A 72089-nucleotide genomic window follows, 5' to 3' on the forward strand; every position below is an offset into this window, starting at 1 on the left:
AGTGTTGGGGTGGATATAAGATCATCAGATTGGACACGGTCTCTGTCCCACATAGGGTTCATGATCTAAGTAGGAGGGAGTAGGATTTAATCCCCATTTTGCAGATGAGGCACAGAGAAGTTAAGTAACCCACCCAAGGTCACACAGCAGGCAAGTGGCAGAGCTGGGAATAGATTGCTGGTCCTCTGACTTCCAGACCTGTGCTGTTTCCACTAGGTTACATTGCTTCCCATGTTGATTCTAGTCATGTGTCTACCTGAGTGTCTTCAGCGGGACTCAGGGCTGGTACAAACACTTGGTATTTTTTTAATAATGTACTTCTTGGCAAGTTTCATTTATGTCTCACTTTGAAGCGTTATGCCCATGGAGAGATGATCTTTCAAAATTAAATATTCAAACCTTTTACATTCTCCCTTTAAAGCATAAAACTGAATCTGGAGGTGCTGTCCAGATCTGGAATAGTACAGAGGCTGAGTCACTAAGCTTTTTTCCGGCTCATGTGGTTGTATTAGTAAGCTTGACTGCTCATTGCTGGTGATGCATTTTGGGGGGAAAAATATTTTTCCCCTTTACTGACCCCTGGCAGTCTGGTTATGGCTGTAATTCACTGTTCGTGCTCATCTAAGGCATTAGAAATAGTCTATGCAGACTCTTCTCTAACGACATTTATCAAAGAAGTATTCCAGCAACACTATTAGAGGATCTCTGATTGGTATGTGAGTTATGTATTTGTATGCATATTAAAATCTTCAGTTGTCTGTTAGTGAAGATGGAACTGCGAGCATATACAAACAGTATTTTATTTCTTCAATGTACTTTTGCAACTGCAAGTGAAAAATGGACAGTGTAATTTACATATACTATGTGTGATATAATTTATCCACCCACCGCCAGACACAGCATAAATCACCAACTTTATTATTTTTCTTAAAGGGGGTGGAGAAACATTTAGCCCAATTGGCTGTCTCTGCAGGCATATCAAGCTGAGCCCTGTTCCTTCCTGAATGCCTTTTCCTGTGCCCTTTCCTTTCTCTCCCCTCCCCCGGACTTGATCATGTGTTCCTTTTTCCCCAGCCTCCACTAAGCCTGGGACCACAAGTGTAAGTTAAAGTGTAGAAGCAGTGTGGCTTAGTGAAAAGTGCACGGGCCTAGGAATCTGAGGACCTGGGTTCTAATCACAGCTCTGTCACTTGTCTTTTGGGTGACCTTGGGCAAGTCTTTTAACTTATCTGGGCTTCAGTTTCCTCCTCTGTAAAATGAGGATTCAATACCCATTCTCCCTCCTCCTTAGACTGTGAGCCCCATGTGGGACAGGGGCAGTGGCCCACCTGAATATCTTGATCTAGACCTGTGCTTAGTACAGTGCTTGGTACATAGTGCTTAATAAATACCATGATTGTGGTAACTCTTTCTGGGTCACATATCCTTTGATATCTGGGTATGCTACAGAGGGTCCCAGAACACCTGTAGGGTGAGAGATGCTCCTCTTACCTCACTAAGGGTGAGCAAGGGCATGCTAAGTATCTTCAGTTCAATTCAATTGTATTTATTGAGTGTTTACTTTATGCGGAGCACTGTACTAAGTGCAAGGAAAGTACAGTACAGCAATAAAGAGAGACAATCCCTGCCCTCAAAGGTCTTACAGTTTGGGGGTGGGGGTGGGGAGACGGATATCAAAACAAGTAACCAGGCATCAATATAAATAGAATTATAGATCTATACATATACACATCAGTACTGTGGGACAGGGAGGGGGGGAAGAGCAAAAGAAGTGAGTTGAGGTGATGCAGAAGGGAGGGGGAGCTGAGGAAAAAGGGGCTTAGTCTGGGAAGGCCTCTTGGAGGAGGCGCACCTTCAGTAGGGCTTTGAAGGGGGGAAGAGTGATTGCTTGGTGGATTTGAGGAGGGAGGGCGTTCCAGGCCAGAGGTAGGGTGTGGGCCAGGGGTCGGCAGTGAGACAGGTGAGGTGGAGGAACAGTGAGAAGGTGAGCACCAGAGGAGTGGAGTGTGCAGGCTCTGTCATAGGAGACAAAGGAGGTGAGGTAGGTAGGGGCAAGGTGATGGAGAGCTTTGAAGCCAATGGTGAGGAGTTTTTTTTTGTGTTTTTTTTTTGTTACAGAGGTTGATAGGCAACCACTGGAGATTTTTGTGGAGGGGCGTGACGTGCCCAGAACATTTCTGTAGAAAGAAAATCCGGGCAGAAGAGTGAAATATAGACTGAATTGGGAAGAGGCAGGAGGTTGGGAGGTCAGAAAGGAGGCCGATGCAGTAATCCAGTTGGGATAGGATGAGTGATTTACTAACGTGGTAGCAGTTTGAATGGAGAGGAAAGGGTGGATCTTGGTGATGTTGTGAAAGTGAGACCAGCCAGATTTGGTGACGAATTGGATATGTGGGGTGAATGAGAGAGCAGAGTAAAGGATGACACCAAGGTTGCGGGCTTGTGAGATGGGAAGGATGGTTATGCTGTCCACATTGATGTGAAAGTTCGGGATAGGACAGGGTTTGGGAGGGAAGATAAGGAGCTCTGCCTTGGACATGTTGAGTTTGAGGTGGCGGGAGGACATCCAAGTAGAGATGTCCTGAAGGCAGGAGGAGAAGCGAGCCTGGAGGGAGGGAGAGAGAACAGGGAAGGAGATGTAGATTTGGGTGTCACCTGCATAAAGACGATAGTTGAAGCTGTGGGAGCGAATGATTTCTCTAAGGGAGTGAGTGTAAATGGAGAATAGAAGGGGGACCAAGAACTAAACCTTGAGGGACCCCTGCAGTTAGGGGATGGGAGGGGGAGGAAGATCCCGTGAAGGAGACTGGGAATGAACTGCCAGAGGGATTCATTCAATTATTTATTGAGCGCTTACTGTGTGCAGAGCACTCTTCTAAGCACTTGGAAAGTACAATGAGGAGAACCAGGAGAGGATGGAGTCAGTGAAGCCAAGGTTGGATAATGTATCGAGGAGAAGGGGATGGTCCACAGTGTCAAAGGCAGCTGAGAGGTCCAGGAGGATTAGGATGGAGTAGGAGCCACTGGATTTGGCAAGAAGGAGGTCATTGGTGACTTTTGGGAGGGCGGTTTCAGTGGAGTGAAGGGGGTGGAAGCCAGGTTGGATCTTCCATACCCCTTTTCAGCCTTTCTTTCCCCATTGTGGTGGGGATGAATCAAGTATGAGACTAGGGTGGCCACAGATAGAACTCACACATTCTGGACAAGGAGATTCATGTGACCTCACATTCTCTCTCATTCCACCCACACATTCAAACTGTCACCAAATCCTGTGGGTTCTACCTTCACAACATTGCTAAAATCCGCCCTTTCCTCTCCATCCAAACTGCTACAACGCTGATCCAAGCACTGAGCATATTCATTGTCATATTTATTGAGCGCTTACTGTGTGCAGAGCCCTGTACTAAGCACTTGGGAAGTACAATTCAGCAACAGAGACAATCCCTGCCCACAACGAGCTCACAGTCTAGAAGTGGGGAGAAAGACATCAAAACAAGTAAACAGATATTAATAGTATCAGTATAAATAAATAGATTATAGATATACACATTGAAACAAGTAAACAGGCATTACTATAAATGAATAGAATTATAGATATGTACATATAAACACAAGTGCTGTGGGGCAGGGGGTAGGGCAAAGGGAGAGAGTCTGGGAGATGGGGAGGGGGAGCTGAGGAAAAGGGGGGGCTTAGTTTGAGAAGGTCTCCTGGAAGAGGTGAGCCTTCAGGAGGGCTTTGAAGAGGGGCAAGTGTGATTGTTTGGTGGATTTGAGGTGGGAGGGCATTCAAGGCCAGAGGTAGGATGTGGCCAGTGGTCGACGGAGGGACAGGCGAGAACATCAGCCTCTTGGCCTCCTGTTTCTCCCCACTCCAATCCATACTTCCTTCTGCTGCCTAGATCATTTTTCTACAAAACCATTCAGTCCATGTTTTCCCCACTCCCCTAAAACTGCCATTGGTTGCCCATCCACCTCCAGATCAAGCAAACTCCTTACCATTGGCTTTAATGCACTCAAGCAGCTCTCCCCAACCTGCTTCCCTTCGCTGATCTCCTACAACAGCCCAGCCCACACACTTCACTCTTCTAGCACCAGTTTAATCACTGTGCCCTCTTCTTATCTATCTTGCCACTGACCCCTTTCCCACCTCCTCCCCTTAGCCTGGAACTCCCTCCCCTTCCATGTACGCTAGATCACCACCTTCAAAGCATAATTAAGGTCACATCTCTTCCAAGAGGCCTTCCCTGATTCAACCCTCATTGCCTTGATTTACTCTCCCTTCTTTGCCATCTATGGACTTGGATCTGTGAGCTTTGGGCATTTAATATTTGTTCTGGTGTGGGCAGGGATTATCTCTCTTTATTGTTGAATTGTACTTTCCAAGTGCTTAGTACAGTGCTCTGCACACAGTAAGCACTCAATACCATTGAATGAATGAACAACCCAGCATTTATGTACATATCTTTAAATTATACTCTCTCAAGCACTTAATATAGTGCTCTGCTCATAGCAAGTGCTCAAGTGGAAAAAGCCCAGGTTTGGGACTCAGAGGACCTGGATTCAAATCCCAGCTCTGCCACTTGTCTGCTCTGTGACCTTAGGCAAGTCACTTAACTTCTCTGTGCCTCAGTTTTCTCATTTGTAAAATGGGGATTAAGACTGTGTGCCCCATGTGGAGCAGGGACTGTGTCCAACCCAATTATCTTGTATCTACTCCAGTGCTTAGTATAGTACCTGGAACATAGTAAGTGCTTAACAAATACCACAGTTATTCCTATTACCATTGATTAAAATAACATAAATTATTTTATGTTAATGTCTGTCTCCCCTCTAGACTGTAAACTCATTGTGGGCAGGGAACATTTCTGCTAATTCTCTGGTATTGTACTCTCTCAAGTGCTTTGTACAGTGCTCTGCACATAGTAAGTGCTCAATAAATACCACTGATTGACTTCACATGCATTAGGTGTGGCCTTCCATGTAACGTACAGACATCGCAGGTGTTACTCTGTGGAATTTTGTTCAAATTTGGTCGTTCGTTAAGCATTCATTTCTCCTGGGGATCTCCTGAGCCCCTCTCCTCACAACTTGCTCCAGGGTTGTTGTAGTCCTCTCCCAGACCTGTATGCACTCTAGTGACATGTTGGTCATGAACTGTAGCAGCAGGAACTGCAGCAAAGAGAGATGTGTCCTTGAAAATTGTAAAACTGGACATGTGTCCAGTTGTTTATCAGTACTGGACCAAGGATAGGTCTGCTGGAAACCAAACTGGCTATTTTAAAACCGGCTGTGGTGGCCACCCTACCTACACCTGGCATATTATGCTTTGGGATCAATAAAGAATACAAACAAAAAGATGAACCCTTTTTGGATATATTCTTCATATATGTTTTGTTTATCCTCACCTTCACCCCATGGCGTGTTACTCCTTAAACACTCCCAGTACCTCCATATTTAGTCACACTTGTGCATGTATTTTCTCTCTCTTTCTCTCCTCTTGCAGTTACCAGAGGATGGGGAGAGAAAAGAGGAGACTCTGTCCAATATTTTTCTTTCAGCTCTATAGTGAGCACCTAGTCGCAGCTGAACTCGGTCCTGGCTTCCTGGTACCCTCATTTCATAGGGCTGTGAATGGGTTGGCAAGTTTAAGGCCCATTCCAGCTCATGCACCACCCATTTTCTGGCCTGGCCCAGTACTGGCTCCCAACAATGCCAACTTGGCAAGCTGGGATGGGTGCCAGCTATGGTACAGCCATCAATCAACAGGACTGATTGAGCACTTACTGTGCACAAAACCGGTAGTAAGCACTTGGGAGCGTACAGTAGAATGAGTGTACATGATCCTTACCCTCAAGGAGCTCTCAATCTAGAAGGGGGAGACAGATACTTGAATTACAGTTAGAAGGAAGTCATGGAGTATGAAAATATATATATAGAAATGCCATTGCCATGAGGAGGTATGAATAACCATGTGATTAGATGGTACAAGTATGCTGAAGTGGCAGTTGGATGGAATAATAATGATGGTATTTGTTAAGAACTTACTATGTGCAAAACACTTTTCTAAGCACTTGGGGATACAAGGTGATCAGGTTGTCCCACGTGTGGCTCACAGTCTTAATTCCAATTTTACAGATGAGGTAACTGAAGCACAGAGAAGTTAAGTGGCTTGCCCAAGGTCACACAGCTGACAAGTGGCGGGGCCGGGATTCAAACCCCTGACATCTGACTCCCAAGCCCATGCACTTTCCACTGAGCCACACTGCTTCATTTTGGGGGGAGGAGGGAATAAGAGGGTAATCAGGGAAGGCCTCCTGAATGAGATATGATTTCTACAGGACTTTGAAGACGGGGAGAATGTTGGTCTGTCAGATATGAAGGGGGGAGTTGCAACCAGAAGGGAGGGGAGTCAGTGGTGGGAGTGGTGAATATGTACAAGTGGGAAAAGAGAGAGGATAAGTAAGACTCCTGTGGACAGGGAACATGCCTACTAACTCTTGTGCTGTACTTTTTCAAGCACTTAGTACCGTGCTCTGCACATGGTAAGCACTCAATCAATACCAATGATTGATAAGTAGTTGGGGAGAGAGCTGATGGAATGCTTTAAAGCTGATGGTCATAAGTTTTTGCTTGATGGGGAGAAAAATGAAGAGCAATTGGAGGGGTGGGGAGATGTGGCAGTGCAATATTTTATATTTTATAAAAATGATCAGTGCAGTGGATTGAAGTATGGACTAGAGAGGAGATTGTCTGGAAGGAGGGAAGTCAGGGAGGAGACTGATATAGTAGTCAAGCTGGAATGTGACCAGTGCCTGGACCAGTGTGGTGGCCATTTGGATGGGGAGGAAATATTGTAACTGAATAACAGATGTGATGGCTGAAAGATGGAGCATTCAAGGGTAATGCCTTGCTTCCTTTTGAGAGAAGGGGAGGATGGTGGTGCTAACTGATGGGCCAAACTGATAGTTGCTCTTTCTCCTTGGAAGTGGAAGAAAACCTTACAGGTCTCCTAGAAGTGAGTGTTTGCCAATTCCTGTTCAGCCCCCTTGTGTCCTTCAGCAGTTTCCCGCCTGGCATGTGGACTGCTCAGAGAATAGGCTTCTGGGCCACCGGGCTGGTACCTCTTGTCTCCAGGGCTGCAAACTGTGCAGTCCTGGATAATGATGATGATAATAATTTTGGTAATTGGTAAGTGCTTCCTAAGTGCTGCAGGGGTAGATACAAGATAAACAGGCTGGACACAGTCCCTGTCCCACATGGGGCTCACAATCTAAATAGAAGGAAGAACAGACACTGAATCTCCATTTTCCATATGAGGAAACTGAGGCCCAGAGAAGTTAAGAGACTTGCTTCTAGACAATGAGCCCCTTGTTGGGTAGGGATTGTCTCTATTTTTTGTCGAATTTAACTTTCCTAGCGCTTAGTACAGTGCTCTGCACACGGTAAGCACTCAACAAATACGATTGAATGAATGAATGAATGAACTTGTCCAAAGTCATGCAGAAGGGAAGTGGTTGAGTTGTGATTAGAACCCGGGTCCTCTGACTTCCAGGCCCATGCTTTATCCACTAGGCCACACTGCTTCCCTGGCTTGTAGATCTGTATCCTTGCTGCCAGAAGCAGGGCAGATTCTCAAATTTTGGGACTTTGATACCTTGACTCCTCACTCTCATTCAAACCACATATTCAATCCATCACTAAATTCTATTGGTCCCACCGTCACAACATCGCAAAAAATCTGCCCTTTCCTCTCCATCCAAACTGCTACCACGTTAATGCAATCACTCATCCTATCCCTCCTGGATTACTGCATCAGCCTTCTTGCTGACCTCCCAGCCTCCTATCTCTCTCCATTCCAGTCCATACTTCACTATGCTGCCCAGATCATTTTTCTCCAAAAACATTCAGGACATATCACCCCACTCCTCAAAAAACTCCAGTAGTTGCCCATCCACCTCTGCATCAAACCCTCTGCATCATTCCCCCTTTTAGACTGTGAGCCCACTGTTGGGTAGGGACTGTCTCTATGTGTTGCCAATTTGTACTTCCCAAGCGCTTAGTACAGTGCTCTGCACATAGTAAGCGCTCAATAAATACGATTGATTGATTGATTGATTGATCAAACAAAAACTCCTCACCATTGGCTTGTAAGTACTCCACCACCCTGCCCCCTCCTATCTCACCTCACTACTTGCCATCTTGCCTCACTACTCACTCACTCACTGCCTCACTACTTGCCTCACTAAATGCCATCATTATTACTATTACTTTCTTTCTACAACCCTCTAGACTGTAAGCTCGTTGTGGGCAGGGAATGTGTCTGTTTATTGTTTTATTGTACTTTTCCAAGCATTAAGTACAGTGCTCTGCACACAGTAAGTGCTCAGTAAATATGATTGAATGAATGAAAATTCATGCCTTATATTCATAGAGGATTCTACCGTTAGAGCCAATCCATGTGCATGGATGCGACCACATAGATCTATGCGTGATGTACAATCCACTCCACTGGATAGGTCAAGGTTAACCTTGCTATGCTGATGCATTTGCCACCTGTAGGGTTTGTCTGTGTTTTCCAGTGAGCCACTTGGCTCTGCCCCTCTCCTGATTGCCGCATGCCAACTTGGTTCAGTTCTTGGTCCCCTTCTGTTCTTGATCTACTCTTACTCCCTTGGTGACCTCATTCGCTCCCACGGCTTCAACTATCGTCTCTACACTGATGACACCCAAATCTACATCTCTGCCCCTGCTCTCTCCCCCTCCCCCCAGGCTCGCATCTCCTCCTGGCTTCAGGACATCTCCATCTGGATGTCTGCCCGCCACCTAAAACTCAACATGTCCAAGACTGAACTCCTTGTCTTCCCTCCCAAACCCTGCCCTCTCCCTGACTTTCCCATCACTGTTGATGGCACTACCATCCTTCCCGTCTCACAAGCCCGCAACCTTGGTGTCATCCTCGACTCCGCTCTCTCATTCACCCCTCACATCCAAGCCATCACCAAAACCTGCCGGTCTCAGCTCTGCAACATTGCCAAGATCCGCCCTTTCCTCTCCATCCAAACCGCTACCCTGCTCGTTCAAGCTCTCATCCTATCCCGTCTGGACTACTGCATCAGCCTTCTCTCTGATCTCCCATCCTCGTGTCTCTCCCGACTTCAATCCATACTTCATGCTGCTGCCCGGATTGTCTTTGTCCAGAAACGCTCTGGGCATGTTACTCCCCTCCTCAAAAATCTCCAGTGGCTACCAATCAATCTGTGCATCAGGCAGAAACTCCTCACCCTCGGCTTCAAGGCTCTCCATCACCTCGCCCCCTCCTACCTCACCTCCCTTCTCTCCTTCTACTGCCCAGCCCGCACCCTCTGCTCCTCTGCTGCTAATCTCCTCACCGTGCCTCGTTCTCGCCTGTCCCGCCGTCGACCCCTGGCCTGGAATGCCCTCCCTCTGCCCATCCACCAAGCTAGCTCTCTTCCTCCCTTCAAGGCCCTACTGAGAGCTCACCTCCTCCAGGAGGCCTTCCCAGACTGAGCCCCCTCCTTCCTCTCCCCCTCACCCCCCTCTCCATCCCCCCATCTTACCTCCTTCCCTTCCCCACAGCACCTGTATATATGTATATATGTTTGTACATATTTATTCCTCTATTTATGTATTTACTTATTTTACTTGTACATATCTATTCTATTTATTTTATTTTGTTAAGATGTTTGGTTTTGTTCTCTGTCTCCCCCTTCTAGACTGTGAGCCCACTGTTGGGTAGGGACTGTCTCTATATGTTGCCAACTTGTACTTCCCAACCGCTTAGTACAGTGCTCTGCACACAGTAAGCACTCAATAAATACGATTGATTGCTGTACTGGCTTGCTGGTGGAAAGGTAACAGCTCTCCACAGAAATTCCCTTTGAATTCAATCAATCAATCAATTGTATTTATTGAGCGCTTACTGTGTGCAGAGCACTGTACTAAGCGCTTGGGAAGTACAAGTTGGCAACATATAGAGACAGTCCCTATCCAACAGTGGGCTCACAGTCTAGAAGACAGTGGGCTCACAGTCAGTGCAGCCTGGGGCAATTCAAGGAGACATTTCCTATTGTTCTTCCAAATATGCATGTGAGGAGCATCATGGCCTGGGGATGAGAGGGTCTGGGTTCTAATTCTGACTCCTCCACTTGTCTGCTGTGTGACTTTGGGAAAGTAACTTCACTTCTCTGTGCCTCAGTTTTTTCATATGTAAAATGGTGATTAAATACCTTTATATTTAGTATTTTTAAAATAATATTTGTTACTTTATGCCAGGTACTGTACAAAGCACCAGTGTAGATACAAACTGTCAGGTTAGACACAGTCCATGTCCCAACATTGAGCTCACAGTAGTAATCCCCATTTTACAAATGAGCTAACTGAGGCAGAGAGAAGTGAAGTGATTTGCCCAAGGTCACACAGCAGACAAGTGGCAGATCTGGGACTAGAGCCCAGGTCCTTCTGACTCTCAGGCCTGTGGTCTATCCACTAGGCAACACTGTTTCTCCATCCTCCTTAGATGGTGAGGCCCATGTAGGACAGAGTCTGTGTCTGATCTGATTAACTTGTATTAACCCCAGCATTTAGAACAGTGCTCGACACATAATAAGAGTTTAATAAATACCATAACTATTATTGAACTGACGTCTTTAAAATGGGTCTTTCTGCACTGGTGCAGAGCCCTCCCAAACAATGTTCCAGCTCCAGATCCAGCTTTGACTTCATCCCCAGTCACTCACTTTAGTGAAGACGTGATCTTTCCAGGAGAATAGCAAGGAGGACAGTGCTGATGTGGGAACAATGTGCATTCATTAGAAAATGAAGAACAAACAAACAACGAAAAAACTGCTTGCTTGGCTGAATCAAATGTTAAGCTTACTTTTGTCTCAGAGCAAAGTTGCAATGGCAAATGGACTACTTTTACTCATTATTTCCCTTAAAAATATGAAAATGCTACACCTGGTGGAGTGAATCCTTGAAATCTCAGGGTTTTCACCCTGTAGGGTTGGGATATCTTGAGTAATTTATAAAGTGATAAAATGACTTGCCCAAGGTCACAGATCAGACAAGTGGCAGAGCTGGTACTAGATCCTAGGTCCTTCTGACTCCCAGGCCTATGCTCTATCCTCTAGCCCATGCTGCTTCTCTAATTGATCTCGTGTTATTAGTTTGTGTAGCACCACTGCCCCAAGGTGAACAGGGGTAACCACATCTCATGGTCAAATGCTATCTCATGACTGCCTGAACCAGCAATGCAGAATTTGGAAGCATGGGTGGGACAATTCCGCAACTGAAACTCCCCCACCCCCATGCCAATCAAATAAGCCATGGATGAAGGGGGAGGGCACAGATTGGACAAGCTGAGGCAGGAAGCTGGAATGGCCTTGGGGCACAGGTAATATAAACCTGTGTTCTCTGACCTTCTGGGTAGGGGATTGAGACTTGCAGCAGCCAGCTGTGTGCCATCTCTGCCCAGAGCTCGGGATGTCTGCTTTGCCTGCACTAAGTGATGAGCCGTGGGTTAGGTGAGTGTCCTGCTAAACAGTCGTGGGGCTGGAAGCTAGGGTGCTTTGCCACAGGTGTGTAATACATAAATGGATTCCCCTCGAGTGGGGTGTGGTCATGGGTGGTAGCTAGCTGTCTCACTGCCTGCCAACAAGGCATAAGTGAATTTCTCCTGAGTGGGAAATGTTTGTGGGTGGGACCTAGATGTTTTGCCACATGTGAGTAACACATAAGTACTGGGAAGCTCTAATATCATTGAATAATCATATTCCTCTTGAAAGGGGCCTCCTGAAAAGGAAGTTCAATCTGCCGCATCCAAAATAGTTATATCGTTCCTGAAAAGGAAGTTCATTCCAGTGCTTAGAACAGTGCTTGGCATATAGTAAGCACTCATTATTATTTTGCCTTGTGGAATAAGTTCTGCATGAACTCAGCCTTTCTGACCCCGGTCTCTCACTTTCGCCACATCGATTCCTAAACCTGCCCTGGGGCAACAGATGACAACTTGCACTGCTTCTTCTCTGCTGGTCTTGTTCCTACTGGGGCATGGAGTGCAACAAATTAATGGGTGGGCAGAGTTTTTTTTTTTTTAATGAGCAGGACCCATTTACAGCAGTAGTGCTCATATTGTGTGTCATGGTGACAGGACGTGGAAGATAGTTGCCTTGAGAGCCATCATGGTATTTGCGGCCCTTCTTTTCATTCAATCAGTGGTATTCATTGAGTGCCTACTGCTTGTGCAGAGCATTCATTCATTCAATCGTATTTATTGAGCACTTGTGTGCAGAGCACTGTACTAAGTGCTTAGAGCACTGTAGTAAGTGCTTGGGAGAGTATTTTAAAGTTAGTAGACTTGATCCCTGACTTCAAGGAGCCCACAATCTCAGATTTTTGCTCACCTGTCCACCTCGTGGAATACCTTAGGGGATTCTTTGGTTGGAAACTTTTACCACCGATACCTTAGTCCCTGCAGAAATTCTCCTGCTTCCAGTCATGGGAATTGAACCCAAATCTATTGATTCCAGATCTGTGTTCTATCCCACTGGACCAACAGCAGGGTGATTATAAATGAAATACCACCTCTGATACTCTCTACATTAGTCCCAGGATACTGTGTTTAAAAACAGTGTTACCCTTGCCTTCCTTAGGCTCGAGGTCCATGGCAGAGAGGTGAGCCCTGGGTTATTTCCACCACGGAGCTCCAGGTGGGAAGCCTCTGCTGTGGCTTTGAGTCCCCCCCACCCCCCAACTCCAAACCATGGTCTGGGTTGAGCTCTGTGGTATGGGGAGGGAGATCTGAGCAGCACTGTCATCCCCGTGGTCCGGGGTGACCCCACAGTGCACAGAGGGGGCTCTCACCTGCCGCTGCCATGGACCTGAAGCGGCCTTACCCCTCCCTGCTGTGGTGCACGCTGAGGGCCAGAGTTGCTGCCACTGTGGAATGTCTCAGCCGTGCACAGTGGTCTCACCAACACCCCATGTGCCTTGGTATTTTGGGGGTCCCCCTGTCTCTCCCAGGCCATGTGGCTCCAAGATGGTGGATGAAGCCATGAGGTCAAGTTCCATGGCCCATTGGAGGCAGGACTAAGAGCGATGAACGGGGACCACTGAAGACCGAGGATTAACAACTTCCTGCTCAACTGCCAATGAGAGGCCACAGAACCTGACAGACAGCATGGGGACTAATGATGAGCACGGGTTTGGGAGTCAGAGCTCATGGGTTCAAATCCCGGCTCCACCAGTTGTCATCTGTGTGACCTTGGGCAAGTCACTTAACTTCTCTGTGCCTCAGTTACCTCATCTGTAAAATGGGGATTTGGGACAACCTGATCACCTTGTATCCTCCCCAGTGCTTAGAACCATGCTTTGCACATAGTATCCGCTTAACAAATGCCATCATTATCGTTATTATTATTATTATTATTCGCTCTCATGGGAGCATCTTTGGGAGCGTCAAGAGGAACTGACTGTCAGGCAGGGATGGGTTTATGGAAATGATGGGATATGTTAAAAACAAACCCTAGTAAGCGGTCCTCGCTCAGTACCTAGACCAAACAGCCATGTGCTGGGACCTCCCGGGAAGGAGTGGAAATAAACGTGCCTGACTTGGAGCGAGCTGTTGTCCCTATTAACTACACTACATCTCTCTGGGAGTGGTAGAAAACAGATTCCAAAATAGCTTCCAGTTGTTCCATCTGAAAATCACTGCACAAAACAGGCCCCTCTGTTGAGCTGTTGAATGGAGGCACAAATGCCAGGTGCTGCAGCCTCCTGGACGGGACCCTGTTAAAAGTAGTCAGATTGCGACTGCTGGGTCGAGGTTCTGTGCATTGCTGCCCTCTAATGGGCAGAATCGGAGTTTCAAGGCTGTGTGAGACATGGAATGTTTGGCGTGCGTCCTGCAAAATTCATTTTTCTAAGGACAGAGTTGTTACGGGCTTAAAAGGAATGGTCAAGTGGGGTAAGTTTTGAGAATAATAAGAAACATCGGTGAAGACCTGCTCTCACGTTTACAGTTCTGCTTCAGTGCTTCATTTGTTTACAGTGAAATGAAATAACTATGTACCCATTTCCAATCTCTTTGCAAAAAACGAAGAATATACATTAGGGTAGAGTCGACTGACCCTTATGTTGTGGGTTTTAGATGTTTATTCGAAAGCACCATACCTAATTGGGGACTATGTGAATATGGGGACTATTTGGAATGACAGCATAATTTGCTTCACCGTGAAAGTCTGGCCCTCAGAGCATGATTGTAAATATAGGATTTTGTTTATAGTTGCAGAGGCTGTTCTCAGACTGGTTAGGAAAAACACACGCTCTGTAGAAGAAAATGTTACCTGTTCTGCTTTGTGGAAATGAGAGTTGAATGGTAAGTCTGAAGAAACGGCTTGAAAAATCATATTAGGTGTCACTGGGATAAATGCTTAGTACAGTGCTCTGCACACAGTATGTGCTCAATAAATACCATTGAATGAATGAATGAATGAATGGGGCTCTTTGTTTCCTAGTCACAAGGATGAGAGAGAGATCGTGTTGGGTAAAACTGCATATGAGGAAAATGATAGTGGCATGGTTGACTTTAGAAGCAGCGTGGCTCAGTGGAAAGAGCGTGGGCTTGGGAGTCAGAGGTCATGAGTTCGAATCCCGCTCAGCCACTTGTCAGCCACGTGACCTTGGGCAAGCCACTTAACTTCTCTGGGCTTCAGTTACCTCATCTGTAAAATAGGGATTAAGACTGTAAGCCCCACGTGGGACAACCTGATCACCTTGTATCCCCCCCGTGCTTAGAACAGTGCTTTGCACATAGTAAGCACTTAACAAATACCATCATCATTATTATTATTATTCTATGTCAAAAGATGAGGCCCCAGTTAGTTTCTTCCCATAGAGCAGAATCAGGTTTATCATATAGATAATAAATTTTGGCCTGGGAAAACAGATTTCAGATCTCATCAGCCACCTCCCTAATATTGCATTTAGAGAGAGAGACTGATGTTCCTTTAGGAAGAAATCTTTAAGAAATGGGTCTTAATCTGGAATAAATTTCTTATATGCATTAAGCAATCTGATCCTGTAGGTAATTTACACCTAATGTGTTAGCCACTTTTGGGTGGAGCATTAAGTGGAAAGAACACGGGCTTTGGACTCAGAGGTCATGGGTTCGAATCCCAACTCTGCCGCATGTCTGCTGTGTGACCTTGGGCAAGTCACTTAACTTCTCGGAGCCTCAGTTCCCTTATCTGTAAAATGGGGATGATGACTGTGAGCCCCACGCAGGACAACCTGATCACTTTGTATCCCCCCAGCACTTAGAACAGTTCTTTGCACATAGTAAGCGCTTAACAAATGCCATCATCATCATTATTATTATTATTATTAACTGATTCCTGGAGTACTCTTGAGGCACTGAGGTGGAAATTTACTTTTTGGCAGTCTGTTGATTTGAAAGAATTAATGCATCTCAGGGAGAAACTAACTACTGTTCTTGCCCCTATGCAGAGCCTGCCCATTAAGTGATGCCAACAATCTCTGCAAACAGAGATTGCCCACTCTAAGATGCACATAACTAGCACCTAGAACTGTGACCATCTTTGGGAGGGAGCTTTTGAGTCCCAATATCAGCAAGGGAATTTTTAGCTGTGTTGCTGACACTCCCATTGCAGGCATGATCTGAGAGACGGAAAAAGCCACGGAGACTCTTGAAACATATCATCTAAAAAAAGCTCAGCCACTTCAGAGTTGGCACTTAGGCCAAATTCTACTTCCTGAAATTGAGCTGTGTTAGAATTGGGAGTTGGGTTGGCAGTCTGGAAGTCCCAGCTGTATGCTGTGTAACATGACACCTTGTTCCTGTTCCTCCTCAGAACCTAGCAATGGTGGTGGTGGTGGTGGTGGTCGGGGGGGGGGGGAGAAATATGACCACTGCAGGAAGCTGTTGTTGGCTGTCCTGTGGGGAGGGACATTTGAATTAGAAATGCTTTGACTGTTGTTGATCAGAGGTTCAGTTCTATGGAGTGATAGCATTGGAAAGGGCAGTGATTGCTGTGGCCCCTGTCCAAGTCTGGTCATGTAGTTCCCAGGCAATCTGGCAGCTGGGGGTCCTCGCCGGTGGGTGCATGTTCCCTGAGCCCCAGTTAGGAGAGAAATCACAGCACCATGGGGAACCTTGAGAGGTTATCTAGTCCATTCCCCTGTGTTTCAACATGACCACCTCCAAACATCCCTGACAGCAGAGATTTTATTCCATTTCTGAAGGCACCCAGTAATGGTATTTATTAAACATTTACTATTTTCCAAGCACTGTACTAAGTGCTGAGGTAGATATGAGATCATCAGGTTGGACACAGTGCCTGGCCCACCTGGGGCTCACAGTCTAAATAGGAGGGAGAACAGGTATTGAATCTCCATTTTACAGATGAGGAAAGTGAGGCCCTGAGAAGTGAAGTGATGTGCCCAAAGTCACATAGCTGGCAAGTGCCAGAGCTGGGATTAGAGCCCAGGTCCTCTGACTTCAAGGCCTGGGCTCTTTCTACTAGGCCATGCTACTTCCCAGAGACAAGAGATTCAACACATTTCCCCCAGTCACCATTCCAATGTGCCTTGGAAGAGACAGAGTACACCTGTCACCATCTTCTGTCTTAACAACCCCTTCAATTCTTGAAGACTATTATTAAGAGGTACTGAGTTTAGGATGCCTCTATTTTTCTGGAGCACAAATTGGGCCAGGGGCTGAGGCCCGTAGAATAATGTGATCAGGGGAGCTTAAAAGGGGGCAGGGAGGTAGGAGCTATGGACCAGAGGTTTCAGAGAGCAGGGCTGAAAAGGCAGAAAGATAGAGAGCCAGTAATACACAGAGGCAGAGGGAATGAAAAATGAAGAATCTGACTAAAGGAAAGTAGGGAAGAGAAAGGTAAAGACAGAAAGCAAAGGGGAACAGAGAAAAGGGGGAAAGGGAGGACACCATAGGATGGGTGACAGAGGAAGGAGATGGAGGTCAGGGATGAACACACACACACACACACACACACACACACACACACACACACAAAAGAAAAAAAAAACCCACCACAAAAAAACCCAAAAAACAAACCAAACACTCACTGCTGCCTCTACACGGCCTTCCCGAGCTCCTATTAATGGGATAGGGCTTGGGCAGCAGAAAGTTTTGTTGGTAAGACCCAGGTGATGGCAACGCTGGTATTGGTGATGTCCTGGGCTGCTTCTGTTGTCCCTGCTAGCAGGGTGATGGGTGGTTGAATACAGTGGCCTGAGTCGGACCTGTGGGACATAAGGCTCAGGGGCCACCAAGGCTCTTTGTGAGCTGAATCCATGAGGTGTGGTCCCTTCCCCCCTCCCCCTTGCCCATCATTATATAGGGAGAAAATGAGACATGGAAAATTCTACTCCCTCTTTTCCCTCCTACTTAAACTGTGAGCCCCGTGTGGGACATGGACTGTGTCCAATTTGAATATCTTGTATCTACCCCAGCACTTAGTACAGTGCTTGGTATGTAGTCAACACATAACAAATACCATATGTGCCAACGTGGGCATGAAGCTTTCTCCCTTTTTCACCCCTCCCAGTGACTGAAATGCACATACGTTTCAACCTGTCAGTCACTCAATAGTATTTATTGAGTGCTTATTGTGTGCGGAGCACCATACTAAGCACTTGGGAGAGTATGACATTCTCTGCCCACAATGAGCTTACAGTCTAGAGGGGTAGATACCATTCAATCAGACCAGAGAGAGTCTCTGTCCCACCTGGGGTTCATGGTCTAAGGGTAAGAGAGAACAGGTATTTAATTCCTATTTTACTAGTGAGGAAACTGAGGCAGAGAGGAGGTCAGAGACTTCCTCAAATTTCCACAGCAGGCCAGGGGCAAGAACCAGGATTAGAACCCTTGCCTCTTGACTCCCAGTCCTGTGCTTTTTCCACTAGGCAACACTGCTTCTCATGCTTAATCACAACTGTGTATCATTTCCCCCAAGACCTTGCTCTGCAACCATTAGGCATTTAATAAGTGTTATCAACGCAATTATTTTAAGTCAGCCTTATGTCTATTTTTAAAGTGACAGTCTCCCAGGTAAGGTTTATGTTTTGGAGACATAAATGCTTGTCAAAGAACCTAAAGTGAGCAGTGGGAGAGGCCCTTTAAATGTTGGTACTGTCCTGACAAAATTGGGACATGTGGTAACTTTACTCTGGGTGATAGAGTTGGAAAGGCAGAAAGAGAGAGACACAGGGAGTCCAGAGGTCATGGGTTCTAATCCCGGCTCTGCTACTTGTCTGCTGTGTGGCCTTGGGCAAGTCACTTTACTTCTCTGGGCCTCATTTACCTCATCTGTAAAATGGGGATTAAGACAGTGAGCCTCCTGTGGGAGAGGGACTGTGTTCAGCCTGATTTCTTTGTATCTACCCCAACACTTACTACAGTGCCTGGCACACAGTAAGCACTTAACAAATACCATTATTATTATTATTATTATGAACACACACACACACTCACACACTGTCACCCTGCCTCTTTTCCATTGCTTCCCTTACTGCCACCCTTACTGTATCCTTCATCTTTTCTCCCTTCTCCTCCCTCTCCCTTCCTCTCTTCCCTCCTTTTTTTCTTCCTGCACCCTCTCCTCTGCCACGGCTGTGTTTTGCAGATTTCAAGTCCAGCCCCTCTGCATGCAAGTACCTTCTGCCAATGCTGGACACCTCCAGTGAACAAACAGTGGGTTGAGTGTAGAGGGATCGGCAGCAGGAGGAAGGCAAGCAACAGCACCTATCCATTGTTTTGTTACTGCCGCATGCCCCTTCCTGTCACAAAGCCCCAAGAGGGATTTCAAGCCCGGTGGGTTGGGCTCTGCCTCACCTGATGTGGGAAACACGAGCACCTTATGCCACCTTCTAACAAAAATAAAGGACGAGCTATTGGTCCCAGCTTTCTGGGTTCACATGAAACACAATCTAAGCCAGGATATACCCATCTGATTGGGCCATTCAATGTCTGTCCAGCATTGCTAGTAGATTTCAAAAGTCATTTAGCTAGAAAACTAATGAATGCCACGTGGAAAATTGCCATTGGCTCTGTCTCCAACGGCTCTGTCTCTCTCCAACCTCTCCACTTCCTCCTGTTGGTTCTCATGCCTCTGTCTTCCACCAAGATACTCATTTTCTCCACAACCACAGCTCCCCATGAACACTGGACAAAAAGACTAAATATGAGAGGGGCAGAATTTGTTCTGCTTCTTTCTGATTACAACCTTATTTGCATTAAATCTTCCCTAGTGTCATTTAGGTCTCTGCAAGATGTGCTGGTGTTCATAGTTTCATGACTCAGGCCTGTCCCTATCAGTTCTAACAAAGAAGCATTTTCAAAGGCTCCTCACTCCTATATTGAACAAGTCTGAAGTGGATTTTCCCTTTGGGTCTCTTGTAGTAGGAAAAAATAACATTTCTGGCCCTGCCTTTGATCAAATTACATTCTTTCCTCTAGATTGTAAGCTCCCTCAGGGGAGGTGCGTGTCTACTTACTCTAGTAGACTTCAAGACTTCAAGTGCTTTATACAGGGTTTTGTGCTCAGTAGGTGCTCAATACATAGCATTAAATGATTGATTTCCTATGCTGCTCTTCAAGAGAGCTAGAGGAAAGAGCCATAAAGCTGGCACCCTTGATAGTGAACTATTCAATGTGACATGGTTCTTTAAACTCTGAATCTCTTAATAATGAATGCAGTGTTTTCATCTTCAGAAACTGTGTACAATAGGTATGCTAATAATAATAATTGTGGTATTTAGGTGCTTACAATATGCTGAACACTGCTAAGTAGTGTATCTCAGACATAGATACAATACAGTCAGATCAGATGTAGTTTTTATCCCACATGGGGCTCACAGCCTAAGTCTAGTCTAGTTATTGTACACGGATAGTTTTCACTTCCTAGCAAGGTTTCCAAAGGTGACAAGCATGTCATCATCAGCTGTTATGATCTGGAGATGTAGGCTTAAATCAAAGTCACAAAAGAAAATGCAGAACTTTTATTTCCAATAAAATTACTATAGATTCATTTGCACAGTGTGATTGAAAGAAAATGCTTAGAATTTGTCTGGTAGCCCTCTCTTCCCAACCCCCTCAGGTACCATCTTTGTCCAGATACCTTTTCTTCTTATGTTATCCCCATCGGCAATATTGGCATTCCTCCGCTGGACAACCCTCATTTATACCTTCTGTGTCACTTTTGCTCTTGGATTTGCACCCTTTATTTACCCGACCCTCAGTTCCACAGCACTTATATGCCTCTCCATAATTTTAATGGCTCTCTTCCCTGCTGGACTGTATGCTTCTTGGGTCAGGGAACAAGTCTATCAACTCTGTATTTTACTTTCCCAATTGTTTAGTGTAGTGCCCTGCACACAGTAAGGGCTCAATAAATACTATTGATTGATTGACATGACTCAGGGTCAAGGTCTTGATAGGAGGTGCTTAGGAAATGGCTAAGCTAACGGTTTCCTCATCAATTAATTAGTGGTATTTATTGACCATTTACAGTGTGTACTGTTTGCTGAGCACTGTTCTGAGTAAAATAATAGTATAAGACAATGTTCCTGCCTTCAAGTTGCTTACAACTTAATGGCTTCTTCAGCTTTCTCGTGACTAAGAAAGCTCCATCTTCCCAGCTTCTCCTGGATCCTGCTTCTCCTGTCTACAGACACTTTTCTCTTTTCAATCTGGACTTGGGTTGGGGCGAGGGGCTTTGAGCTTGTTCTTCCTATGAGGTGTTTTAGGGGTTCCATGAAACGAATCTGATTGTATGGATGAACATCATCCTCTTTGGCAAATTCCCAAATGAATTGTTTTTTAGGCAGCTTTACAAAGGAATGATTTCATTCATTCATTCAGTCATATTTGAGCACTTACTGTATGCAGAGCACTGTACTAAGCGCTTGGGAAGTACAAGTCGGCAACATATAGAGGCGGTCCCTACCCAGTAACAGGCTTATTTATTCATTAATTCAATCATATTTATTGAGTGCTTACTGTGTGCAGAGCACTGTACTAAGCACTTGGGAAGTACAAGTTGGCAACATATAGAGACGGTCCCTACCCAACAGCGGGCTCACAGTCTAGAAGGGGGAGACAGACAACAGAACAAAACATATTAACAAAATAAATAGAATAGTAAGTATGTACAAGTAAAATAGAGTAATAAATTTGTATTATTGCCCTTGCTTTGAGCTTCAGAGACTTTAGTAGCAAAAATGAATAAGTATCACCTTTCTCTGTACTACCCTCTAAAACAAAGGACAGTCAGTTTTCCCCAGACAAACAAACCCTCATACACCTGTCCTCAGATGGAGTAGCTCACAGGCTTTTAGAGAGCAATTTACACCAATAAAATAGAAGTGACATAAAGCTAATATTCCCATTGCAGGGATGTATACTTTCAAAAATAAGATTCTTTGGAATTATTCAAGTATAGATGTAAATCTTCATGGAACATTGATCTAATTTAACCAACCATCATGATCCACTAAGCATAAAGGATGGAAGGTTTATATTTAAAATTAATTTCTGTAAAAATGAGTCATATAATCTGGCTATAAAGTAGCAGCAGCTAATAATAATAATGGCATTTATTAAGTGCTTACTATGTGCAAAGCACTGTTGTAAGTGCTGGGTAGGTTACAAGGTGATCAGATTGTCCCATGAGGGTGCTCACAGTCTTCATCCCCATTTTACAGATGAGGTAACTGAGGCACAGAGAAGTTAAGTGACTTGCCCAAAGTCACACAGCTGACAATTGGTGGAGCCAGGATTTGAACCCATAACCTCTGACTCCAAAGCCCGTGCTCTTTCCACTGAACCACGCTGCTTCTCTATCATCAATTTTCTGAAACTCCCCAAATTCCCAGGCTCCCAAACTGCTCCCCTACTCCCCCTGCCCTACTCACAAGAAGAAGAAATCCACAGAGGCAGCAATCCCACTCTGCATTGGCTGAGGGAATTCATGGGGAAGCAGGGGTAAAGCCATCAAGAAGCTCTCCTAAGCCCTTCTGGGTGGAAGATAGATTCCAGTCACCTCTCTGGAGACCTCCCATTTACCCCCAGTTTTCTTGGAGCTGGGAGCAAAGGAGAGGCAGTCAGCTTGCGCATTTTGGTTTTGGGGCAGCCTGGAGGGAGAGGGCTTGGAAGGATGGACCAGGACGGGGAGGCTGAGCCGTCTGAGTCAGCCCCAGGGCACCCCCGATTCGAGTATCCCAGAACTCTGGGGCCCATTTCAATCCATCAGTAAGTCGTACTTAAGGAGCAACTGCTGCATGTGGAACATTGAACGAAGAGCTTGAGTGAGTATGATAGTAGGCATATGATCTCTTCCCTCTAGGAGCTTACTGTCTAGTGGTCAGCTTAGCATGGCTATATTATGAAGGCTTCCTCTCTGCAACTGCCTCTCCTGCTCCTATTTTACCAGATTGTGTCAACTGGATGTTTCTGAGACCAAAAGATGCATAGGAGTAGACTGGTTGAAGATGAATGTAGTCTTGTGACTCAGAAAAAATGAAACATGTGCCTGAAGGAGATGCAGTATTCCTAAAGAGCCCATTGAGTGGCCAAAGCTGCAAACCTGATGGGTTTTAAATGTGGTCGGTACCCTGCCATCCATTACCTCGGATACAGAGATGATCTCTTCCATCACAACTGAGTGAAATGCAGTTCCTGCATGTTCTCAGCCCTCCCACCATGGCCCAGAAGCTCTCTGCCTGCCCCAGGCCTGCTCTGTGTGCTCCCTGTGGGCTGGGATAAAAACTGCTGCTCTGCCCCCTCAGCCGCACTTCCCCTCCAGAGCCAAATGAAACATTGGGCATTTGCAGCCTTGCCTCCCTGCCTGCTCTCGGTCCCCCTCACCACGGCTGAGTGAACTGCCTTCCCTCCCCACCACCCAGGGCCGGCACCGGCTCCCCTCCGCGCCACTGAGGAGGCCCCATCCTGTCCTGCTTCCCCACCCCACCCTCCTGGGGGGAATGAGAATAGCACCTGTAGCATGAGGCCTCATAGAACCTCAGGAAAGCTATGGCTGCATAGCCATTGCTGTGGACTCTGAATAACGAGGATAAATTCTGCCCCTCTACCCACAGCTCCCTACTCACTTCTGTTTATCGTTTGTGTATTTTGAATTTGCCCTTGTCCCTTATGTTATTTTAACATTCTAGTGCTTCACTGATCCCAATGTCTCTGTCTCCAGGCTCCCCAACTCCATACCTGATAGATTGTGAGCCCCTCCAGGGTTAGTGTCCATGTCTAATCCGTACCCGCATACTTTCCCAGATCTTAGTACAGTGCTTTGCACATAGTAAGTGGTTAATAAATGCTGTAACTACTACTACTATGGCAACATTGACCTAAGTTAAGGGAGATATTCTCAAACAGAACTTTTGTGAGTGGCCAGGTAACCATGGTTTTAACCTCTCACCCACGGAAGCCAAAAAATTATTATCAATGGAAAAGATGAAGCATAGTGGGCTTTTCTGCAAGTTTTGAATACATGACTACTTTAATGAAGCCGGCCAAATCAAGCATTGAGCCACAGAGTAACGCTCAGTAACTTGCTTCCTCCTTGCTTCACATTTGATAGGAATGTCAACCAGAGCTTCTGAGGATATTGGAATGTCCTCCTTTTTGTCAGTTGCTTCACTTTCTACTTCCTTTTTGCCAAATTGCTGAGGATTTTTAAACAGATCACAAAAGCTTTGCTGGTAGGTTGTTGGTGGTACATGTTTCAGCTCTCGTTTGGTCTGTTGTACATGCTGGTTTTGCAGGACAAGTTGTTGTGGAATTTGGCCTTTGACAAAATCCTTCTGGTACGTTGAAGTCAATGGTATTTCATTCATGAGTTGTTTTTTCTTTACTTGTAAATCCTGCAAAAGGGAGATGTAAATTATCCGTTATCAGGAGCTCCAAATGAGTGGAGCCACAGATGTGACCACTCTGCACCACTCCTATGTTCTCCCCTGATCTCCTTGTCCCCATTACCACTGGCCAAGGTGCATCCACCTGGAAAGTGCAAAGTTTGGAGGCAACTTCTCTTCCCACATTTTCCCCGTCCAATCCTAACTGGGGTGATATAGACAATCGTGGTTTAGTGGATAGAGCACGGGCCTGGGAGTCAGAAGGCCCTGGGTTCTAATCCCAGCTCCGCCACTTGTCTACTGTGTAACCTTGGGCAAGTCACTTCACTTCTCTGTGCCTCAATTACCTCATCTGTAAAATGGGAATTAAGAGTGTGAGCTCCATGTGGGACAGGGACTATGTCCGACCTGATTAACTTATATCTATTCCAGCACTTAGAACAGTACTTGGCACATAGTAAGCACTTTACAAGTACCAGAATAATGATAATTAGTATTATTATTAACCAATCAATGGTATTTACTTCTGTGTCCAGAGCACTGTACTAAGTGCTAGGGAGAATACAATAGAGTTAGTAAACATGTTTCTTGCCTACAAGCATGTGTCGGAAAACTTCAGTGAGGTTCTGCCCAGGATTTTCTGGATGAGCTGTAGTACAGTGTGGAATACTATTAAAGCTACAGAGAAGGGTTATTTCCCCAGATGTAGGATATAACTCTAGTAGGGCCCTTTTCTGCTTTCCCTACCCTTGGGCCTGTGTAGGTCCAGCACTCACATTGTCCAATTTGTTGTTCAACTTTGTCTGTTCTGGGGGTGAATTTTTGGTTATATCCTGGAAAAAAAAGAGAGAATCAATGGTATTCATTGAGCACTTACTATGTGCATAGCACTGTAGTAAGCACTTGGCAAAATTTAAAACCAACATCTTAATTCCATTTCTTGCTGTAAAGAACTGTGCCCCCTCCCCAGAAAACTAAGGGTAATATTTCCTCTGAACTAATCCAGTGGGGTCAATGGCTTTCCTGACCCTCCCCTTAATCCTTTATTTACCCACATAAATCTTCACTAAAGTCCACTGCATCCTGAATAAACCAGATTTTGACTTTTTTATGGTATTTGCTAATCAGGTTGGATACAGTCCACGCCCCACATGGGGCTCGTGGTTGTAATCTCAACTTTACAGATGAGGTAACTGAGGCACAGAGAAGTTGTGACTTGCCCAAGGACACACAGCAGGCAAGTGGAGGAGCTAGGATTGGAACCCAGGTCCTTCTGAATCCCATGCCCATGCTCTATCCACTAGGCAACACTGCTTCCTAATTTTGGCTTCTAAAGGTTTTATGGTGGGACTCAGTTAATTGGTTGTTAGAGCAATTACCCAGAGCTAGTGCCCACATTAGGTTATGAATTTACTGAGTTTCCTACATTATCCTAAGAGCCTACCATGGTGCTTGTATCTTGGTTGAGCAGAGCTGAGTTTTCTTGCCGTTCCTTCTGGGCTGAAGCAGCAAATGGGATGAACCTTTGCCATCTGATAGGCTGAGAACAGTGTGATGTCACAAGTGTGGATTGTTTGGTTAAGCCCTTACTTAGTGTAGTAGTAGTAAGAGCCATGTTTGCCTGACCCAACAATCCAAGTCCTATGGCCTAGTGGATAGAGATAGAGCAAGGGCCTGGAAGTCAGTAGGACCTTTGTTCTAATCCAGCTCTGCCTCTTGTCAGCTTTGTGACCTTGGGCAAGTCACTTACTTCACTGGGCCTCAGTTCCCTCATCTGTAAAATAGGGATTAAGACACTCTGTGAGTCCTATGTGGGACAGGGACTGTATCAAACCTGATTATCCTATATCTACTCCAGTGCTTAAAACAGTGCCTGGCACATAGTAAGTGCTTAACAGATACCACAATTATTATGACAGCACATTCTTCTCCATCTGTAAAGCACTCAGAAAGCACTCAAGACATCATTATCACCATCATAATCATCATCGGTACTATTAAGCACTTGGGAGAATACAAATAGAGTAGGATGAGAAGACCCCTGTCTTTGGTCAATCAATCAGTGGAATTCATTGAGTGCTTACTATGTACGAACACTGGACTAAGCCCTTGAGAGAGTACAACAGAATTAGCAGACACATTCCCTGCCCCAAACAAGTTTATTATCTAGAGGGAGAGATAGACATGAATATAAAGTAATTTACAGTATATACTTCCTAGAAATATACATAATTGCTGTAGGGTTGAGGGTAGGGTGAGTATCAAATGCCCAAAGGTCACAGATCTATGTGCATAGATGCAGAAGGGAGAGGGAGCTGGAGAAAGGAGAGCTTAATCGGAGAAGGGCTCTTGGAAAATATGTGACCTTAATAAAGTTTTGAAAGTGGAGAGAGTAGTGGTCTGGTGTGTATGGATGGGGAGGAAGTTCCAGGCTAGGTGGAGAATGTGGGAAAGGGGTCAGCAGCAAGGTAGATGAGACTGGGGCACAGTGAGTGAACTGGCTGTACTAGGAGATCAGAGAGGTGAAGTAGGATGGGGTTAGCTGACTGAGGGCTTTACAGCCTACGGTAAAGAGTTCCTGTTTAATGTGGTGGTGGATGGGCCACCACTGATGGCTTTTGAGGAGTGGAGAGGCATGGACTGAACATTTTTTTTTTTTTTTAGAAAAATGATCTATGCAGCAGAGTGAAGTATGGGGAAAGACAGGAGTATGGGAAGTCAGTGAGGAAGCATGTGCAGTAGTCAAAGTGGGATAGGATAAGTGCTTGGATCAGCATGGTAGCAGTTTGGATAGAGAGGAAAGGGTCTATTTTAACAATGCTGTGAAGGTAGAACCGACAGAATTTGGTGACAGATTGAATATGTGGGTGGAATGAGAGAGATGAGTCAAAGACAATGGAAGATTATGGGCTTGTGACATAGGGAGGATAGCGGTATTGTCTATAGTGATGGGAAATACAGGGAGAGGATAAGGTTTGTTTCAGTAGATAAAGAGTTCAGTTTTGGACACATTAAGTTTGATGTGTCTGCGGGACATCCAGGTAGAGGTGTCCTGAAAGCAGGAGGAAATGCAAGACTGCAGAGAAAGATCGAGGTCAGGGCTGGAGATGTAGATTTGGGAGTCATCCACATGTAGAGGGTAGTTGAAGCTATGGGATTGAATGAGTTCTCCATGGGGTTGGGAGTAGATGGAGAATAAAAAGGGACCTAGAACTAAGACTTGAGGGACCCTCACTTTCAGAAGATGAGAGGTGGAGGAGGAGCCAGCAAAAGAAACTGAGAAGGAGCGGTCAGAGAGATAGGAGGAGAACCAAGAAAGGACAGAAAAACAGCATTGCCTAGTGGTTAGAGCATGGGCCTGGGATTTAGAAGGACCTGGGTTCTAATCCTAGGGGCTCAGACTCATAATCTTCGCTTTATGGATGAGGTAACTGAGGCAGAGAGAAGTAAAGTGACATACCCAAGGTCACACAGCAGACAAGTGGTGGACCTGGACCAGGGTTATAATCCTAGGTCCACCACTTGTCTGCTGTGTTACCTTGGGTACATCACTTTACTTCTCTGTGCCTATTACCTTATCTGTAAAATGAAGATTAAGAGTCTGAGCCCCAAGTGGGACATGGACTGTGTCCAAACCGACTACCTTGTGTCTACCCCAGCACTTAGAACAGTGCGCCTGGCACATAGTAAGCACTTAATACCATTTAAAATCAACAAAAAAACAGTGGCAGTGAAGCCAAGGTTTAACAAAGTTTCAAGGAGAAGGGGGTGGTCTATGGTGTCAAAAGCACTGAGAGATCTAGGAGGATTTGGATAAAGTAGCTACCATAATTATTATTATTTTTATTAGTGGCTGTCAGATTTAGCGACAAGTAGGGAATTGGTTACCTTAGGGCTTTTTCTGTGGAGTGAAGGGGGCAGAAGCCAGATTGGAGTGGATAAAGGAGAGAACTGGAGGAGAGGAAGTGGAGACAGTGGGTGTAAACAATTCTCAAGACGTTTGGAGAGGAATGATAGGAGGGAGATGGGAAGATAACTGGAGGGAACCATGGGGTCATGGGAGGGTTTATTTAGGATAGTAGATAGGTAAGCATGTTTGAAAGTAGTGGGGAAGATGTTGTTGGAAAGTGAACAATTGAAGATGACTGTGAAGAAGGGAGGGGATTAGTGTTTTTTTTAAAAAGGTACGTAGGAATGGTGTAAGAAGCACAAGTAGAAGGGGTAGAATGAGAGGAGGTGAGAGATGTCATCTTGCATCACTGCAGGGAATATAGGGTAGGGATTGTTTCCATCTGTTGCTGAATTGTACTTTCCAAGCACTTAGTACAGTGCTAAGCACTCAGTAAGTGCTTAATATGATTGAATGAATGAATGAAATAGGGTGAAGGAGGATTGGAGAGAAACAGTTGATTTTAGGGAGATCACACCTGATGGTTTCAATTTTGTTGATGAAGTATGTGGTCAGAACATTAAGGGAAAGAGATGATGGGGGCAGGAAGACAGGAGGTTTGAGGAGGAAGTTAAATGGCTGGAACAGCTGGTGGGGTTAGAAAGTATGGGAGTGAATTAGGAAAGAGAAATACTGTTGTCGGGCAGTGGAGAGGACCGAATTGAAGCAGATAAGAATGGATTTAAGGTGGACAAGGTCAGAGAGATGTCTGGATTTCCTCCAACAGTGCTCCGCAGCTCAGGCACAAGAGAGGAGGAAACGTACTGTGGAGGTGATCCAGGGTTGCGGGTTAGTGTTATGAGACTGGTGGAGGGGCAGGGGAGCAAAGGAGTTGAATTAATTGGAGAGCACAGCGAAGAGGACATCGATTTGTGTTTCAGAAGCAGGTAGTTTGGGTATGGAGACCCAGTGGGGTAAGGAGGCTGGAGAATACTGGAGGGGGTCAAAAGAATGGAAGTGTCTGTAGGGGGGAAAGGACAGAATTGGGGAGGTGGATGTATGGGAAAGAGAGCAGGTGAGGTTGTGGTCTGATGGAGGATTTTCAATAGTAGAGATTATAAAGTCAAATGTGTGCCCAAGTTGGTGAATGTTTGAGTTGGGGTGGAGCAGGAGGTTATTGGACTAGAGGGCTGAGAGGAGGTGGACTGTGGAAGGATGGTCAGGGACATTCACATCCATCAATGACCTGAGGCTGTAAATGGGGAAACAGACCTACATGAAAATAAGTTACAGGAAACAGATCCAGAAATATTCAGGGATTTGCAATAGATCTTACAACAGACAAGAAGTGGAGCTGGGTTTAGAACCCAGGTTTCCTCACTCCCAGTCCTGTGCTCTTTCCACTAGGCCATACTGTTTCTTATTTCTATAGTTCTATTTAAAAATTACCTTCAGCTCTACAATTACCTTTTTAAAGAAAATCATTATTTAATTCATCAAAGTGTTACCCACATTTGGTTGCCAATAAAGTACTGAGAACAATGTGTTGTGTCAAACCTGGACCGACAAGTCAAGTGCTTACGTATTAGTATTGCTGATACAATAATTCAATAATTGTATTATAATGAATATAATATTCATTTCTTTAGTTTAGTTTGAACTATTTGTTTGGTACTTATTCTGTTCTAATTATTATGGTAGATGCAGGGCAAGGCGAGGACAAGGCGATTGGACATAATCCCAGTTCACTTGGGGCTCGCAGTGTAAGAGGACCTGGGTTTGATATCATGAAGCCAAACCAACTTTACAGACAGAAATCCTCCTATTCGACAAATTCCCCAAAGATGGACCCTCTGTGAGGCATCTTAATCAAAGAAGCTACATGTGAGCCCGTTGTGAGCAGCGATTGTCTCTATTTGTTCCTGAATTTTACTTCCCAAGCACTTAGTACAGTGCTCTGCACACTAAGTGCTCAATAAATACTATTGAATGAACGAATGAAGTGTACTGAGACTTGGTTTTGGCACTACTAGTGAAGGGGTCGGGGAGATAGCAGGGTGGGACTCCCATCACAGCCAGGTCAGGGGTTCAGAGGAGCTGCCTTGCAGTTCCTGGGGGATTCACTTCTCTCCTCCACAGAGAGCACCACCCCAAACCCCGGCTCCAGGCCTTCACCTCGCCCCCTTCATGGGGCTTGGGAGACAGGTGAACTTTGGTCTAGGACAAGCTACATTCATTCATTCAATCATATTTATTGAGGGCTTACTGTGTGCAGAGCACTGTACTAGGTGCTTGGAAAGTACAGTTCAGCAACAAACAGGGACAATCCCTGCCCAACAACGGGCTCACAGTCTAGAAGGAGGGAGACAGTCATAATGAGCAGTTTGGAAACAACCAGGAGCATGTCCTGGGGTTAGGGGTTGAAGGGGCAGCATGTTCTGTGGAGAAGAGCAGAAGCAAATGGCCTAATGGATAGAGCATGGTCAGAAGGACCTGGGTTCTAATCCCACTTCTGCCACTTGTTAGCTGTATGACGTTGGGTAAGTCACTTCACTTCTCTGTGCCTCCATTTCCTCATCTGTAAAATGGAGATTAAGACTGTGAGCACAATGTGGGATAGGGACTGTGTCCAACCTGATTAGCTTGTATCTACCTCAGTGCTTAGTACAGTGCCTGGCATATAGTAAGCTCTTACATATCCCTTATTATTGTGCTTAACATTATTATTATTATTATTATGCAAATCCCCTGGGAAATGCATTGTCATTATCATTATAAATAGTTATTTAATCACTGCTTTACAGATGAGGAAACTGAAGCACAAAGTTCATTTATTCAATTGTATATATTGAGCACTTACATGTACAAAGCACTGTACTAAGCACTTGGGAGAGTACCATACAAAAACAGACACATTCCCTGCCCACAATGAGCTCACAGTCTAGAGGGGGAGACAGGCATTAATATACATAAATGCATAAATATATTAGAGATATGCATATGTGTTGTGGGGATGGGCGGGAGGATGAATGAAGGGAGCCATTCAGGGCAATGCACAAGAGAGTGGGAGAAGAGGAGAGGAGGGCTTAGGGAAAGCTTCTTGGAGGAGATGTGCCTTCAATAAGGCTTTGAAGTGGGGAAGAGAAATTATCTGTCTGATATGAGGAGGAAGGGTATTCCAGATCTGAGGTAGGATGTGGGCAAGGGGTCAGTGGTGAGATAGATGAAATTGAAGTATAGTGAGAAGGTTAGTATTAGAGGAACAAAGTGTATGGGCTGGGTTATAGTAGGAGAGTAGCAAGCTGAGGTAGGAGGGGGCAAGGTGATTGAGTGCTTTAAAACCAGTGGTGAGGGGTTTTTGTTTGATGCGGAGGTGGATGGGCAACCACTGGAGTTTCTTGAGGAGCTGGGAAATGTGGTCTGAGCGTTTTTGAAGGAAAATGATCCCATCAGCAGAGTGAAGTATTGACTGAAGTGGGGAAGGACAGGAGGCAAGGAGATCAGCAAGGAGGCTTATAAAATAATCAAGGTGGGATAGGATAAGTGCTTGCATTAATGTGGTAGCAGTTTGGATGGAAAGGAAGGGGTGGTTTTTAGCAATACTGTGAAGATAGAACTGACAGGATTTACTGATGGCTTCAATATGTGGGTAGAATGATTGTGACTTTTTTGTCTCCCAAAATTACAGATTAGGCAAGTGATTTAAAATTTGACCCTCCCGTCCCCTCTTCTGATTGGTTACTACCAAGCAAGATCTAATTGGTAGGTAAATCTGCCTGTTGAGAGTCGCCACACTTAGAATGGATCTGATTCGTAGGAAAACCTGTCTGTTGAGTCCCCTGCTCCAGTGGTGCAATTTCCAGGAATCCAAACCCAGAAGGGTAGGTACAGTAGGCATTCAGAATCCACTGGATCTTGCTTTTCATGGCATTTGCTACTTTTTCCCAAGTCCCCTAATTACCAATCCTATGCCCTTTTGGAAGAAAAAGCAAAAATTCTAGAAGTGATATCAGAAACTGCAGGAGTCAGGGGGAAGCAAGCAGTTTAGTTATCTCTGGCATCTGAACCCAGACACACAACTAGCTTGGGACTCAGGCTTCCAGCTCCAGGAAAATTGGTGGTAAATGGATGGTCCTAGGACAAGTGGGAAGTGGAGGGTCTCATCCAGGGTTTGCTAAAGAGAGCCTTTTTGGCAACATTTCTCCTAGTTCCCCACAAATCCCTGCACAAAACCTGGACAGGACTACTCCGATCCATCCTGCCCCCTCCCCCACAATCAATCAATCAATCAATCATAAGCGCTTAGTACAATGCTCCGCACACAATAAGTGCTCAAATATGATTGAATATTGATTGAACGCTCACTGTGTGCAGAGCACTGTACTAGGTGCTTGGGAGGATACAGTATAATGGAATTGGTAGGCATGTTCTCTGCCCGCAACAAGCTCACAGTCTAGAGTCCAGAGCCTGCCCCACTCTTGGCTAACAATACTGAAACCAAGTTGAAGTAGATTGGAAAAGAGAGTAATCTCTTTGTAAAGTTGCCTCTCAAACAATTCCTTGGGGAATTTGCCCAGCTTGAGAAGCATTGCCTATACAGTTAGATTAGTTTCATGGTACCAAAATAATTCATATTGGCCATCTAACTTAGAGTGATGGAATGGAATGGGGAATTAGACATGATGAAATATCACCAGCTCATTCCTTCCCACTAAGGAACATATCTTCCCTGGTCACAGGAGAAATTGTGATGACCTTTATTAAATGCTTCAGTTTCCTAAACACTGTATTAAGCACTGAGGCAAGGTAAGGGGCTTTGTGTCAGTGGCAGTCTTTGGCCCACAAGGGACTCACAGTCTGAAAGATTGAGTCGGGGGAGACAGAAACGCAGAGAAAGCAATTTTGGTAAATCCATCAGAAACAGCAATTCAACGACAAAAATGGCAGTACATCACAGCTGGGAGGGAATAGAACTCAGACTCCTCACTGTTCCTGGTAGAGTTGTCCTTGGTCTAAATTGCCATAATCTTCCCAAAGGTAGGAATGTTTAACGGGGGCTTTGGCCTGCCCTGGCCTCCAGTGGGGGCAGATCTTTTCCCCGTTATGGTGGATGGGGAGGGATATCACCAGATAATCCGTCTCCTCCCTGCTCCATATCCTCACAGCAGACCCCTAGTAGTGGAAGAGATTTAGGAGTTACAAGCCTTGTGGACCGGCCTTCCCCTCAGTGCCCCGTGGAGGGTGGGGTGGGTGTGGGGTGTGTGTGTTTGGTTGTGTCCAGGCTCCAAAATTGCCAGGGTGAGGATAGTGAGGGGAGACGTTTCCACTGCTCCCCTCCTCTTACATTCTCCCTTTCACTCAGACATACTGCTGGGCTACAGAGACAAAGCAGCATGGTTTATCATCATCATCATCAATCGTATTTATTGAGCACTTACTATGTGCAGAGCACTGTACTAAGTGCTTGGGAAGTACAAATTGGCAACATATAGAGACAGTCCCTACCCAACAGTGGGCTCACAGTCTAAAAGGGGGAGACAGAGAACAAAACCAAACATACTAACAAAATAAAATAAATAGGATAGATATGTACAAGTAAAATAAATAAATAAATAAATAGAGTAATAAATATGTACAACCATATATACATATATACAGGTGCTGTGGGGAAGGGAAGGAGGTAAGACGGGGGGATGGAGAGGGGGACGAGGGGGAGAGGAAGGAAGGGGCTCAGTCTGGGAAGGCCTCCTGGAGGAGGTGAGCTCTCAGCAGGGCCTTGAAGGGAGGAAGAGAGCTAGCTTGGCGGATGGGCAGAGGGAGGGCATTCCAGGCCTGGGGGATGACGTGGGCCAGGGGTCGATGGCTGGCGGCACAGGCAAGAACGAGGTACGGTGAGGAGATTAGCGGCGGAGGGTGCGGGCTGGGCAGTAGAAGGAGAGAAGGGAGGTGAGGTAGGAGGGGGCGAGGTGATGGAGAGCCTTGAAGCAGAGGGTGAGGAGTTTCTGCCTGATGCGCAGATTGATTGGTAGCCATTGGAGGTTTTTGAGGAGGGGAGTAATATGCCCAGAGCGTTTGTGGACAAAGATAATCCGGGCAGCAGCATGAAGTATGGATTGAAGTGGAGAGAGACACGAGGATGGGAGATCAGAGAGAAGGCTGATGCAGTAGTCCAGACGGGATAGGAGGAGAGCTTGAATGAGCAGGGTAGCAGTTTGGATGGAGAGGAAAGGGCGGATCTTGGCAATATTGCGGAGCTGAGACCGGCAGGTTTTGGTGACGGCTTGGATGTGAGGGGTGAATGAGAGAGCGGAGTCGAGGATGACACCAAGGTTGCGGGCTTGTGAGACGGGAAGGATGGTAGTGCCGTCAACAGAGATGGGAAAGTCAGGGAGAGGACAAGGTTTGGGAGGGAAGACAAGGAGTTCAATCTTCGACATGTTGAGCTTTAGGTGGCGGGCAGACATCCAGATGGAGATGTCCTGAAGGCAGGAGGAGATGCGAGCCTGGAGCGAGGGGGAGAGAGCAGGGGCAGAGATGTAGATCTGGGTGTCATCAGCGTAGAGATGATAGTTGAAGCCGTGGGAGCGAATGACGTCACCAAGGGAGTGCGTGTAGATTGAGAACAGAAGGGGACCAAGCACTGAACCTTGGGGAACCCCCACAGTAAGAGGATGGGAGGGGGAGGAGGAGCCTGCAAAAGAGACTGAGAAAGAACGACCGGAGAGATAAGAGGAGAACCAGGAGAGGACGGAGTCTGTGAAGCCAAGGTCAGATAGCATGTTGAGGAGAAGGGGGTGGTCCACAGTGTCAAAGGCAGCTGAGAGGTCGAAGAGGATTAGGACAGAGTATGAGCCGTTGGATTTGGCAAGCAGGAGGTCATTGGTGACCTTTGAGAGGGCAGTTTCCGTGGAATGAAGGGGACGGAAGCCAGACTGGAGGGGGTCGAGGAGAGAGTTGTTGTTGAGGAATTCTAGGCAGCGCGTGTAGACAACTCGTTCAAGGAGTTTGGAAAGGAATGGTAGGAGGGATATGGGACAATAACTAGAAGGTGAGGTGGGGTCAAGAGAGGGTTTTTTTAGGATGGGAGAGACATGGGCATGTTTGAAGGCAGAGGGGAAGGAACCAGTGGAGAGTGAGTGGTTGAAGATGGAAGTTAAGGAGGGGAGAAGGGATGGAGCGAGAGATTTCATGAGATGAGAGGGAATGGGGTCAGAAGCACAGGTGGCCGGAGTAGCACTTGAGAGGAGGGAGGAGAGCTCCTCTGAGGATACCGCTGGGAAGGATGGGAGAGTAGCAGAGAGTGTTGAGAGCTGGGGTGTTGGAGAAAGGGGGGAAGAGATTTTGGGGAGGTCGGACCTGATGGATTTAATTTTGTTAATGAAGTAGGAGGCCAGATCGTTGGGGGTGAGGGAAGGAGGAGGGGGAGGAACCGGGGGCCTGAGAAGGGAGTTGAATGTACGGAAGAGCTGGCGGGGGTGATGGGCATGGGTGTCAATAAGGGAGGAGAAATAGTTTTGTCTGGCAGAAGAGAGGGCTGAGTTAAGGCAGGAAAGGATAAACTAGAAGTGAACGAGGTTGGCATGGTGTTTAGACTTTCGCCAGCAGTGTTCGGCAGCTCGAGCATAAGAGCGAAGGAGGCAGACAGTGGCAGTGATCCAGGGCTGTGGGTTAGTGGTGCGAGAGCGGCGAAGGGAAAGGGGAGCGAGTGAGTCTAGCTGAGTAGGAAGGGTAGAGTTGAGAGCAGTAATCTGATCATCAAGACTGGGTAGAGAGGAGAGGGCGGCAAGGTGGGGTGTGAGGCGCTCCGAAAGATGGGTGGGGTCCAGAGAGCGGAGATCTCTGTGAGGGAGTAATACGGATTTACAGGGGAAAGGAGTGTGAGTGAGGAGGCAGGTGAGAAGATTATGATCAGAGAGAGGGATTACAGAGTTGGTGAGGGTGGACAGAGGTGGTCTAATGGAAAGAGGATAGGCCTGGGAGTCAGAGGACTTGGGTTCTAATCCCAGCTCTGCCAAATGCCTGCTGTGTGACCTTGTGCAAGTCACATAACTTCTCTGTGCCTCAGTTCTCCTGTCCTTCCTCCTACTTAGTCTGGGAACGCCATATGGGACAGGGACCATGTCCAACCTAACTTGTATCTACCCCAGAGCTTAGAACAGAATTTGACACATAAGTGCTTAACAAATATCATAAAAAAGGGTCAGTCTCCCTTGGTAGTTGCACTTCTTGTTCTGTGGCAGCTCTATTTTGATCCCTATTAAGTCATAATACTTGTACAAGAAACAATCTGGCAGGGCAGAGGCAGCAAGAGGATGCAACCCCATTGACTATGGGGTGATGTGGCCTCCGACCCCATCTGCGTGCCAGTTCATGCCATGTCCTCTATGGGATGTGTGCCCTGGGGCAATACACACCGTAGGGAGCGGGGGAAGGCGATGAGACAGGCAGTATGTGCACACAAACCGTACCCAACGGCTCAAGGCCAAACAGACTCAACAACAGGAGATAAAGAGACCAGGGCAAGAAAAGCAAGCTTGCACCTGCAAGGCTCGGAGGCAACCTCAAGGCCATATCCGCAGCCAGCGACGGTTGGCAACGGGTGGCTGGGGGCGAGCCAGAGCAAACGCTTCATGACTGGACAGAGCTGTTGTTAGGCTAGTGGCTGGAGGGCGGTCAAAGCCTCGATATGCCATCCCCCGAGAAAACCCTGCCCCCGGGCAACGGGGGGTATAAGAGACGAACAAGACAAAGGGGGGGCATGCGCGCGCTCTCTCCCTCTCTCTCTCTCGCTCTCTCTCTCTCTCGCTCTCTCTCTCTTTCAACCATGTAACCTCTGATAGCAAATAAACGGCAACCAAGCTTTGAACCTCTGGCTGACTCTTCCTGGTGTGAACGCGCGGGCCGCGTCCGGAGATGTCCGAAGACCCGGAGAGGGTAAGAACCCGAGAGTTGCCCCCGAAACCATGGGGAGCAACGACACACGAGCCCTCTGGTGCCATTGTGCCCTTTAGATTTGGAAGGGAAGAATTGGGGTGCATGGGCCTAGGCACGTTACTGAAGCTAATTGCTTTGATAGGCCCATATCATCCTTTCTATACACCATGGCACTAATTCCTTGTTTTCTTTCTGCAGGGGATTACTGCATTCAACTTTTGTGGAATAACTAATGTGACTTCATTTTTTTCCAAATGATTTGTGAAAGTTTATCATCATCATCATCATTATCAATGGTATTTATTGAACACTTTTTTATGATATTTGTTAAGCCCTTACTATGTCCCAGGCACTGTACTAAGAGCTGGGGTAAATGCAAGTTAATTAGGTTGAACGCAGTCCATGTCCCATATGGGGCTCCCAATCTTAATCCCCATTTGACAGATGAAGTAACTGAGGCACAGAGAAGTGAGGTGACTTGCCCAAGGTCACACCTCAAACGAGTGGTGGAGGGGGTTTAGAACCCAGGTTCTTTTAACTCCCAGGCCTGTGGTCTATTTATTAGGTAGAAATGTTCCTTGCTCACAATGTGCTTCCAGTCTAGAGGGGGAGAAAGCTTTCATCCTGAAGATTTTAGGTTGAAAGCTCTTTAGGTGTGGAGATCTTGATAGTTATTTAGCTCGTGTCTTCAAGGGCACCGAACTGCAATCCCTAAGGTGAAACATTGAATGCTTGTCAGGCTGGAAGACTCCTTCTGGAGTGGAGATTCTTGTCATGGAGGGGGCATAGATGGGGAGATCTGCACACTGACTCTTCTCCCAACCCTACCACTGGGTGCCTGTGGACAACTTGCAGATAATCCATCTCAGGATATGGGTGGGGGTCAGATGGGGACCCAAATCTCTCCTTGTAGATCACCCAAATCTACATCTCTGCCCCTGCTCTCTCTCCCTCCCTCCAGGCTCGCATCTCCTCCTGTCTTCAGGACATCTCCATCTGGATGTCTGCCCGCCACGTAAAATTCAACATGTCCAAGACTGAACTCCTTGTCTTCCCTCCCAAACCCTGCCCACTCCCTGACTTTCCCATCACTGTTGACGGCACTACCATCCTTCCCGTCTCACAAGCCCGCAAACTTGGTCACATCCAAGCCGTCACCAAAACCTGCCGGTCTCACTTTCGCAACATTGCCAAGATCCGCCCTTTCCTCTCCATCCAAACCGCTACCCTGCTCGTTCAAGCTCTCATCTTATCCCGTCTGGATTACTGTATCAGCCTCCTCTCCAATCTCCCATCTTCCTGTCTCTCCCCTCTTCAATCCATACTTCACACCGCTGCCCAGATTGTCTTTGTCCAGAAACGCTCTGGGCATGTTACTCTCCTCAAAAATCTCCAGTGGCTACCAATCAACCTACACATCAGGCAGAAACTCCTCACCCTCGGCTTCAAGGCTCTCCATCACCTTGCCCCCTCCTACCTCACCTCCCTTCTCTCCTTAGCTCAACCCAGGCCACACCCTCCGCTCCTCTGCCTCTAATCTCCTCACCGTGCCTGTCCCGCCATCGACCCCCGGCCCACGTCATCCCCCTGACTTGGAATGCCCTCCCTCCCCACATCTGCCAAGGTAGCTCTCTTCCTCCCTTCAAGGCCCTACTGAGAGCTCACCTCCTCCAGGAGGCCTTCCCAGACTGAGCCCCCTCCTTCCTCTCCCCCTCCTCCCCCCCTCCATCCCCCCCGCCTTACCTCCTTCCCCTCCCCACAGCACCTGTATATATGTATATGTGTTTGTATGTATTTATTACTCTATTTTATTTGTACATATTTATTCTATTTATTTTATTTTGTTAATATGTTTTGTTTTGTTCTCTGTCTCCCCCTTCTAGACTGTGAGCCCACTGTTGGGTAGGGACCATCTCTATATGTTGCCAACTTGTACTTCCCAAGCGCTTAGTACAGTGCTCTGCACACAATAAGCACTCAATAAATACAGTTGAATGAATGAATGAATGAAAAGGGGAGAAGGTCATGTGGGGCTAGCTGCATTGGCTGAAGGAACCCAGGGCAGCTAGCACTGCTTCTGCTGTCCAAATGCTTGGTGGGGGAGGAATGCAGGGACTGTATGTGACACAACCCTTCTGGAGGACACCCCATACCTCCTTCCCTTTTCTCCTTCCCCTTTCCAGTATCACCCTTCCCCTACCTACTCTGGGGACCAGGCCACGCCACTCTATCCAGAGGGAGAGTCGGTGCAGTGGGGCTTATTACTTTTCAGCTCCTTTTTGAGACAGAGCACCCAGTCTCTAGCACCTGGGTCCTAGTGCCCCAACAATCTACAGCCAGGCTAGTGACTCTTTGGAGCCCCATGCCAGTGCACCCCAAGATTTCCCCAGTAGTTTGCTGGAGGAAGACCAGGGTCCCGTATTATTATTGTTATTACTATTATTATTATGACATTTGTTAAGCTCTTATGATGATGTCAGGCACTGTTCTAAGCACTGGAGTAGTTACAAGTTAATCAGTTCAGACACAGTCCTTGTCCCACATGGAGCTCACAGTCTACATAGGAGGGAGAACGGGCATCGAATCCCCATTATACCGATGAGGACACTGAAGCACCGAGAAGATCACACAGCAGGCAAGCGGCAGAGTCAGGAATAGAACCCAGGTCCTCTGACTCCCAGGCCCATATTCTTTCCACTAGGCCCTGATGCTTCGTTAGGGTTCTCCTCCAGGAGGGTGGGAGCTGGGCTTGCTGGAGGTGGGGAGGAGCCAAGGAGGAGTGAGGTCACAAAGTCCCACCTCCCTCTTCCCAGGCACCGCTCCCTTGTCGCAAGGTCAGGCAACTTCATAATTAAAATTATGAAAGCAATCAATCAGAGGCTAATATAAACCACTCATTTATTGGATCGTCTTAAAAGATTTCTACTGATTAACGTGTCATAGCACAAATGCGCCAATCCGTCATGGAACCTTCCAAATACTTCTCCAAGCCAATGGATTCAACTGGGGTGCCTCCTGCTTGTGTAAAGAAAATGCTATGATATGCACCCTCCCATGGCTGGCTAGGTAGAGACTTCTCTGGGAGACAGAGGTGGGTCTCTTTGGAGTCCCGGACACGTGAGAAATTGTTTTCTCTGGTTTTCTTTTGATTTGTCAGTCTAATTCAACCAGACTTTTACGTGATGGAGATGGTAGGTGGTAGATCTACAATTGTAATTGGTTGACTCACTTTTAAACATTTAGCTAGAATTGATTTGCTACTTTCACATCCCTCTGCACATTGTCAGTGCCTTGAAGGGACTCAATAAATTCTCATTAATTGATTAACCCCCTGACTAGCAAATGTAAATTCTAAGCTGCAGTACGTAGTAGCATCAGCAGCAGCCAACAGTGCTTACAGACAGTCAGTCAATGGCAACTGTCAGAGCTGCTGCTTTAATCCTCCCAGTGGAAAGCTTATCACTTTGGGGCTGCCACTAGATGAAGCAGTAAGGGAGAAGTGTATCAAATCAGCCTTTTTGCTTATGCATCGGTCCAACCCTTCTAAGCCTCTTCTTTCATACTCTCTGAGGCTTCTCGTCTTGAGGATAGTGGCTGTATGACTGAAAAGCCACCATGAGACCTGCCCTTCCATCCATACTATGCACTATAGCAGTCACTGTTTTTTGCAGGGGTAAAAATGGGATGGGGATTTTATGGGTAAGTGGGAACTGGGCAAGAAGAGATGGCAAAGAACTGAAAGGCCCCACTTTGCATCTTATCAGCCCAGACCTGAAACTTTCAGATCTTGTCAGAGGCCTGGGCTGAGCAAAGCTGGGAATCTGACACACAGAACTATGTAAACTCCTTGTGGGCAGGGAGTGTGTCCGTTTATTGCTGTATTGTACTTTCCCAAACACTTAGTATTGTGTTTTGCACACAGTAAGTGCTCAGTAAACACGACTGAATGAATGAAAGATGGAGACTAACCCCATTGTTCCATGGGGCTGATACTTAAGCTTTGTATACACAAAAACTAACCTTTTTTGGGCTGCTGTCTTTATGGGTTGATGGTGCTTAACAATGTTATCCTGGTCTTCAAATCTTGGACTTGGGACTACAGATTTTTGGACATTTTTTAATGGTATTTGATAAGCCCTTACTATGTGTCAAGCAGTGTTCTAAACACTTGAATAGATACAGCTTTATCAATCCATGTCCCACATGGGGCTCACAGTTTGTTAGAGGGAGGAGGGTTTAATCTCCATTTTGCAGATAAAGGAACTGAATCACAGAAAAGTTAAGTGACTTGCCCAAGATCACACAGCAGACAATTGGCAGATCTGGGATTGGAACTCAGGTCTTCATTCATTCATTCAATTTTACTTATTGAGTGCTTACTGACTCCCAGGCCCATGCTCTTTCATCTAGGCCATGCTGCTTCTCATTGTCCTGTTTATGGCACTCATATTCCAAGATGCCCTCTTGACTGATCCTGGTCCTAATTTATACTGCCAGGGACTCTGATCTGGGAAAAAAAAAAAAACATGTGGGATGGTATCATGACAAGTCACTGAAAAATCTAATTATGAACCATCCGGGATCAATAAACCAATCACTGAACATTAAACAGATGCATCAGGAGTTGCTCAAATTCATTCCAGAAACCTAATCCTAATCTTAAAGTAGTTTATTGTCATTTGTCCACAATTGACTTTATTGTTAACTCAACTTAGATTTGATTTCTGCCCTTGGTGATTCTTATTGTTGGGATGACATTTTCAGTGATTTTGTCAGAAAAACCGTGTAAGATGAGTGTTTGAAGCTCATTAAACTCAGGGGCGGGAGAGTATATTCAGAGTGGGGAATAAAAGAACTACATAAATGCAATATTTGGACTCACTGGATAGGTACAAGTAAAGCAGCAAAAAATTGAAGGGTCCAGTACATCATGAAAGCAAATTTTTTTTATCACAGGAATGGAAAAAATTGGGGTAATCCTTCCATTATATTTGACATTAGTCAAATTAAACTAATGCCCATTTTATGCATAGTTGGTCCATTCTGGTGGCTTTTGCGCACTGTTACATAGACCAGCTGTAGGAAGGATCATAAGGTAATGGAACAGGTGGCTTCAGTTGATTGTGGAATCAGTGGTGCAGCCCTGACCTTTGGGGTGGGCGATGAAGGAAATTCTCCAAGGTGCTCAAATTCAGCCAGTCAGTTGTATTTATTGAACACTTACTGTGTTCAATGGGAGAGGCCCGCCCGCCATCACACCACATGGCCCTCGCTGCTCCTGGAAGGATCCTCTCCTCAGAGCGCTGCCGTAGACGCCCCCCACTTAAGCGACCTTCCTTATAGTGCCCCCCAAGGTCCGGTCCTGACTGACTCTCTCCCTCCCCGCCCCCCACCGCAGGAAAAAGGCCCTTGTTATCACCTTTACATTAACGACAACCTCATTCGCACCTACTCAGCCCGCCTGTCCCGCCATTGACCCCCGACCCATGTCCTCCCCCGGGCCTGGAATGCCCTCCCTCTGCCCATCCACCAAGCTAGCTCTCTTCCTCCCTTCAAGGCCCTACTGAGAGCTCATCTCCTCCAGGAGGCCTTCCCAGACTGAGCCTCTTCCTTCCTCTCCCCCTCGACTCCCTCTCCATCCCCCACATCTTACCTCCTTCCCTTACCCACAGCACCTGTATATATGTATATATGTTTGTACATATTTATTACTCTATTTATTTTACTTGTACCTATCTATTCTATTTTTTTATTTTGTTAGTATGTTTGGTTTTGTTCTCTGTCTCCCCCTTCTAGACTGCGAGCCCACTGTTGGGTAGGGACTGTATATGTTGCCAGCTTGTACATACCAAGCGCTTAGTACAGTGCTCTGCACACAGTAAGCACTCAATAAATACAACTGATTGATTGTATGTAGAGCACTGTACTAAGGGCTTGGCAAAGTACAATATAACAGAATTAGCAGACAAGTTCCTTACCCATAATGAGCTTACATCTAGAGGGGGAGACATTCATTAATATAAATGAATTACATATATGTACATAAGTGTCGTGGGGCTGGAAAGTGGGGATGAATAAAGGGAGCAAGTCAGGGCGATGCAGAAGGGAGTGGGTGAAGAGGAAGGGAGGGCAAAGTAAAAGAAAGCTGGAGTCTCTCAGCTCCCACGAAATGCCAAGGATCCCAAGACAGCTTGGAGTCTGAGGTAGTGTTCTGGAGACCATGAGCCTGTGATTCACTAGAAGTCCTTACTCTCATTGCAATTCCATGCTCCAATGGATGTCTTAACCAGGGTCGGAGAGAGATAGAAAACTAAACATTTTGCTGCTAACACATTTGTCAACCTAAGTCCAGGTCCTTAGGATGGTTCTTGATGGCAACATTCTGCACTGGTTTGAGAAGGGGAATTAACTAAATGACTTCCAAATGACCCTTGAGTTATATTTCTCACTCTTTTAAAATTAGAGTCATTTCAAACAGACAGATTTACGGTCTACACCAACTTTGCTCTTGATTCGGTAGCCCCTGAATGCTCAGCCATCAATGCATATGGGTAGTATTCACACTGAGCCTTCAGAGGGGTAAAAAGAAATCTGTATTAGATTCTGGTAATAAGATGTGTGGGAGCAAACATCAATATCATGCTCAGTTATGCGAAGGGCAACTAATGGTTTGCTATAACCCTTTGTCAGTGTTGATTTACTGAATATATAGTACCATCTAGTGGTTGATTAGTGGTAGGTTTCTTTTTCTTATCTGGGTAACTTTAAACCTGAAGACCGGTAAAAAGTAAAAATGAACTCGACAAGGAATGGGAGTGGGATGGGGGCAAAGATTTTTAAGGTGCTGCTGTTGTGGTCCCTGGGCAAAGTCGGAAGCCATATCTTTTAGGCCTAAAAAGCAGGAGTAGCAGGAGCAGCAGGAATGGGACGTGCTGGCTTTCCCTCGCCCCCATTCCAAGTAATCCCTGCATCCTATCTGGAGCCGTGCCAGTTTGCTGCAGGAGCTACTGGCAATGCTACTGGTGTCACCAGCGACTGGCTGCACCCCTGGCATGGCTGCGGTTTGGATTCCAGGGCCGAAGCCTTGGGCAGGGGCTGGTTCCATGTTAGGGCCAAGTCCCCTCCTTGACACAAATGTGCCAGCCAAGGGCAACCCGGCTCCCAAGAGGCCACAGAGTCTCCAGTCTAGGCAGGTTGGCACCCAAAATCAAACAATAAGAAACATCTGCCTTTAAATGATTTGAGCCAGAATGACAGCACCAGCACTCATTCTTCTACTGGTGCCCGGATCGGGACATCCTGCCTTATTTTCCTCCCTGAAATAAGTCTAATTATTCTCAACATCACATTTTATTGACATGGTGGATCATTCAGGCACCAGCCAGCTATCCTTAGCATAAAAAGCCAAACCGTTGGGGGTGTCAAAGATGATTCTGAAAGTGTCCAATATAATAATAGTGCTATTTAAGTGCTTACTATGAGCCATGCAGTGTTCTAAAAGCTGGGGTAGATACAAAATAATCAGGTGAGACACAGTCCCTATCCCACTTGGGGCTCTAAGTAGGAGGGTGAACAAGATATTTTAATTCCCATTTTACAGGTGAGGAACCTGAAGCCCAGAGAAGTTAAGTGATTTGCCCGAGGTCATGCAGCACTTGGGTGTCAGAGCAGGGGTTAGAACCTAGGTCCTCTGATTTCTGGACCTGTGATCTTTCCACTAGGACATGCTGCTTCTGTTTGGGAGTTCAGGGTTTGACCCCTCATTTGTGCTTGTTGTCTTAAAAATCATTGTATTTGGATATTTAAGTGAATGAGGAGCCCAAGATTAAGGGCAGGATTGCAGTGGTGAGCCCTTCTCTCGGTAGCTACTCCTCCTCCATCAGAAAAGTGTTCAAATGCCTTTCCAGAGAAATTTTTTCTTCCTACATCTTATTGAGAAATCTGTTACCACCTAAGTCTTTTCAAATGATTGTGTCTTCTTGCTTTTTTCCTTGATGTCCAAAGTTCTCCAACTCTGGTTACTCAATCAACAGTATTTGAGTTGTTACTGTTTGCAAAGCACAGTACTAAGTGCTTTGGAGAGTACAACACAACAGAGTTGGTAGTCACATTCCCTGCCCACAAAGCTTACAGTCTAGAGAGGGAGACAGATGTGAAAATAAATTACAGCTATGTATATAAGTGCTGTGGGGCTGAGGGTGGGGAGTGAATATCAAGGGAACAAGATCCAAGTGCATAGGTAACACAGTAGGGAGAGGGAGTCAGGGAAGTGAAGGCTTAGTTAGGGAAGACCTTTTGGAGGAGATGTGATTTTGAGCTGGCTACCACTCCATTTCACTCTTCCCCTTTCTCCTCTGCCTTCTGAAATGCATCAATCAATCAGTTGTATTTATAGAGCACTTACTGTGTGAATGCATCAATCAATCAATGTTTACTGAGCACTTACTGTGTGCAGAGCACTATACTAAGCTCCTGATGGTATTTAAGCACTTACTATGTGCCAAGCACTGTTCTTAGTACTGGGGAAGATACAAGGTAATTAGGTTCTCCCACGTGGGGCTCACACTCTTAATCCCCATTTTACAGATGAGGAACCTGAGGCACAGAGAAGTTATGTAGCCTGCCCAAGGTCACACAGTTGACAAGTGGCAGAGCCAGGATTAGAACCCATGTCCTCTGACTCCTAAACTCATGTTCTTTCCACTAAGCCACGCTGCTTCTCTAAATGGTCAGCTGTGTGACTTTGGGCAAGTCACTTAACTTCTCTGTGCCTCAGCTACCTCATCTGTAAAATGGGGATTAAGACTGTGAGCCCCCCGTGGGACAAACTGATCACTTTGTAATCTCCCCAGTGCTTAGAAGAGTGCTTTGCACATAGTAAGCCCTTAATAAATGCCATTATTATTATTATTATTAAATGATGGATATGTACATAAGCACTGTGGGGTTGAGAGTGGGGTGAATAAAGGGTACAAATCCAAGTGCAAGGGTGATGCAGAAGTTGAGAGGGAGTAGGGGAGATGAAGGCTTCATCAAGTAAGGCCTCTTGGAGGAGATGTGCTTTTAATAAGGCTTTGAAGGTGGGGCGAGTGATCATTTCTTGGATATGAAGGCGGAGGGAGTTTCAGGCCAGAGGCATGGGTGTGTATTATTGTAGCCCTCTAACCTTCTCTATGGTTGTGGGATCAAGATTTATAACAAGTACCACATCTGCCTTCTCGAGTAATTCCATCAACCTCATTTATGTGCTCTCATTTCTCTGGGCCTCAGTTACCCCATCTGTAAAATGGGGATTAAGACTGTGAACCCCATGTGGGACAGGGACTGTGTCCAACCTGATTAGCTTGTATCTACTCCAGCACTTAGAAAAGTGCCTTACTATGTGCCTGGCACATAGTAAATGCTTAACATTTACATAGAGAAGCAACGTGGCTCCCTGGGCTTAGGAGTCAGAGGTCATGGGTTCAAATCCATGCTCTACCACTTGCCAGTTGTGTGACTTTGGGCAAGTCACTTAACTTCTCAGTGCCTCAGTTCCCTCATCTGTAAAATGGGGATTAAGACTGTGAGCCCTATGTGGGACAACCTTGATTACCTTGTATCCCCCCCAGCACTTAGAACAGTGTTTTGCACATAGTAAGCACTTCACAAATACCAACATTATTATTATTATTAATAACAAACACCATGAAAAAAACAAAACAAAAAACTGCAAGCTGACAGAGCATCTTGGTGCATTTCAATCAAGAAAGGAGAGGCTCTTTTTGAGAGGATCCTGAGACAGAGGCAAAAACAAAGCTGGGTAAGATGCCATGAAGAGCACATGTCAGCAGAACAAGGGATAATCTTTGGTGTGCACAATGTGGTGGTATCAGCCTTTTCAGTCACACTCAAACCAATAGGTAAACTCTCTATGTGTGTGTGTCTTTCCTGATGTGCAGCTCTGCCTCTGCTGAGCTGTATTGATTATTCTATTCTCCAAGGTCCCTGTGCATACATGAGTAATAATAATGATACTCATGAAGATTAAAGAACTCTGAAGAGCTCTGTTGAAGAAATATCCTCTCATGGTAAAGTTTTGGTTCTCTGTGGAACTGTAAACCCTTCCAATTCAACTTTCTAAACTCAACCATTCCAAAGTCTTCAGTAACATCAATAAACTTTATTATGGAAAAGAGTTAACTTTTCCCCCAACCATGGAGACTGTTACCCCATGTTGCCAACTTGTACTTTCCAAGCGCTTAGTACAGTGCTCTGCACACAGTAAGCACTCAATGAATACGATTGGATGAGTGGAGACATCCCTTTCCTTTTAAATTATTACTATCCATTAATACAAGCAGGAAGTGCTCAGTAAATACTAGTGAGATTGATAGTAAATGTATATTTGTGCATGGCCAATAAGAGGCTGTTGGGAAGGGTATACCAACCCACTCTAATAAAATGGCCCCTGTTCTTTCAAGTTCTTTGCTCAAGATAGACACATTTGCATGAAGTAGAAAAAATGACATAACATAGATGTACTGACAAGGCTGTTTTTTAAAAATGAAGATGACATAAGTATTTTTTTTGTCTGTATTTTGTAACAGTAGTGGAAGTAGCATCTATTAAGTACCCATTCGATGCAGTGAACGGTATTTGGGAAGTACGTAGTAATGAAGTTACTCATTCTCTGCCCACAAGAAGCTTACTCTCTAACAGGGGAGACAACATAAAAATATTTAGAACTAGATTCTTCAAAATAAATAAATTGAGTAGGCACATATACATGAGTGCTAAGAGGGTGTAAGTAAATTCCTAAGTGATAGAGGTGTCTAGGTTGTAAGGTCCTTGGGGGCAGGGATCATGTCTACCAACTCTATTATATTGTACTCTTCCAAGCACTTGGTAAAGTGCTCTTTACACAGTAAGTGTTATAAAATTCCATTGATTGATATGGTCTGGGTGATGGGAAATTTTTTTAAAAAAAGAAAAAGAGGATAGGATTTTAGGAGGGCTTTGAATGTAGGGAGAATTGTGGCATGTCATAAGGCTGGCTTGGAAGGAATAAAGAGAAAATTGGGGAATGGCAGGTGAAGAGAACAGGGAGGTATGGTGGGGCCTGATGGTGGAGAGCCTTGAAACTGATTATGAGGAGTTTTTAGTTCGTGAAGAGACTTAGTGTCACAGGAAGGCTTTGAGGGGAAGAGAGATGTGGGCCTGGTGATGCTTCAGTAAGATGATCTTTGTAGAGGCATGGAGTATACACTGGTTGGGGGTAGAGGCTGGAGGCTGGGAGACCAGAGAGGAGGCTAATACAATAGTCTAGCCAGGGCAAGTTCAGAGATTGTGCCAGAGAGGTAGCAGTTTGGGAGGAAAGGAAGGGGCAGGTTGGGGAGATGTTGTATAGGGAAAAACTGGCAGGATTTGGGAGTAGAGTGAATGGGAGGGTTGGAGGATAGTGAAGAGTTGATGATGCCACCGAGGTTGCAGGCATCTTAGATGGGGAGGATAGCAGTGTGGTCATTCATTCATTCATTCAAATGTATTTATTGAGCACTTACTGTGTGCAGAGCACTGTACTAAGCGCTTAGAAAGTACAATTCTGCAATAGACATAATCCCTACCAACAACAGGCTCACAGTCTAGAAGGGGTAGACAGACAACAAAACATAAGTAGACAGGCATCAATACCATGAAAATAGATAAATAGAATTATAGTCTAATGAGGCTTGAAAATTCAGTGGGGGTGGATTTAGGAGGAAAGATGAGGAGTTTTGCTATTGTTCTATTTCTTTTAAAAATTATAGACCTGGTTTGGTCTTTTGCTTCCAGGGAGTTGCATGCACTGACCGTTGAGGAGAGATCGAGTTTCAGTGGTGGAAGGGAGGAGGAGGGAAAGAGGGAGAATTGAGGAGGGAGGATGTTGAGGACAGTACTGTGCTCTGCACACAATAAGCACTCAATAAGTAACATTGATCGATTGGCTATCAAGGCAACTAGGGGAGTGGATGAGGAGAGCAGAGCAGCATGAGGGAGAAGGAGGAAGGGGAGGCGCAATTTGCTTCCTGAAGAATCCTACCTTCCAACTCTGTTACCTCCATGTTTCTCTTTACTTGTTCCTCTCTGCCAGTCAGCATTTCAGAGAGGGAAGGCATTTGCCTTTCTGCTCAAAAGCAGCATGGCTCAGTGGAAAGCATGGGCTTGAGAGTCAGAGGTCATGGGTTCAAATCCCGGCTCCGCCACTTGTCAACTGTGTGACTTTGGGCAAGTCACTTAACTTCTCTGTGCCTCAGTTATCTGTAAAATGGGGATTAAGACTGTGAGTCCCACGTGGGACAACCTTATCACCTTGTATCCTCCCAGCGCTTAGAACAGTGCTTTGCACATAGTAAGTGCTTAACAAATGCCATTGTTATTGTTATTTTGGACATCCCTGTTGCCTTCTTTCTGCCTTGACGGCAGTTACTATTTCTAGTTCTGATTCTAAATGGGAGAAAAGAAAGAGCATCTTCCCCTCAGCACTGGTCTCTTCCCTGCTGTTAGCTGCAGGTCCTGATCCTTATCATTTAAACCCCTTTATCCAGAGTTCAATGAAATAACATCCAGAGGAGTGTGGTTTCTCAATTTTGCCATTCTACAGATCATCTTTGAGCCGGTATTGATTGTTTTCATTTCGCATCAGGAACCCCAGAAAGTATTGTCAGTTTTCTACCAAGCCCTTTTACCTTTACAGTCTACTGTGCCTATGCATAAGGTTTCTTTATTTCCAAGACCCAAGTAGTGTGGGGAGGAGGGAGCAGGGGAGCTAAGGTTGGTTCCCTGAAGGATTATCATCATTCTGAACTATGACCCTTTTATTTGACAAAGTCCTCCAAGATGTATGGATAAGCAGCTTCAGTTTCTCACTGCCTCCTCTGTGGTCTAAGTGGTTTAGATGATGTTAGTCTCTGGCCTAGCAACAAGGATGCAGAGATGGAGAGTAGGGCAGTGGGGCATTCTGATGAGCCCAGCTCCTACACCTCCTGCAGTGGCCTCTCTGACCCTTTCCACTGACCCCACCCTCTGCCTCCTCTCTGTCCCCCAGACAAAGGGGGTTATGGAGGGAATGCCCAAGGTGGGCACAACCCTTCCTGAGGAGCCAGGATAGAGCTATGTCGATTTCCCCTCTCCCATCTCCCAGGATTCGGAACGTGGCGTTGCGAGGCTTCTCGGGCAGTGGCTGTGGCAGCTGGACAATGGGGCTGGAGATAGGGAAGGATTCAAATTTTGATTTTTTTTCAGAAAAAAAAATGGTCTACGGTCTATTGTTCATGGTCTATGTTCCACTATGGTTTCAGTGCATCAGGAGAATGGCAGATCATCCAATCAATCAGCTCCTGTCTGCAGGAACCAATCAGAGGAAGTGACTCCTTAATGCATTGTTAATCAACAATTGTTAGTCAATTCACACCTGTACTGTGTACCATAGTGTGGTTAACACACAAAAAGAGTATTTTAAGGAGTGAGTGTGTGTGTGTGTGTGTGTGTGTGTGTGTGTGTTTGTATGGTTATGCATAAGCAGATTTCCTTAGGGAGATCATATTTTGGGAAGTTCAAATTGTGATAGAATAGAGCTTTCCAGGTCAAGGTAAAAAGGCAGATACATAGAAATGGAAAAGAAAGCAGTTAATACTCTTACTACTGCACACAGAGAAAAGAAACATTGTACACCAAGTGGATCTGTATGGTTCTTCCACTTTCCAACAATTTTCTAGGACACCACATTGCTAGGGCCTGTTCTTTACTGTGTATTTAAAACATTCGTTCTACCCACCCTGCATGTATGCTCTCAATTTCATTTCTCCATAAAAAGATGCTTGGGAATCCCACTATCATCCATTTTCCTTTCACATCTGATTTAGTGAAGCAAGAGAGAGAATGGTCTAGTGGGTAGAGCATGGGCCTAGGCATCAGAAAGACCTGGGTTCTAATCCTGGCTCTGCCACTTGTCTGCTGTGAGACCTTGGGCAAGTCACTTAACTTCTCTGTGCCTCCAGTAGGCAAATCATCAGACTGTCTGAATTCTTCCCTTCCAACCAGTTCCCTAATCTGTTGGTAATAACTTGATGTCTAAGTCAAATCAAGAAGGTCAGCATGGCTTTTTCTATAAAGCCTGATGCTTAGTTGTCACCAAATTCTGGAAGATTGAGTTTGTCAACGATGAAGCATCGGGCATTAAACCAAACTGAAGATCTATAAGGTTGTGGTGCCCAACCTTCCATGTGACTGTGAAACCTGGACCTACCCCAGACCATTCAATTTCTTGGGCCAATCATCAAATGGCAAATGAGATTATCAAAAATAAGGTCTTCACTAGGTCACCAGCACTGAGGCAATGCTCACAGAAACAGAGGGGTTTTTTATGGTATTTGTTAGGTGCTTACTGAGCTCTGGGGTAGATATAAGCTGATCAGACTGGACACAGTCCATATCCCACATGGGGCTCACAGTCACCTTGCTTACACCCAGGCTGAAGAGACCGAGGGGGCCTCACAGAGGGCTGTGGAAGATGAACAAAGTGATTTCATGTGAAGCCAAATTCTCTGCCCAGCAGCTCACCCATAAGGACCTGAGGTGTTGGGTCTCTGAGATAACTAGACAAGATCCTTCAGATTCTGCCTGGGTTCTGCCTGCTACCTGTTCATTCTTGTCCCCAACGCAGGACATGGCCTGTTCCAGCTGATTGTGAAATGGAGAGGAGAATGGAACCACAAATAAAGCAAATGAGATAAAATCCTTCAATTTTAAAGACTCTTTACAAACTGTAGCTAAGGGTAATCTTCCAGAAGAAAGAAAACTCAAAAACCCAAAAGACCAAACTATAACTCTTTAAAACAGCAGAACATTTTAGATTTCTCATTCTACAAGACCCACTGTGGAGATCTTGACAATTCATCACACAAATAATAATAAATGATGGCATTCATTAAGCACTTACTATGTGCAAATCAATCAATCGTATTTACTGAGTACTTACTGTGTGCAGAGCACTGTTCTAAGCGCTGGGGAGGTTACAAGTTGATCAGGTTGTCCCACAGGGGGCTCACAGTCTTAATCTCCATTTTACAGATAAGGTTACTGAGGCACAGAGAAGTTAAGTGACTTGCCCAAAATCACACAGCTGACAATCAGCAGAGCTGGGATTTGAACCCATAACCTCTGACTCCAAAGCCCGTGCTCTTTCCATTGAGCCACAAATGCATTCAGTTGGCTAAAGTTGACTAAAGCAGGGTAAAAATGGCTCTGCACTTTTACTAACGTTCATTCCAGTCATGACAATGTTAAGGAAAACAGAACAACATTTAAGATGACTAACTGTCATCACCAAATTGGATAGAAGTGCAAACACCCGGGCCAGCACCTAATGCCACCAGGGGGCGATAAAGAGGTGAACCCTCCAAGACCAAGGCTTAGTGCCACCAGGGGGCGATTAGAGTGGGGCTGCTACCCAAACCAACATCTACGGTTATCAGGATGAGATAAAGCCACCTACAGCAAAGCAGCTCCAGTTGAAAATCTCAGTTGTTCCCAGGACAAACGGAGTCATATACATGGCAACAGGCAGAAAGAGAGGGAGCACAGAATCAATTGGCTGGGTGCCTTTCCAGGGCTCTGTTCCTTGCATGACCTGAGCACTGTAGGTGTGCTTTTGACCTTTCCATCAGATGACTACGTGACTCCTTCAGGTACCTGCTACCCCCTAATTGCACGTCCCAGGGCCCTCGTTGTCCTCCTGACTGCCATTCTGCCTCCTTGGGATTCCGCACCGGCTCTCCTCCGAGTCACCAAGGAGCCCCCATCCCAACCTACTTTGCACCATCCCAGCGGGACAGAGAGAAGTGGCCACAGAACCTTGGGAAGACTGTAGGGGCCGCTTCTGGAGCGCAGAGTGGCCGCAGTTGTGGCTGTGGACTCTCAGCCATGAGGAGCCCGAAATTCATTCATTCATTCAATCATATTTATTGAAATTCTGTTTCTCTGGACACAGTCCCCTACTCAACTTGTTTTTTTTCTTTATGTTGTCTTAATGTTTTATTTCATGTCTCCTTACGTGTCTGCTATCAATCCCCTCTCACCCTTTTGATTTTTAGATTGCCCCCCAAGGGACAGGGACTGTACTGAATTTCCACCTGTGTATTCATTCCCAGTGTTTAGTACAGTGCTCTGCACACAGTCAGTACTTGGGAGGTATTATTGCTACTACTACAATCTAGTAAAGGAGGCAGACATTAAAATAATTTGATAGGAGGAAGAGGGAAAGTAGACTTGAAGGTGAGTGCTTAAGTAATTCTATATATAAAAATGTGTTACAAGTGTACAAGGGTATAAGTGCATAGGTGATGGCACAGAAGTGGTTTTTTTATGGTATATAAGTGCTTACTATATGTGCCAGGGAATGTTCTAAGCGCTAGGGTAGATACAAGCTAATCAGGTTGGACATGGTCCATGTCCCACATGGAGCTCACACTCTTAATCCCCATTTTACAGTTGAAGGAACTGAGGCACAGAGAAGTGAAGTTTCGAGATCACACAGCAGACAAATGGTGGAGCCTGGAATAGAATCCAGGTCCTTCTGACTTCCAGGTCCGGCTTAGGTTTATCCACTAGGCCACATTACTTCTCAGCGTGGAAATTGAGGTGGTATTTGGAAGGATAAAACTAGGTGAGAGGAGAAACTAACTGGGGAAGTCCTTCTGAAGAAGATGTAATTTCAGGTGAGGAAATGGGAAAAGTTATGGCCAGTCAGGTGGGAAGTGGGAGGGAGTTTCAGGCAAGGGAATAGCATAAACAAGAAGTCAGTGAAAGAGAGATAAGATCCAGGCATGGTAAGGGGAAGAAAGGGTACTGCAATGGCCAGTTCTAATGGCCCCCATGCTTAGGAGGGGGAGGAAGAGGAAGCCAGGAGAGTCACTCCATAGTGCCACCACAATCAGTTTAGTAATCTCCCAAAGGATATGGTGGAGATACTGACTGGATTTTTTTTTTTTTTTACCCTTTTGTCTCTTTGCCTCACTGACCAATATGATGCTTAGGTAACAGAATTCTGTGACAGCATTTCCCTGTGAGTGGTTTGGTGGACATACGTGAATATCAACCATTTGCCACACATTTTTCTTCTAATTGTCAGATTCTAAAAGCCCTCCTCTTGAGCAAATGTTAGTTCTCTAGTTATCTGAGAAGAACATCTGGACTCTGTTAGATAGGTTGGAGATGGAAGAAAGCAACTTCTTGGTGGTCTGGAGCTTTAATATTTGTTCTAGGGCATGGGTTCAGATGGTGTGGAGGAAAGAAAACCATTTAAAATCTTGAATCCAAATTAGGTTTGACAGCTGCACTATTACAGTAATTATCTCCTGAGTACTGTGACTGTTGTTCAGGGACCTTAAGTTAGGGTGCTGATATTTTTTCCTCTTGGGTAAGAGAAATGGGGTATGTATTTGTTTTTGAAGTGGTTATAGAAAGGGCAGATTCTATCCAGTACCAAGTTAATTGAAAAGCTGTTCGCAATACACAATTCAGGCATATGGAATAGATTTTTAGTGGAAATCAACCATTCATAATGATTTATCCCACAGGAACCTAGAAATAATTAATGATGCTGTCATGTAAGAAATAAATAGGCTGACCATAGTATTTTTGTTGAAATCCAGGACATAGGGATACCATATCATACCTTTCTCCTTTCCTCTCTGGGGGAAAGTGTGCGGTTCAGATCCCTCAGAATTCTGGAATGTGCATGCTACAAGTCCCAGAAGGTTCTGGGAATGAAACTGAACCTCCAGTCCTGATGTGGCAGCCCAACGATTTGAAGTGAGTAAGAACAGCTGGGATTTAGTGCAAGGTGATTGACCTGTTTAAAAGGGACACTTCCAATTCTGAGCCATTTTACAGTTTTCTGAATTTGCCTGGGGCAGCCTACCATGCTCAGTGATGGTCTCAGACAGCCTAGAAATAAGGGTCTGAACCAATGAACCTCTCTTTTTAGGAGGCTGAGTTAAAAAAAAACTGAATTGGCAAACTGGGAAAAGTCAAGGGGCAAGTGGGAGTCCCTCCTGAGGGATACACCAGATAGGTGTGCTTTTGGAAAGCCATCTAATCAACCTCTTGGGATTGACTGATTGAACGAGAGATAACATTGTATTGGGGAAAAGGGTGGACCACGTACACCTACTGAAATAAGATTCTGTTGAGCTTCTCACTCCAGAGAGGACAAGAAATAAAGAGGTCTAGGCAGGCTGGCAGCAGGGTTGGGTGGAAGGGGAAACTCCATTTGTGCAAACTCTGGGGCCAATCAGAAGGCACATGTGAGGATGCCATTTCAGGGCCAAAAATACACTCCAGCTTGCACTCTCCATTCCCCTCACAAGCTCCTCTTCTCATGTGCCACACTCTTGACTCTCGCCCCTATGAGGCTTTCCTCCTGTCTGCAGCTCCCTCACACTTCAAATCCACCAGACCACTGCTCTTCCCATCTTCAAACCCTTTGGAAATCTCCCCTCCTCCAGGAGGCCTTCCCTGATTATTTTTCCTCTTCCCCCAGGTCACAGCCTCCTACGATCATCTGAGCACTTTTGCACCACCATAGCACTTTTGCACGTCATTTTACATACTCTACTATTTGAGCACTTCTTCCTCCTGTGTGAGAATTATTTCATGTCTATCTCTCTAGCTAGATTGTGAATTCTTTGTGGGCAGGAACCATGTCTTCTTCTATTGTATTCTCCCAAGCACTTAGTACAGTGCTCTGCCCACAATTGATGCTCAATAAATACTATTGGTTGATACGGCTACCGCTGCTCCTGCCTTTCCTCCTATCTGGTATACATCACCCCTCTAATCTACTCTCTTCCCTTCTGAAAAGTCACCTGTGTTGCCTGACCTTCTTCTTGGATCTGCCTTTCCATTAGACACCTTAGGAGAGATGTGTTCTGAAGTTATTTAATTTTGCCTTGTTACTCTCCTACCTTACTCCAGCCTTGCAGCTAATCAGTAAGTGGTAGACAGGCAGGCCTGTTATGTGGGGTGCCATGAGCAGGGCATATATCGATCTGATAAATGGCATAGTGGATAGACCACAGGCCTGGGAATCAGAAGATCAAGGGTTCATTTATTCATTCTTTCAATCATATTTATTGAGCGCTTACTGTGTGCAGAGCACTGTACTAAGCTAATCCCGGCCCAGCCACTTGTCTGCTGTGTGACCTTGGGCAAGTCACTTTACTTCTCTGTGTCTCAGTTCCCTCATCTGTAAAATGGGGATTAAAACTGTGAGACCCATGTGGAACAGGAACTGTGTCCAATCTGATGATCTTATATCTACCCCAATGCTTAATACAGTGCCTAGCACATAGTAAGGACTTAACAAATACCACAATTATTCAGCACTTAAAACAGTGCTTGGCACATAGTAAGCACTTACCAAATACCATTATTATATTAATAATATTATTATAAACCATTAAACACTTTTTTTCTTCATCTCTCCTCCTCTTCCTTCAGCCCTCCCTTCCCAGCCCTTGCTTCCTGAGTCCTGTCTACCCTCCACTCTCTGAAAACCCATATCTATCCATTCATCAACTTGAGGAGGAGGCAGCAGGGATGGGGTAGAGAGGATGTGGCATGAGTTTATTTTTTTCTTAAAAAAAATAAAGAAGCAAGTGGATTTGGGGGTTTGAGGTGAGGGACCAGGACACTAAAGGTGGAGGTTCCCCAAAGCCAGTGTATGTAACTATACTTTATAAATTATTTATCCCCCCATCTAGACTGTAAGTTTGTCATGGGCAGGGAACATGTCTACCAACTCTTGTATTATACTCTCCCAAGCGCTTAGTACAGTGTTTTGCACACAGTAAGTGCTCAGTAAACATGATTGATTGATTACAGTGCTCTGCACACAGTCAGTGCTCAATAAATACACTGATGATGATGATGGGCACACAAGTTAAAGGTCAAGGAGGAAAGGAGAGGTAACAACATGGCCTAATGGAAAGAGCACTGGTCTGGTTGTCAGGAGATCTGAGTTCTAATCCCGGCTTTGTCAATGGCCTGCTATGTTATCTTGGGCAAGTCACTTAACTTCTCTGTGCCTCAGTTTCCTCCTTGGGAAAATGGTGATACAGTACCTGTTCTCCTTCCTTCTTATACTGTGAGTCCCATGTGGGACAGGGATTGGGTCTTATCTGATTATTCATATCTATCCCAGGGCTTAGCACACAGCAAGAGCTTAAAAGGCCATTAAAATGATGGAGTAAAGTAAAAATTTAAAGTGTGGATGGCAGCTGGCAGCACCGGGGAGATTTCTCATAACTTAGCCTGTGATAGGACATTCTTCTGATGAAATCAGGTTTGGAGTTGGAAGAAAGGAATAGTAAAATAATGTGAGGCTGCAATATTGAGTGAGATCATTGAAAACATCTGGGATTGCAATTAGTAAATGTGTCCCACAGCAAAGTACAATTTTTATGTGTGCATAGTGTGAAAGAATTGCTGATCATATGTGTACCTTTTCAGTCATACCTGCAAATATGCAAAAATAACACTGACAGCACCATCACCTTCAAGCTCAAAAGGCAGATGTGTAGATTTAGATATTGCATCAGTTTGGAATCTACAAGTGCATAGGTTTATTAAATCGATTCTACTGGAGCTCTACTGAACTCACATCTGAATGAGCTCAGATTGAAAATTCACAGGGCTTTAGATATGAGAAAATATATAAAAAAAGTCTCTAAATCTCTCCCAGAACTAAGCAATGTCATGATTTGGAATTGTTCTGCACTCTGAGGGTAGCTTTTTATGTTTGTTATATAAATTACCCAGCACATTTTAGGATTGACATATAAAATCCAATCTAGCCTCAGTAATTACAATATTCCTTCTACAAATGAAATACTGCTAATAATGAGGATTATTTCCCCATAAAGGGAATAATTAACCTTAGAGAATTTTAACTCTGCTGGGAAATTAGATGAGAAACTGGGAAAATTCCTACTGTACCAGTCTACCACCAGTTTGGAACATAGGTGAGGGCTAGCTCATTCAATTAGCCTAACTTAAACTAGGTTTGCACTCCATTTACTTTCAGGTGGGTGCAGGAAAGACACATTAGAACTAAACTTTCAGTCTTGGCACTCTCCCACTCCAATCTAAAAGGGCTGTTAGTTGTTACTGCAGTATGTGATTTTTTTTTGATTAAAACTAACACCTGCTTCGGGGGAAATGCTGTACTTGCAATATATTTATATTGATGTCTGTTTATTTGTAATGATGCCTGCCTCCCCCCCTCTAGACTGTAAGCTTGCTGTGGGCAGGGATCGTCACTCTTTATTGCTGTATTGTACTTTCCCAAACACTTAGGAGGGTGCTCTGCACACAGTAAGGGCTTAATAAATATGATTGAATGAATGTATTCTCTATCAATAACCATGACATCATATAATGGAAAAAAGTAAAGGGAAGGTTGGGCAATTATCTGGATAATTCAGGCAAAGACCTACTTTGGACTTCAAAATGAGGGTGATTCAGGCAAAGTAATTGTGTCCCAATTAGATTGGTAGCAGACATATGATCTTCACCTGGGACAATATCTGTCCTTTTTTTCCTTTGTCCTTGATCTCTGTTGCCAGCTGCTCTGCTCTCTTATTTAAATGCATTTACAGGGCTTGGGCTGCATGCACAGCTGTTGGTCTCATTCAGGCCAGGGACAACCACAGTGTGGAGAAGGTAAGCTAGTCAAGTTTCTCCTTTATCTCTCTCTCAGTGTCCTGTGAAAGATGAAGCCAAAACAAAATGCAAGTTGAAAAGTGGATTGTTTCCTTGCTTCTTCCTTGGCCATTAGGCAGGAAGTAAGGGGAGGGATAGAAAGATGAGAAGACTGAGTCTAGCCTCACTCTGGGCCCCCAAAGTGTAGCTCTATGACTTGAGCTAGGCCTATGCAGGGCTGTAACTCTCCCTCTTTTTAAAAATTTTTTTGTGTGCCAATTTTGCTGATTTTCTAGAGATTGTGTCCTTCATTTCTCCTTTTTATTTTTCTTCCTTTTATAGCTTTTCAATTTTCCTTCTGGGTCTTCTCTCTTTCCCCAATCGCCTCCGTTCTCTCCTGCTTTTCTCCATAGGGGGGTATCCCTGAATACTGAACAGTTCTTTGCTGACCCCAATGTAACAGCCATAATAATAGTAATCAGATGTTTACTGCACAGGTTATTGATATTTATTGAGCACTTACTGTGTGCAGAGCACTACACTATGGCAGCATGGCTCAGTGGAAAGAGCCCGGGCTTTGGAGTCAGAGGTCATGAGTTCAAATCCTGGCTCCGCCACTTGTCAACTGTGTGATCTTGGGCAAGTCACTTCACTTCTCCATGCCTCAGTTCCCTCATCTGTAAAATGGGGATGAATTCTGTGAGCCCCATGTGGGACAACCTGATCACCTTGTAACCCCTCTCCAGTGCTTAGAACAGTGCTTTGTACATAGTAAGCACTTCATAAATGCCATTATTATTATTATTATTATTACAATATAACAGTGTTGGTAGACATATTCTCTGCCCAAAAAGAGTTTAGAGTCAGACATTAAAATAAATTACAGATATGGACATAAGTGCTGTGGGGTAAATAGAGTGCAAATCAAAGGTTATGTAATGTAATGACATCGTGGAACCTCAAAAAGAATCCACAGAACTCAAGAGTGGGGGATATGAGATAGGACTAATGATGAAATGCAACTGTAAACACCTGGTAGGCAGTGAATGTGTCTACCAATTCCAGTGTATTGTACTCACCTAAGCATTTACCACAGTGCTCTGCACACAATAAATGCCAGGGATTGATTGAGAGTGACTGTGTGTGACATTGCTAGGTTAATGTACTCAAACCAAAAAGGCATGGAACGTGTCCTAGAGGAGCCTGTGATTTAAAATTAGAGGTTATTATTATGGCATTTCAGCACTTACTATGAGTCAAACACTATTCTAACCACTGGTGTAGATACATGTTAACCAGGCTGGAAACAGTCCCTGTCCCACATGGGGCTCACACACTCAAAGGAGGAGGGAGAACAGGTATTGAATCCCCATTTTATAGATAAGGAAATGGAGGCACAGAGGAAGTGAAGTGACTTACCAAGGTCATACAGCAGTTAAGTGGCAGAGCCAGGATTGGAATAAATACGATTGAATGAATGAATGAGTTAAGGCCTGGACTCTTTCCACTAGGCCACACTGCTTCTTAGGTGTGGTACTATAGTCACAAACCCATAAGGAGCTTCATTTTCTTCCACATAAAGGGGATAATTGGTGGTGATACATAGGCAAACCTCTTGTATTGAATTAGGGGGTGGAGGGAAATGACTCCTCTTTCCCCAGGCCCATCACAGGTAATACTACTGTGCAGGAATGGAAGCAGACACAGAGTTGTGTTTAGAATCTTCTTGGACATGCTGCCTCCCTTTATCATACTGATCACCTAATTAGCCTTTGCAGACAAATAGGCTGTTAGCCAGTGGCTCAATATACAATTATCTCTTTGAACTGGAGAGAAGCTCATCATCAGTATTTGAGTTCCTGCTGTGTGCAGAGCATTGAACAGGTGCTTGGGGAACATATAATAGAAGATGTGATCACTACTTGAGCTTGTAATCCAACAGTGGTGACATTATATGCATACAATAGAAACTCAAGTAAAAGCCCAACTACAACTGATGAAAAGGAACAAATGAATTTATTTTGGGTGTATACAGAGTTACAGCTACTTCACAACATGAGCAATCTGGGAATCTGTAATTTGCTGACTTGCCCCAGCTACTGTAAAGCCTGCTACTGACTTTACAGCCAGTCGCTACAGGTAAATCAATACCCTCCCTGCTCCATCCTCCCCTTTCCCTGCTCCCTTTCCCATGCTCATATTTTTAATGGTTTCCCTGTTGCTCTTACACATTCTTGTCTCGTCCCCTGACACTGATATAATTAAAAAAAAAAAAAAACAACATCCAATAGGTCATACTGTTTCTTCTTTCTGGTTGTAGCCCCACCTCCCCGCCCCAGCTGTTGGAATGGGGGTAGAGATGGACTGGGGCAGAATGAGAGAAACAGCTGTTCCTATGAGTATGGTTGCCAATGCCATTGGGCTACTCCTTCCCTCAATCAGTGGTAATTTTTGAGCGCTTACTGTGGTCAGAGCACTGTACTAAGCACTTGGGAAAATATAATACAAGAGAGTTGATAGACACATTCTCTGCCCAATCAGTCAGTGACATTTGAGTGTTATGCACGGAGCACTGTACTAAGTGGTTGGGAGAGTACAATATAACAGAGTCGGTAGACATGTTCCCTGCCCATTCATTTATTCAATCGTATTTATTGAGTGCTTACTGTGTGCAGAGCACCGTACTAAGCACTTGGGAAGTACAAGTTGGCAACATATAGAGACGGTCCCTACCCAACGGGCTCACAGTCTAGAAGGGGGAGACAGACAACAAAACAAAACATATTAACAAAATAAAATAAATGGAATAGTAAATATGAACAAGTAAAATAGAGTAATAAATCTGTACAAACATATATACAGGTGTTGTGGGGAGGGAAAGGAGGTAAGGTGGGGGGAGGGGGAGAGGAAGGAAGGGGCTTAGTCTGGAAGGCCTCCTGTAGGAGATGAGCTCTCAGTAGGGCTTTGAAGGGAGGAAGAGAGCTAGCTTGGTGGATGTGCAGAGGGAGGACATTCCAGGCCAGGGGGAGGATGTGGGCCGGGGGTCGACGGCGGGACAGGTGAGAATGAGGCACAGTGAGGAGGCTAGTGGCAGAGGAGTGAAGGGTGCGGGCTGGGCTGTAGAAGGAAAGAAGGGAGGTGAGGTAGGAGGGGGCGAGGTGATGGAGAGCCTTGAAGCCAAGAGAGGAGTTTTTGCCTGATGCATAGGTTGACTGGTAGTCACTGGAGATTTTTGAGGAGGGGAGTAACATACCCACTGCATTTCTGCACAAAGATGATCCGGGCAGCAGCGTGAAGTATAGACTGAAGTGGGGAGAGACAGGAGGATGGGAGATCAGAGAGGAGGCTGATGTAGTAATGCAGTCAGGATAGGATGAGAGATTGAACCAGCAGGGTAGCAGTTTGGATGGAGAGGAAAGGGCACACCTTGGTGATGTTGCGGAGGTGAGACTGGCAGGTTTTGGTCACAGATAGGATGCGAGGGGTGAACGAGAGAGGAGAGTCGAGGATGACACCAAGTTTGCGGGCTTGTGAGACGGGAAGGATGGTAGTGCCGTCTACAGTGATGGGAAAGTCAGGGAGAGGGCAGGGTTTGGGAGGGAAGATAAGGAGTTCAGTCTTGTACATATTGAGTTTAAGATAGCGGGCAGACATCGAGATGGAGATGTCTTGAAGGCAGGAGGAGACACGAGCCTGAAGGGAGGGAGAGAGAGCAGGGGCAGAGATGTAGATTTGGGTGTCATCAGCGTAGAGGTGATAGTTGAAGCCGTGGGAGTGAATGAGTTCACCAAGGGAGTGAGTGTAGATAGAGAACAGAAGGGGACCAAGAACTGACCCCTGAGGAACCCCTACAGTAAGGGGATGGGAGGGGGAGGAGGTGCCCACAATGAGCTCACAGTCTAGTTGGCAGGGAGACAGACATTAATATAATAATGGTGGTATTTGTTAAGCACTTACTATGTGCCAAGCACTGTTCTAAGCACTGGGGTAGATACAAGGTAATCAGATGGTCCCACATGGGGCTCACAGTCTTAATCCCCATTTTACAGATGAGGTAACTGAGGCACAGAGAAGTTAAGTGACTTGCCCAATGTCACACAGCTGACAAATGGCAGAGGCAGGATTAGAACCCACGATCTCTGACTCCCAAGCCTGGGCCTTTTTCCACTGAGCCACACTGCATCTCTAAAAAATAAATTATAGATATGTGCATAAGTCTTTTAAGGCTGAGGATGGGGTGAATAAAGGATTTGCAATTGCAAATCCAAGTGCAAGGGTGATGCAGAAGGGAGAGGGGTTAGAGGAAATGAGGGCTTAGACGTAGATGATGTCTTGGAGGAGATATGCTTTTAATAAGGCTTTGAAGGTGCCCACACAGAGCTTACAGTCAATGGCCAAGAATTTTTGTTTGATGCAGTACAAGACAGGTAATCACTGAGGGTTTTTGTGAAGGGGTGTGAGGTGTTCTGACTGGAATTCAGTTCTAGTGACAATACAGGAGGGAAATGGAGGGAGACTGTTCTATCTTCTGAGGTTCCAGAGAGCACGTTTTAGACTTCTGGAATTAGAAAGAGATAGAATGAATAATAAAACCACCACTCTAGTAAGGTGACCAGATGTTTCATTTTGACTGGTGTTTTGGGATCTCTTTTCTGCCAGTTTTAGTATCATCTGGATCTTCTTGTGTCCTGAAAAACCTAAAAGAAAGACAAAAAAGGTCATCTGAGAGGTCCTTGCTTCTCAGCCAGTGGGAAGGATAAATATGGTGCAAGGATGTTTCTTTCCACTGTCCATTTCCCAGGCTCTTAACTGGATTTAACCCTTGATTCTCCCTCTTCCAACCCATTATACACTCCTTTCCTTTCCCCCTCCCACTACAAATCTGCCAAACCATGCTCCCTTCCTGCTTCAGAGCCACCTGAATAAACCATCTCTTTCAGGAGGTATTCTGTGATGAATCCCCACCTTCCATAATAGGTTCACTCCATCAGCCCCTCTTTGTGTTCATGTGGAAATGGCTTATGTATTTCACTTGTTAATTTGTGTGTGTGTGTGTTCGGGGGGCGAGGGGGTGGTGGGCATTTGCTGTTACTAGTTGCATCTATTTTTTTCCCTCTTCTTCCCACTGTAGGTGTATTATCCATGTCTGCCTAGCTCTCTCATTAGAGTGTAAGGAACAGGAGGGCAGGAACCTTGTCTTCTACTTTTGTTGCATGCTCTTAAGCACCCAGTTATGCTCTGCACTCAACAAATGTGATGATGATGAAGCATTACCTTCCTCTTATTTTGTTGCAGCATCTAAAACCTCCCTCAACCCTTTCCAGTCTGTTCAAAAGTTGGGAAACTTTTTAATTTTCTGCTGTTTTTTTTTATGGTATTTGTTGCGTGCCTAGCATGTGTTAAGTACTGTTTCAAATGCTAGGATAGACACAAAGTTATCAGGTTGGAGACAGTCCCTGTCCTGCATGGAGCTCACAGTCTTGGTAGGAGGGAGTAGTATTTAATCCCCGTTTTACAGATGAGGAAACTGAGGTGCAGCAAAGTGACTTGCTCAAGGTCACACAGCAGACACGTGGCAAAGACACTTACTAAAGGCACATCTCCTCCCAAAGGCCTTCCCTGACAAAGTCCTCTTTTCCTTTTCTTCCACTCCTTTCTGCCCTTCTGTATCACCCTCACTTGCTCCATAATAATAATAATAATGGCATTTATTAAGTGCTTACTATGTGCAAAGCACTGTTCTAAGTGCTGGGGAGGTCACAAGGTGATCAGGTTGTCCCGTGTGGGGCTCACAGTCTTAATCTCCATTTTACAGATGAGGTAACTGAGGCACAGAGAAGTTAAGTGACTTGCCCAAAGTCACACAGCTGACAATTGGCAGAGATGGGACTTGAACCCATGACCGCTGACTCCAAAGCCCTGGCTCTCTCCACTGAGCCCCACAGCACTTATGTACATAGCCATAATTTATTTGTTAATGCCTGTCTCCCCCTCTATATTGTAAACTTGTTGTGGGCAGAGAATGTGTCTGCTATAATGTTACATTGTACTCTCCCAAGAGTTTAGTTACAGTGCTCTGCACACAGTAAGTGCCCAATAAATATGATTGATAGAGCCGGAAATAGAACCCAGGTCTGCTGACTCCTGGGCTCAGGCTCTTTCCACTAGGCATACTGTTTCTCTCCATCCGCTCTGTGATGGTAGCAATCTTAGAGAGAGAAGCTCACCCATGATTTATCTGTTTTTTTTCATTATTTATATAAGAAACATTATAGATTTTTACATTAATATTAAGACCATTTTTTTTATCTTCTCAACTTGATCAGTGAAACCCAATGTAAATATACTGAAAGCCACATGAAGTCTGGTGAAAGAAACCAAAGCCATCTGTTATACAGTCTGCAGATTCACTGGAGATTCCTTTGCAGGCCCATTTGAATACTGTAGTTGATTGCGGTTGGTGCACTGCAATATATAATTGTGTCAGCAGTGAACCTATATTTAGTGTAGCGATGCAGTTGCTTAATTAATGTTTGGAAGAAAGAGGAATGGAAGCTGTCAGGTGGAGGCTTATGATTTAGCTAGTATATGCACGTTGAAAAGATTCCAAAACGATGTTGGTGCTCTTAGCTTTTCAGGCAGAAAATAATTTATCACAAATGCAGGCAGCTGGAGGCTCAGGGCTGTTTTTAAGCCCTAGTGATGGACTTACAGTCACCGGAAGGAAGGAGAGTGTCCATCCAAAATCTACAACAATATGTCTGCCAAAGAAGAAGGGACTATCTGACAAAGGTCAGGTCCCTTTCCCCCTGCCTGTCATCCCCAGGGAGAAGCCCCAGGGACTATAAGAGAAGCAACAAGGCCTAGTGGAGACAGCACAGGCCCGGGAGTCATAAGGACCTGGGTTCTAATCCTGGCTCTGCCAATCACTGGCTGTGTGACCTTGAGCGAGTCACTTAACTTCTCTGTGCTTCAGTTTCCTCAACTGTAAAATGGGGATATCTATTTTCCCTTCTACACGGAATGTGAGCTCCATGTGGGACAGAGACGGTGTCCAACTTAATTAACTTGTACCTACCCCAGTGCTTGACACATAGTAAGTGCTTAACAAATAGCATAAAAAACTATATAGGTCTGAGACAATGTCCATGAATCCTTCACCCATTGGAAGCCCTTAATACCTTAATATTGTTATGGGCAGGGAATATGTCTGTTATTTTGTTACATTGTACTCTCCCAAGAGCTCTGCACACAGTAAGTGCTTAGTAAATAAAGCTGACTACAGTGAAAAGGTTATGCAGATACCTTATCACCACAGAATCTTCATCTCAAAGAGTGTTAAATAGCTTTGTTTGGCACAATGACTTCCCCAGTAATCACAGTGGTATTTGTTGAGTGCTTAGACTGTGCCAGGCTCTGGGGTAGATACAATGCAATCAGATCAGACCCAATCCCTCACGGGGCTCATAATCTAAGGGGGAAGGAAAATACACATTTAATCCCCATTTTACATATGAGGAAACTGAGTCATAGAAAAGCTAAGTGACTTGTCTAGGGTCACAGAGCAGGTAGGTGGAAGAGATGGGATTAGAGAGCTGGAAAGAAAGGCTCCAACTTCACATATACAATTTCTTATGTGCCTACCTCCCTCCTTAGATTTTTAAGTTCCATGAAGGCAGGGACTGTGCCTTTGACTTGTATTTTACATCCCAAATACTTAGTATAGAACTGTGCATTAAGGAGGTGCTAGATACATATTATTGATTGACTGGACTATTTGAGACTCCAGCCTCTTGGGGCCTATGTTATGTCTTAGAACCAATACTGAAGTGACAGACCTATGCTGATTGGTTCTTGTTCTGGCTTTCCAGAAATCAGTCTTGGCTTAGCTGGAAGCATCTGAGAATTGGAACATGCTTATATGTACAGGAGAGCTTGCTGTGGGCAGGGAATGTATCTACCAACTCCATTGTATTGTGCTCTCCCAAATGCTTAGTACTGTGCTCTATGCCCAGTTAGCACTCAAACACCATTGACTGATGGAGAGCGTTTTGAGAGTTATGGTCCCAGAATGCATCATTCAGACCCTTCCCTGAGTTAGCCTGTCTGAGAGGCTAAGGCAGTGCGTTGGAAATATTACATTCTTCTTTCCTCATATTCTAATACGGAAACTCCCCACTAGGGAATCTCTGGCAGAAGTGGAATTTGATGTCTGGGATACGTCAAAGAATTTTCCTAAACCACCTGGTTAAGCTGGCTTCTCAGCTTCTATTCCAGGATCCATTGTGACTGTGCCACATGCTGTGCTGTTTGTGGACAAACAGGAAAAATTTACTCTGTGGTACTATCCATTTCATTGTTCCATTTCAAGTACACTGAAAAGTCATCATCATGTAGTTATTGTGCACCTGCAGGGTGACAAAAATTGTATCAAAATTAAAATGAGATGATTTTTCTCTGTTTGCTCTAGCCTTTCTCAATGAATCCTTTCTTTGACAGAATCTAAATTGTCTTGTTAGGATTCTATGATTGAATGAATTCTCATGGTTTTTTTTGACATTTGATAAGACTTTTCCTGTGTTCAGAAAAATCAGTCAGTGGTTTTGACTGAGCACTTATCTATGCAGAACACTGTACTGAGTGCTTGGGAAAGTATAATAAAATAGAGTTGGAAGACAATCTCTGCCTACAAGAAGCTTACATTGTAGATGGGGAGACAGATATTAAAATAGATTGAAAAGTATGTTCAGTTATCGGTGTGTAAATACATTAAGATATTTAGGTGTAAAGATGCTGGAAACCAGAACCCAGTTGTCCCAATTTCTACCCCTTGCAGTCCTACTGAGCTGAATTTGTATGCTCTTCAAAGTGTGGGGGAATTAATTAACTTGGAGGAATGGCAAACAATTTCCTTCTGTGGTAATGTTATGATATTATGGCTTCTTGATGACTTTTAAATGCATTTCAAAATTAGTGAAAAGTGTCATGTTTTGCATAGGTATAAGAGAAGTAAAAAAGTGATAATTATAATAATTGTGGTAAAGTGCTTACTGTGTGTCAAGTACTGTTCTAAGCATTGGGGTAGATACAAGATAATCAAGTTGGACACAGTCCCTGTCCCACACTAGGCTCTGTACTCAGCACTAGGGTAGCTACAAGCTAATCAGGTTGGACACAGTCCCTGTCCCCCATGAGGTTAACAGTCTTAATCCCCATTAAGTGGGTGGCTGGCCTGCGAAGCCATCTCTGGGCACTTCAGGGGGCCACAGAAAGCAGGCCCTTCTGCTGTGATGTGGGTGGATGCACTTGTCAGCTGTGTGACTTTGGGCAAGTCACTTCACTTCTCTGGGCCTCAGTTACCTCCTCTGTAAAATGGGGATGAAGACTGTGAGCCCCGCGGGGGGGCAACCTGATCACCTTGTAACCCCCCAGCTCTTAGAACAGTGCTTCATTCATTTGTTCATTCTGTCGTATTTATCAATCAATCAATCGTATTTATCTAGCGCTTACTGTGTGCAGAGCACTGTACTAAGCGCTTGGGAAGTAGGGAAGCAGCGTGGCTCAGCGGAAAGAGCCTGGGCTTTGAAGTCAGAGGTCATCGGTTCAAATCCCGGCTCTGCCACTGGTCAGCTGTGTGACTTTGGGCAAGTCACTACATTTTTCTGGGCCTCAGTTACCTCCTCTGTAAAATGGGGATTAAGACTGTGAGCCCCACGTGGGACAACCTGATCACCTTGTAAATTCCCCAGCGCTTAGAACAGTGCTTTGCACATAGTAAGTGCTTAATAAATGCCATCATTATTATTATTATTATTATTATTATTTTGCAGATGAGGTAACTGAGGCCAAGAGAAGTGAAGTGACTTGCCTAAGGTTACACTGCAGGCATGTGGTGGACCCAGAGTTTCAAACCCAGTTCCTCTGACTCCCAGCCTGTGCTCTTTCCACTAGGCCATGCTGCTTCTTTCCTATCCCATTTCTCAGCCCATGGGCAGATCGGTATTACAAAATCTGAAGCTGTCAAATAGCTGAGGCCTGACCTGATCCAAGTTTCCATGAGTGTGGGCTCCCATAGCCTAAAATCTGGCTGGGACTGACCCTGTTTTCTGGGGAGACGAGCATGCCTGCTATGTGTGTCTATATGCGGGTGGCTGGAACTTGTTTTAGCTAGTGAACGGGAACTTTCACTTCTAGACTGTGAGCCAGTTGTTGCGTAGGGGTTGTCTCTGTTGCTGAATTGTACTTTCCAAGCATCATCATCATCATCAATCGTATTTATTGAGCGCTTACTGTGTGCAGAGCGCTGTACTAAGCGCTTGGGAAGTACAAGTTGGAAACATATAGAGACAGTCCCTACCCAATAGTGGGCTCACAGTCTAAAAGGGGGAGACCGAGAACAAAACCAAACATACTAACAAAATAAAATAAATAGAATAGGTATGTACAAGTAAAATAAATAGAGTAATAAATATGTACAAACATATATACATATATACAGGTGCTGTGGGGAAGGGAAGGAGGTAAGATGGGGGGATGGAGTTGGGGACGAGGGGGAGAGGAAGGAAGGGGCTCTGTCTGGGAAGGCCTCCTGGAGGAGGTGAGCTCTCAGTAGGGCCTTGAAGGGAGGAAGAGAGCTAGCTTGGCGGATGGGCAGAGGGAGGGCATTCCAGGCCAGGGGGAGGACGTGGGCCGAGGGTCGATGACGGGACAGGCAAGAACGAGGCACGGTGAGGAGATTAGCAGCAGAGGAGCGGAGGGTGCGGGCTGGGCTGTAGAAGGAGAGAAGGGAGGTGAGGTAGGAGGGGGCGAAGTGATGGAGAGCCTTGAAGCCCAGGGTGAGAAGTTTCTGCCTGATGCGCAGATTGATTGGTAGCCACTGGAGATTTTTGAGGAGGGGAGTAACATGCCCAGAGCGTTTCTGGACAAAGACAATCCAGGCAGCAGCATGAAGTATGGATTAAAGTTGGGAGAGACACGAGGATGGGAGATCAGAGAGAAGGCTGATGCAGTAGTCCAGACGGGATAGGATGAGAGCTTGAATGAGCAGGATAGCGGTATGGATGGAGAGGAAAGGGCAGATCTTGGCAATGTTGCAGAGCTGAGACTGGCAGGTTTTGGTGACGGCTTGGATGTGAGGGGTGAACGAGAGAGCGGAGTCGAGGATGACACCAAGGTTGCGGGCCTGTGAGATGGGAAGGATGGTAGTGCCGTCAACAGAGATGGGAAAGTCAGGGAGAGGGCAGGGTTTGGGAGGGAAGACAAGGAGTTCAGTCTTGGACATGTTGAGTTTTAGGTGGCGGGCAGACATCCAGATGGAGATGTCCTGAAGGCAGGAGGAGATGCGAGCCTGGAGAGAGGGGGAGAGAGCAGGGGCAGAGATGTAGATCTGGGTGTCATCAGCGTAGAGATGATAGTTGAAGCCGTGGGAGCGAATGAGGTCACCAAGGGAGTGCGTGTAGATCGAGAACAGAAGGGGACCAAGCACTGAACCTTGAGGAACCCCCACAGTAAGGGGATGGGAGGGGGAGGAGGAGCCTGCAAAAGAGACTGAGAATGAACGACTGGAGAGATAAGAGGAGAACCAGGAGAGGACGGAGTCTGTGAAGCCAAGGTTGGATAGCGTGTTGAGGAGAAGGGGGTGGTCCACAGTGTTGAAGGCAGCTGAGAGGTTGAGGAGGATTAGGACAGAGTATGAGCCGTTGGATTTGGCAAGCAGGAGGTCATTGGTGACCTTTGAGAGGGCAGTTTCCGTGGAATGTAGGGGACAGAAGCCAGACTGGAGGGGGTCGAGGAGATAGTTGTTGTTGAGGAATTCTAGGCAGCGCGTGTAGACAACTCGTTCAAGGAGTTTGGAAAGGAATGTTAGGAGGGACAGTGCTACCAAGCAGGTAGTATAGTGCTGTGCCCGCAGTACACACTCAATAAATATGATTGAATGAATGAATTCACAATCCTTTGTGCAGGCACAGCGGTGCTACAGCTGCTGTACTTTCCAGAAGACACTGCCCCCACAATTTCCCCCAAAAGGAGGCGGTTGGGGGTTCGGCCTGGATTGAGCTCAGCCTGCCATGAAGGTTGAACCCAGACTCATGCAGGTTTCAACTGTACTGGAAACATGGAAACATCCTAGAAGGATAAATGCCTACCCCTTTCTTTCCAGACTCTAGAGAAGGAGCCTTTCCCACCTCAGATGGAATTTTTCAGTGTTTTCCAACCCCTCTGGTCAAGATATTTCAGTTCCCTAAGAATCTCAAAGGAAGGCAAACCCAGTGCAACTTTCTTGACATTGCAGAAAATAGAACCGGTTTAACAAAACAGCACCAGAGAGAGATTCCCAGAATATAGTTTTTGCAGAGAGACATTGCTGAATTTAACATTTCCCCTAGTTTATCCATTTAACTAATTGTTTGAGTTTGATAACAATGGAGAAAGGAGGGATGCATTGAGCATATTTTAGGGAGCACAGCTATTTTCATCTGTTGAAATAGCTAAGTTATTTGCATGTTGTCTAAGGGAGTTGTGATCTGGGCTAACAAAAGGATAAACAAAGCTGCTGCCAGAGACCATTATTTTGGTGGCTTGAAATAATGAGATAGTATTAATAACTTTATCTGAAGGATTAGCACTTGATTTTGGCAAGAACTTGTTTTTGCAGCCTGAAATAGTCTGAAGTGTGCATTTCAAATGGGCTAGCTGCCAAGCACAAGACTGTAACCACCCAACAGAACAAAGCAAAACTATTTTTATATCAGGAGCTTTAAAAAGGGGCAAAACAAGCCAGAAAAACCAACCTTTGTCTCTACTTTCGTCTGTAAATACGGTAACCAAACTAAGATGGCAGATTTCCAGGACTAATGTTTCTTGCCGACTTCAGAGGGAAACTATTGGATATCACTTTCAGCCGGTGTTCTGTATACTGGATTCAAAATTCAGAAAGAAGCTAGACATTTTTATAGAAAGGACTCTCACCAGGCCCATCCAAGGTGCATCATGTCTGGCAAAGTGGGAGGGGAATCTCTGCCTTGGAGAAATAGGGATTTGGATTTACAATATTTTGGCTGCTATCACTATGAAAACTGTTCACTACTGTAAAAAAAAATACAGTTTATTTGCGAGATGTGTTAATAAAAGTTCTCCAGCAGAGCTAATCATATGGCACTTTTGAAATGGTTTCTAATCTAGTAAGGAAAAATTGGGAAGTGTCAGGATTGGTGGAGATTTAAGAGATGGAAAGACTAAATGATCTGTACTCTTTTAGCAGAGCTGTCCTAGATGTTAGCGGATTTGTTCTTTCACCTGAAATAGTCTGAAGTGTGCATTTTAGAGGGTTTTGGGATGGGGAGGTTCATCCTCTAAAAATAGGAATTCAATTCCTGTTAGACTGTGAACTCAATGCTATTTGAGTGCTCACTATGTGCAGAGCACTGTACTAAGCTCTTGGGGGAGTCCCAGTGTGGGACGGGGAGTGTGTCCAATCAGATTATCTTGTCTCTACCCCAGTGCTTCGTACAGTTCCTGGCACATATTAAGTGCTTAACAAATATTATTTTTTAAAAAAAGACCATAATTATTAATGATTACCTCACCAAGGAGACACAGTGAGTGGGTGGAGCCA

At 45.3% G+C, this 72089-nt stretch overlaps 1 protein-coding gene across 1 annotated transcript; it reads right to left on the reverse strand.

Annotated features, from left to right (window-relative positions):
• Positions 1-23543: 23543 nt before the first annotated feature.
• On the reverse strand, positions 23544-36920 carry LOC119949889. Its single transcript, XM_038771738.1, has 6 exons — positions 36873-36920; positions 32805-32989; positions 28643-28810; positions 25373-25460; positions 24705-24761; positions 23544-23937 (listed from the first exon to the last, which is right to left on the reverse strand). The coding sequence occupies exons 1-6, from the start codon at positions 36918-36920 to the stop codon at positions 23569-23571; spliced, it is 915 nt and encodes a 304-aa protein (XP_038627666.1). The 3' UTR covers positions 23544-23568.
• Positions 36921-72089: the final 35169 nt, after the last annotated feature.

Source organism: Tachyglossus aculeatus, chromosome X1 (genome assembly GCF_015852505.1).
Source record: "Tachyglossus aculeatus isolate mTacAcu1 chromosome X1, mTacAcu1.pri, whole genome shotgun sequence".
Taxonomy (NCBI): Eukaryota; Metazoa; Chordata; class Mammalia; order Monotremata; family Tachyglossidae; genus Tachyglossus; species Tachyglossus aculeatus.

Bases quoted from the DNA above. Each gene is read 5' to 3' on its own strand.
- LOC119949889 (XM_038771738.1), bottom strand. From the start codon at position 36,920: ATGGTGTATAGAAAGGATGATATGGGCCTATCAAAGCAATTAGCTTCA. The intron at 25,461-28,642 runs GTACGTTTCCTC...TCAGCCTATCAG, and splicing joins AACCCTGGATCACCTCCACA to ATGGCAAAGGTTCATCCCAT. The intron at 24,762-25,372 runs GTAGGCTCTTAG...TTTTTTTTCCAG, and splicing joins ACCAAGATACAAGCACCATG to GATATAACCAAAAATTCACC.